This window comes from Caloenas nicobarica, chromosome 1 (assembly GCF_036013445.1).
Source record: "Caloenas nicobarica isolate bCalNic1 chromosome 1, bCalNic1.hap1, whole genome shotgun sequence".
NCBI classification, from domain to species: domain Eukaryota; kingdom Metazoa; phylum Chordata; class Aves; order Columbiformes; family Columbidae; genus Caloenas; species Caloenas nicobarica.
Window position 1 is genome coordinate 277,722 of NC_088245.1, and position 66,665 is coordinate 344,386.

The 66,665-nt window shown below is 58.0% G+C and overlaps 6 protein-coding genes across 7 annotated transcripts; 2 read left to right on the forward strand and 4 right to left on the reverse strand.

The window, feature by feature from the left end:
• Positions 1-699: 699 nt before the first annotated feature.
• LOC135985020 (olfactory receptor 1F1-like) lies at positions 700-1,668 on the reverse strand. The gene has a single exon (XM_065627942.1). It carries the CDS (start codon positions 1,636-1,638, stop codon positions 700-702), a length of 939 nt encoding a protein of 312 aa, XP_065484014.1. The 5' UTR covers positions 1,639-1,668.
• A 12,321-nt stretch (positions 1,669-13,989) lies between these two features.
• On the reverse strand, positions 13,990-18,597 carry NME6 (NME/NM23 nucleoside diphosphate kinase 6). 2 transcript variants are annotated; one of them, XR_010606759.1, is made up of 6 exons: positions 18,488-18,597; positions 18,261-18,363; positions 17,793-17,832; positions 17,216-17,376; positions 15,201-16,959; positions 13,990-14,446 (listed from the first exon to the last, which is right to left on the reverse strand). XR_010606759.1 is itself a non-coding variant. In XM_065642042.1 (5 exons), exons 1-5 carry the CDS (start codon positions 18,575-18,577, stop codon positions 16,793-16,795), a joined length of 561 nt encoding a protein of 186 aa, XP_065498114.1. In that variant the 5' UTR covers positions 18,578-18,597; the 3' UTR covers positions 13,990-16,792. The 2 variants fall into 2 exon arrangements, 1 of the variants encoding a protein (XP_065498114.1); XM_065642042.1 differs by having other exon boundaries at positions 13,990-16,959.
• Positions 18,598-19,026: 429 nt separating this feature from the next.
• Positions 19,027-24,453, forward strand: RABL2B (RAB, member of RAS oncogene family like 2B). Its single transcript, XM_065649777.1, has 8 exons — positions 19,027-19,155; positions 19,245-19,274; positions 19,520-19,599; positions 20,428-20,507; positions 21,467-21,578; positions 23,326-23,423; positions 23,666-23,749; positions 24,041-24,453. The coding sequence occupies exons 1-8, from the start codon at positions 19,031-19,033 to the stop codon at positions 24,116-24,118; spliced, it is 687 nt and encodes a 228-aa protein (XP_065505849.1). The 5' UTR covers positions 19,027-19,030; the 3' UTR covers positions 24,119-24,453.
• Positions 24,454-25,620: 1,167 nt separating this feature from the next.
• On the reverse strand, positions 25,621-27,867 carry LOC135999470 (acrosin-like). Its single transcript, XM_065653039.1, has 5 exons — positions 27,657-27,867; positions 27,160-27,354; positions 26,585-26,850; positions 26,180-26,325; positions 25,621-25,962 (listed from the first exon to the last, which is right to left on the reverse strand). The coding sequence occupies exons 1-5, from the start codon at positions 27,722-27,724 to the stop codon at positions 25,621-25,623; spliced, it is 1,017 nt and encodes a 338-aa protein (XP_065509111.1). The 5' UTR covers positions 27,725-27,867.
• A 3,615-nt stretch (positions 27,868-31,482) lies between these two features.
• Positions 31,483-37,593, forward strand: ARSA (arylsulfatase A). The gene is made up of 8 exons (XM_065647562.1): positions 31,483-31,962; positions 32,237-32,477; positions 32,940-33,158; positions 33,623-33,792; positions 34,290-34,414; positions 34,591-34,718; positions 35,134-35,236; positions 35,353-37,593. The coding sequence occupies exons 1-8, from the start codon at positions 31,685-31,687 to the stop codon at positions 35,652-35,654; spliced, it is 1,566 nt and encodes a 521-aa protein (XP_065503634.1). The 5' UTR covers positions 31,483-31,684; the 3' UTR covers positions 35,655-37,593.
• LOC135995929 (acrosin-like) lies at positions 37,540-39,650 on the reverse strand. The gene is made up of 5 exons (XM_065647573.1): positions 39,436-39,650; positions 38,939-39,133; positions 38,504-38,769; positions 38,099-38,244; positions 37,540-37,881 (listed from the first exon to the last, which is right to left on the reverse strand). The coding sequence occupies exons 1-5, from the start codon at positions 39,501-39,503 to the stop codon at positions 37,540-37,542; spliced, it is 1,017 nt and encodes a 338-aa protein (XP_065503645.1). The 5' UTR covers positions 39,504-39,650.
• Positions 39,651-66,665: the final 27,015 nt, after the last annotated feature.

Sequence of the window (66,665 nt, forward strand, 5' to 3'; positions counted from 1 at the left end):
CCGCACAGCTCTCCTGCAGCCCCGCACAGCTCTCCTGCAGCCCCGCACAGCGCTCCTGCACCCCGCACAGCGCTCCTGCACCCCGCACAGCCCTCCTGCACCCCGCACAGCTCTCCTGCACCCCGCACAGCTCTTCTGCAGCCCCGCACAGCTCTTCTGCAGCCCCGCACAGCGCTTCCGCACCCCGCACAGCGCTCCTGCAGCCCGCACAGCGCTCCTGCAGCCCCGCACAGCGCTTCTGCAGCCCCGCACAGCTCTCCTGCATCCCGCACAGCCCTCCTGCACCCCGCACAGCTCTCCTGCACCCCGCACAGCGCTCCTGCACCCCGCACAGCGCTCCTGCACCCCGCACAGCCCTCCTGCACCCCGCACAGCTCTCCTGCACCCCGCACAGCCCTCCTGCACCCCGCACAGCGCTCCTGCACCCCGCACAGCCCTCCTGCACCCCGCACAGCTCTCCTGCACCCCGCACAGCGCTCCTGCACCCCGCACAGCTCTCCTGCATCCCGCACAGCTCTCCTGCAGCCCCGCACAGCTCTCCTGCATCCCGCACAGCTCTCCTGCACCCCGCACAGCGCTCCTGCAGCCCCGCACAGCTCTCCTGCACCCCGCACAGTGCTCCTGCAGCCCCGCACAGCGCTCCTGCACCCCGCACAGCTCTCCTGCACCCCGCACAGCCCTCCCGCACCCCGGCACCGCTCATGCGCTGCTGCCGGGGCAGCCCCATCTCCGCATAACCTTCCGCAGGGCCCCCCGCACCTCCTGGTTGCGGAGGCTGTAGATGAGGGGGTTCAGCATGGGGGTGACAATGCAGTACAGTGCGGAGACCAGCGTGTCGGCTGCCGGGGAGTAGCCGGAGCTTGGCCGGGTGTAGTTCAGGTTGGCCGTCACAAAGTACACAGTGGCCACGAGCAGGTGGGCAGAGCACGTGGAGAAGGCCTTCTGGCAGCCAGTGGCCGTGGGCATCTTGAGGACGGTGGCCAGGATGCGGAGGTAGGAGGCGAGCACGAGCAGGAAGGGGCCGAGGCCCACGAAGACGCTGGCAGCGCGGAGAGCCACTTCGCTGGCGCGGGTGTCGCTGCAGGTGGCCCGCAGCAGCGGGGGGACGTCACAGAAGATGTGCCGGAGCCGCGAGGCCCCACAGAACGCGAGCCGGGAGGCCAGCAGGGTGTGCACGGCCGAGTCCAGCAGCCCCCAGAGCCAGCAGCCGGCGGCGGCCGCCACGCAGGCGCCGCGGCTCATGGCGTGGGGGTAGTGCAGGGGCTGGCAGATGGCGGCGTAGCGGTCGTAGGCCATGACGGCCAGGAGCGCGCACTCGGCCCCCGCGCACGCCATCAGGAAGAACATCTGTGCCAGGCACCCGTGGTACGAGATGGTCGCCTGCGGGCGCAGGTTGTTTGCCAGGATCTTGGGCACCGTCACCGACGAGTAGCAAATGTCCAAGCAGGACAGGTGGCTGAGGAAGAAGTACATGGGGCTGTGGAGATGGGGATCCAGGGACACGAGGGCAAGTATTGCAGAGTTCCCCAGCAGCGTGGCCAGGTAAATGGCCAAGAAAAGCACAAAGAGGAAGGACCGGCCGTGAGAAAAGCCCAGGAGGATGAACTCCGTCACACGAGTCTGGTTTTCACCTACCATGGGGCCAGCTGGGTTGGTGTGTGGGCAGAAATGGGCACTGTGGGGGGACTGGAGCACAACCCACAAGGCAGGGCTTTCACGGGTAGGGTGGGTTTGGTCCTATCTCTACACTGCTTGGAAGCTTCTCATGTTGGGATTTCACAGACATTAGGATTTTAGAGTCCAGAGAGCTGCTGTTCAATTTTGGGTACCTGAATGCAAGAAAATCACACAGGAGAAACCAAAACCAGTGTGCATCTAGACTAACGCTGCCAGCCCAACCCCATCTTGATGAGTATACCATGTCTCTCTTTTCCTCCTGGTTGTACTTACAGGGACAACGTGCTTCCCTGTCCCCTGGACACGGTCGCATCATTCCTTAGATGCCACAGCCACTAACTTTACTCTTCCCCGCCTGGTTGGGGATGTGGCATCAACCTGCACCAGCTACAAGACATTTTTTTTCTTTATCCTGTCTCCTGCTCTGCCGTTTTTGGGATGCTTTGTTCTGCTATAACAAGCACTTAACAAGCACGGGTTTCAACTGAGGGTGACATGGGGAAGCAGCCATTGCTCATAAAGCTCAGACGGGAGCCGCTGAAGGTCGTGCTTGCTGGGTGCTTGGCCAGGGCTGCCCTGCCCGCCAGTGCCATGAAACCCAACAGACATGGGTTGGGTGCTTTGGGGTGCAATATGGCCTGGTGCAGCAGCTGTGTGAGGCTGCTGAAGAAATAGGGCTGAAAGAGAGGTTAAAACCCACCTGCAATCGTCTTGTCTTGGGGCAGACCTGTTCCAGCCAGCACTTGGCACGGCCACACTCAGCCAGTCTGAAACCAGGGGCTGCTCGTGGCTGGTGAGGAAAAGGATCCAGAGAGGCTCAAACTCATGTATAATGATAAGGGTGCAAACAGATCTGGAAAGCACCAGGATAGACTGTGTCTGCATGACAGTCCACGGCACCTCAGGGCACCACAGGTGATCCTGGAGCTGTGCGTGGCACAATCCTGATCTGCCTGTGCAGCCTTTTCTTCGTCTCCCGTTGCCTCAGTAGCTGTTATCGCTCTGAACTGTTCCTGAACCAGAGCGCGAGCTGACCGGCTGGTGCACCGGCCATCACTGAGCGTTTGCCAGGAGCTGTGGTGGGACCAGTGCTGGGTGCTGGGCAGCCCGCACCGACAGACAGGGCTGTATCTGGGGCGAGGGAGACTGCACGTCGCTGAGCTCAGGGATGTCCTTCCCTGCTGCTCTGACCTGAAACTCGTACACTCCAAAGCAAGGGCTGCCAGCCCCAGTGCAGGGCAGCAGCTTTTCCTTACAGGTAACTCTGACAAATCTGGGCAAGATCCAACAGCATTCCCAGACAAGGCATCAATTCATGTCGTTCTCCATTTACTAAACATTAACAACGTCACAGGGTGGCTATGCAGAGGTTCATTGCCATTACATAAGACCGAAGTGAGTATGACCAAAAAAAGGAAAAGAAAGCATCCCTTTCCTCTTTATAGATGTGTTCTTAGCAACTGAGGTCAATTGTCACATCTCTTCACAAGTTTAAACAACACGATTAAATTTCAGATTGGTACCCATGCTTTACACCCATTAATCTGTATTTAATGTCTCTGTCCAGAACATGTGTCTGCATATCAGTCATGATTTTAAAACATGGAGCAATAGCAAATTCACTGCTTCTGTTGGAAGTTTTTTCTTTTAGCTACTTACCACAAGAAACTGTTGAAGTGCTGTTAACAACTGTGCCCTTTTTTCCTGTTGGAATTGCTCAAATGTCAGCTCTGTCTCATTCATCATTTTCAGGTCTTTCTTTTCCAGACTAAGGACCTTCTATTCTAATAGTATTTTCTCCTTTCTTCTACTTGCACACTGTGATCAGTATCAGTGTTTGCTACGTAGCAGAGCTAAGTTCTGATTCATCTCTTTTAGTCTCCAGTTTTGCAACTTTTTTTTTTATATAATATTGAGAGAAGGACTTTCATTTAAAAGGTTAAGTCTCCTTTGCCTCGCATGACATCCACACTTGTTACTCTGTCTCGGATGTGGGTGCTCCAAGGCTGAGAAACCACTGCCTGGCCGATCTCTCCTGCAGTTTCCCAGACAACATATTTTTTAATAGTTCGTGTTTTTTTGTTTTGCTCTGGTTTGTGGTTTTTTGCTAGTTTTGCATACACTGGACAGGTACATAAGGACTGTATGATCCAATATTCTTGAAACCTTGGACGATCACTCTTCCTCCAGCCAGCCCCCAGCTAAAGCCATGTGCATTCTGATGGAATAACAGCCCAGTTTGTTTGGCGCAGTGCTGCAATCCCTGAGCGGGGTGAGAAGAGATGGGAGCAGTGTTCCCAGGAATTGTCCTGTCCCCACTGTCCCTGTCTGCAAAGCTGCATCACATGCACGTTGATCTGTGTAGATTCAAAATTGTTTATGTGTGAGCTTTCACAGTGCTAAGGCAGCTGGTGGTTTTGTTATGGCACAAGTGCCTCTGGTGCGGCTGTGCGGGGAAGGCTGGAAGGCTCCCCAGGACCTTGTTGGATGCCTTTACCACTGACCTGTGGCCAGAGCAGGAGTCTGCTGACAAGTTTTGGTGAAGCCAGCACCAGCCAAGGTGGGGACCTGCCTGTTACATAGGAACAGGGGAGCTCAGGAATCAGTGATAAGAATAAATTTAATAGCAGGAGGTCTGACATGTAAGGGCAAGTCACCTGTTTATGCTCTGAAGTGGGGCTCAACACTTGGAAATAAGAGCAGGTGAACAAGAGGGGTGGGAGCGCATCACATGCTACCAATGAGCCCTTGGCTGGATGTAGGTGCACAGTGATGACAGGTAAGTCATCGTATTTGCAGCAGCAGGGAATTAGTTCTGCTGCGGGTCTGGGGAGCTGCTGCTGCTGCTCTCCCCATGCTGACAAATTCAGGCTGGATCAGGCTTGGAGCTGCAGGGCTGCGTACAGCCACAGGAGCTGTGCAGAGGAAGGAGCCTCATTTTTCACCATGGCCTGTAGCAGTGTGGCAGTCAGTGGCCACGGCCACATGACAACAAGTGCCAGATTTAAACCCTCTGTCCTCAGACATTCTGTACACAACGAAATAGGAAGGCATGGCAGTAAAATCTCCCTCTCTCCCTTGGACTGCACAGGAATGAGCCTTGAAAGAGTCCCCATCTTGCCTCAGCACCTTTCCTCTCTCACTTGCACTGAAGGCGATTTCTCATGATAACTAACAACTTGCCAAGTATTTCCCAGCGCAGCTGCAGCTTTGCCCTCCACTGACCAGTCCAGACAGGGTGGATAAGGGGGAAGAGAGGGCGCACCGATGCGCTAGGGAGGCAGCCGGTTTCTGTCATTCCCTGGGAGAAGGAAGGTACCCCTGACCGGAGCGATGGCGATGCCGCAGTCTGAGACCCAGCTCAGTCCCGGTGTGGTCCCTGAAGCAGGTGCCTTACGTCCAGCATTTTGGGGTGCGCTGTCCCCCTTCCTCCTGCGGGAACCAGCTGTGCTCCGTGCCCACCCAGCAAGCCGGCTGCTCCTGCAGGAGGATGGACTTTCCTCGCCAAGCCACCACGTCCCGTTCGCACTCAGGCGAGCTGATGAGATATCCTGGAGCATGTAACCATGGGAGGAAAGGTCCTGAGCCCTGGGTACGGTCCAGTCCCAGCCTGAGGTGGTAGCTGGACTGAGGGAGCCAGCAACAATACAGGACCAGGTTATGCTGAAAAGGACTGGGTTGTTCTGCCTGAGGCATCACCAGCGGCCACAGCCCGCTGGCCTGCCAGACCCCCAGCAGCCCTGGCTGCCAGTTTTGGGTTTGCCCCAAGCGCTGTGCTGATGGGGACTCCTGTGAGGGTCCCACCATGGGCAGCTGTCCTGCCTTACCTCCCTGTCCAAAAGCAAACAGCAGACACCATCCAGTGCTTCTTGATAAAAGGGAAAAACTAGCAATGTCCCCAGGTGCTGTCCAGTCTGTCTTACCTGCATGAGGAAAAGCCTGTGTGTCCTTGGCGCCTGTGAGCAGGGAGAGGCTTTTAACCCTGTGAGGGCCCTGGGGAGAGGCTTTCAGAAGCAGCTCTTGTTCAGTGGCGGGAGCGAGGAGCAGAGGAGCATCCTCCAGTCAGCCTGCAAGGAGAGAGCTGAGCCCACAGGACCAAGCCCTCCTGGCACAGGACCTACTCGATCACCTTTCCTGCTCCAGACTGTGCTGGCACAGAGCAGCCGAGCTCCCGTCCTGCTCCAGGCTGTGCTGGCACAGACCAGCCGAGCTCCTGTCCTGCTCCAGGCTGTGAGCACAGAGCAGCCGAGCTCCCGTCCTGCTCCAGGCTGTGAGCACAGAGCAGCCGAGCTCCTGTCCTGCTCCAGGCTGTGCTGACACAGACCAGCCGAGCTCCTGTCCTGCTCCAGGCTGTGAGCACAGACCAGCCGAGCTCCTGTCCTGCTCCAGGCTGTGAGCACAGACCAGCCGAGCTCCTGTCCTGCTCCAGGCTGTGCTGGCACAGAGCAGCCGAGCTCCTGTCCTGCTCCAGGCTGTGAGCACAGACCAGCCGAGCTCCTGTCCTGCTCCAGGCTGTGAGCACAGAGCAGCCGAGCTCCTGTCCTGCTCCAGGCTGTGAGCACAGAGCAGCCGAGCTCCTGTCCTGCTCCAGGCTGTGAGCACAGACCAGCCGAGCTCCTGTCCTGCTCCAGGCTGTGAGCACAGAGCAGCCGAGCTCCTGTCCTGCTCCAGACTCTGCTGACACAGAGCAGCCGAGCTCCTGTCCTGCTCCAGGCTGTGAGCACAGAGCAGCCGAGCTCCTGTCCTGCTCCAGGCTGTGCTGACACAGACCAGCCGAGCTCCTGTCCTGCTCCAGGCTGTGAGCACAGAGCAGCCGAGCTCCTGTCCTGCTCCAGCACAGACCAGCTAAGCTCCCTGGCCGCCTTCTCCAGCCCTTGGGCTGCAGCACAACTGCCCGTACCAGGCACCCCAGGCCAGAGGAGGGTGTCTGGCTGGGGAGGCTGAGCGCTGTTGTCACTGTGCCCCAAGTCCTTCTCTGTGACCCCGTTTTATCTGTTGCAGGGCTATGAGGTGCCCACACTGCCCGATACCAGCGGAGAGGCAGCAGTGAGAAGGTCTGGCCATTGGCCACACTTGTAGTGACAAAGCTGTGGGCCACGCAGCTGTGAGATGACTGCACGGTGTCTGCACTGCACCCCTGCTCCCACCATCCGCAGCGACTGTGCCCACCAGCCCAGGCTGTGCAGGGAATCTGGAGAGACCGTGGTCCGTGGTCCAGGAGAGAACACGGCCATGGTGGGACTGTGCTCTGGCAGCAGCTCTGGTTGGGCTTAGTTAAAGCAACAGGATCCTGTGAGTTCTTGGAGAACTGGGCAGCAGGGTTACATGGACTTGCACGGTGAACACTGCCTGCTCAGAGCCTGCAGCCCTTCCTGAGAGAAACAGCAGGTTTAGCTTGGAGTTCACCTTGTAGCTCCATGGAAATGTAAAGTGAAGACTGCAACAGGGCAATCAGTCCTGAGACACGACTGTTTCTGCAGCAGGAATACAACATTGCTTTATTGCCATCTTTTTGCAACCTCTGTTTCCTGGTGATCGGGAAATAGGAGCTGATCCTCTAATGAGCTCTGTATCTGAAATTTCAAGAGTTGAGCAGCTGAGCAGTGTCACCCTTTGGAGAGCAGGGAAAGCTCAGGCATGGGAAGGAAACTCGTGTGGAAATTCAGCATGGACACCAGAGGGGGCTGCTACGGCAATGAGGGAAAATCCGTGTCGGAGAGGATGTAAAAGGTGAAGAGCAGTAGTTACGAGTGTTGTACACCCAAGAGCATGTTTTCAGGGAAGCTGGGCTGACAGGGCAGAAGCACCATGAAAACAGGACTTTGTGACACAGCCATTGGTCTTGAGTTTACACAATTACACCTTTCTCTTGTGGCAATGACGAACACTTCCTTGTTTCACACAGAAACTCAGGGGCACGGCACTCCAGTATAACCCGGCTGCTCTCCCAGGACAAGGCACTTGCTGGCAGCACTTGGACAAACCCCCTCCCACACTGATATTTGAAATAAGGGTTTGCTGAGACCATCAACGCTTGGCACAAATATTAAAATATGCTGAAATCTTGCCAGATGCCAGAAACTTGGTCTTCAGTTCTGGTAGTCCATGTCCATTTTCTGTGGTAACGTCTTCAGAAGAGCCTTTATGAGAAGATATATCAATGTTTGTATCCTTCTCTGGTCTGCTGATGCATACAAATTCCAGCATTGGGGGTCCAGTGAGAAATCAAATCTCCATGAATTTGTGAAGTGTTAAGAGAGCAGTTTCTAAATAAATGCCTCAATTTGGTTGTGTAACCACAAGAATTGGGCCCGGACCCTGCAGGTACTCAGCACTTCTGGAAATCAGACTCTTAACTGGGTGCGGGACTCTCACCTTCTCCAAGCGTAAACGTTGCACTTTCCAAAAAACAAGTGTCCTGTTCTAAACCCAGGAACTTATCCGGGGCAGATTTCCCTACTTGTCTTGAGAGACGCATTCAAGGATCCATTGTCAAGCAAAACCCGCCACGGTTTGTATCACAGCTCACTGCAGCAACACTGCCAGGTCACTGTTAATGGTCTCCACATGTGCACAAATGGACACAGGGACAAGGACAACGGTGCCATTCCTGGTGTTCAGGGTGGCAGGATCCAGCCCCTGCCCAAAGCACAGCCAGCTCTGCGGTCAGACGAAGCTGCTCTGGGCTGTGTCCAGTCAGGTCTGGAAAACCTCTAAGGCCAGAGATCCCACAGATCTCTGACACTCTGCTCCACTATATGATCCTCAGAGTGACCATTGTTCCCTAGATCCAGGTGGAAGGAAACCTCTGTGGATCTCGGTTGACGATGAGCTCAATGTGAGTCTGTCCTGGTGGCCAAAAGCTGCATCCTGGAATGCACTGGGCACAGCACAGCTAACTGCTCGAACAAAGTGATTGTCCCACTGTACTCAGCTGTACCTCACGTACTGTGTGCAGTTTGGGGCTGCACAACGTAAGAAGGATATGGAGATGCAAGAATGTCCAAAGGAACTCAACAAAGATGGTGAAAGGACTAGAGGGCGTGACTTGTGAGGATATCAGGTTTGTTCAGCTCAGAGGAGACTGAGGTGACCCCATGGCTGTCTACAGCTTCCTCGCGATGCGGAGCGGAGAGGGAGATGCTGATTTATCTCTGGAGATAAAATGTGAGGGAATGTCTTAATGTTGTGCCAAGGGAAGTTCAGATTGGACATCAGGCAAAAGTTCTTCACTGAGAGGGTGGTCAAGCACTTGAACAAGCTCCCCAGGGAAATGGTCACGGCTCCAACCCTGTCAGCCTCCAAGTATTTGGACAACACTTATATAATATATATGGTTTAACTTTCAGGTTGCCGTGTGTGGAGTCAAGAGGTGGACTTGACGATCCTTGTGTGTCCCTTCCAACCGAGAATATTCTATGATTCTGTGAGCTTGAAACCTCCGGTCTGAAATTTTTTTCTGCTGCCTCTCATCCTCCCTCCACGCCCCGTCGCGATTAGCCTGGCCTTGTTTTCCCGATAACCTCCCGATAGGCACGGGAAAGCTGCTGTTTGGTCCCCCCGAGCCATTCCTTCTGCAGGCTGAACAAGCCCAGCGCCCTCAGCCTCTGCCCACAGTGCGAGTGCTCCAGCCCTGACCGTCTGGGTGGCTCTCCACTGAACTCTCCTGAGGTCTTTGGTGCACTTCTTGTTTCAGGGAACCCAGCACTGGACGCGGTACCTGGATAAGATCTCAGAAGTACCAGGTTGACGCAGCCCGGGCTGCTGTTGGCCACTCTGCTGCCAGGGCACATGGCTCCCTCGTGTCCAGCCTGCCCACCCGGGGCCCTTTCCACAGCGCCGCTGCCCAGCCAGGCGTCCCCAGACTGTCCTCTCGCCAGGGGCTCCTCCTTCCCAGGTGCAGGACTTGGCTTTTGTCCTTGTTGAACTTCATGGGGCTCCTTCTGGCTCATTCTTCCAGTCTGCCCAGGTCCCTCTGGACAGCAGCCCTGTCCTTAAGCACATTGACTGGTCCCCTTGATCTGGTGTCACCTGCAAATTGGACAAGAGTGCGCTCTGTCATCTCCTTCCTATCACTAATGAAGATGCCAAACAGGAGAGGTCCCAGGACAGGAGCCTGTGGCGCTCCCCTTGTCACCGGCCTCCAGGGAGCACACGGCCTGCTGACCACCGCTTTCTGAGCCTGGAGACCCAGACATTCCACGCCACTGCCACTGATGTTGCTGCTGCTTTGACTTATACGAGCTGAATGCACTTTTCATCCTGCATTTTCTACACACACTTCTCCCGGCTGGGCACCCCCTGCTGCCCCGGCTTTCTGTTAGTGGTTTGTTAGCAGCGGTGAGTCTCTGCTGGCTGCCATGGGCTCGTGCTCTGTGTTTCCCCCTCAGTGATTTTGGGTGTCACTGCTGCAGTTTTGATGGCACTAAAACTGTGCTGCCCACCGCACATCATCCAAACAGTAGTTCAAACAGATTTAGTATAATACAAACTGTAGCTCGGGCTTGTGTGTTCTCCTTTTCCTCTGAATGTCCCTTTTTAAAAATCTCCACAGGCAATGTTCTGTGTGACTTTCCAGTAAGCACCACAGCTGCAACACTCAGACTCATTTGACAGAGATAATAGTGAAACACCTTGTTTTACTACAGCATCAACACAGTCGAGCGTGCCGAGCTCCCGTGTCCCTCGTACCTCCTTGTACAGGGCAGGTCCCGTGGAGGCCACGACGTGCCTGGGGCTGGAGCGCAGGACACGCGAGGAGGCCGGGGCGGCTTCATCGGCCCGGAAAGGAGAAGGCGAAAGGGAGAACGTGCTGTGGTCTGCAGCTGCCTGGCGGGAGCTGGGACAGAGGGCCGAGGCAGAGTCCCCTCACACTGCAGTGAGAAGCAACAGGCACGAGCTACAAGAGGAGACAAGAGGGAAAATGCCTTGACGCAGCGATCTGAGCCCCGAGGCCGCGGGCAGCCCCGAGCAGCCCGCGCCGCCGGGTTCCGCTCGAGCAGGGCTGGCGCCAGGGGCTCCTTCCCACCGCACGAGTGGCTTCTGGAACGAAATGCTCATCGGGTTTCGTAAGGACAATATTTCAGAATTTTTTCCCATCGATTTCCTCAGAGAAGGAGTTTCCTTTGGGAAACCTTTTTTGCAGGTAAGTTGTCAGAGTTACCTGTTATCCACACCAGGCAAGAAACAAGAACAAGCAAAATTTGGCATTTCCAGTTTGGCCGCCCCAAGATAAGACAAAAGCCTCACATCTTGTGAGAGTGGTAATAGATTTCTGTCTGAATTTTTTTCCTTAAAACCTGACGACGACACTTTTTTGGCTGAAGAAAATTGCATTGTCTCAAACTTTTATTCAGTTTAATTGACCATTGGTATTCACACTTTAGAAAAAAAGGCAATGAAGGTTGCACCTATATGATCCAACAATAAAACTGACCTGATTTACTTGTGTTTGTCACGAGCTAAGAGCTCACGCAAACTCAAACACCATGACAAAGCAGCATAAAGTGACTCGGTACCCTGTGGTATCGTCCCAGGACTGTGGGGTTTTGGGGCAGGTGTGACACCCGCAGAGTCCTGGAAAATCAAAGTGCGGTCCTGGCACCAGCCACAGGGCCGGTGTTCCGTCCTGGCCAACTTGTGCTCAGGAAGTGACAAGGGAAGACCTCCCGATCACCACTACGCAGCACTTTCGCCCCATTATCGCTGCCTGGTGCTTCCAGGACAGCTGCGGCACCTGCTGCCCCATCGCCAGTCCCATCCTGCTGCACAGGGCAGGCTCCAGCACTGCTCACCCCGCTGCCCATCACGTCTGCCCTAGGGACCAATTAGTGCACTTTTAACAAGATGCTTTAAATAGAAGGCTGAAGTTTGAGAGAAGTTTTCTTGTTTCCAGTTTGCCCGCTTGGTACCCATTCCCCACAGGCTTCTCTCCGCAGAGAAAATGCCACCAGGGTTTCAGTGCCAATTACTGACAGCCTAGAGCACTTTGCTTCCTCACCTAGCGTGTTTTTGTAAGACTTGTAAATAAGGCGCGAAGTGGGCTATTAAAAGTTGGAGGTCATCAGTGCAATAACTTCTAAGCTGTTTACATCTGCGATAATGAATTGCATCATAACTTAGAAGCAGCAGAATAATACCTGCAGAAGGAATGTCTTTGTTCTGTATAGGGTTCCCATCTTTGAAATGTTCACACTCTAGACAAAAACATAGAGTTGTTGAAGTATTAAAAGGAGAAAAAGGTAAATAATTCCACAGTTCTTTAGCAGTCAATACAAAATACCTGAATGACATTAAACTTTATGAAAAACGTAAGTTACTGCATCATGGCATATGAAGTTCCGTGGCCATTTGTAATACCAGTTGTGCCATCTTGCCCCAATTCCTGCTCTACCCTGAGGCAGTGTATTTACATCACGTATGTAGAGTACGGCCCTGTCAGAAGCTGTGACACGGGGTACGAAGGGCAGCCTGGCAGCGCTGGCTTTCCCCAGGAGCTGCAGGTCCTGACCCCGCTGCGGGGCGGGTGCGCAGATGTGGGTCCAGACTCGGCACAAGACCCACCGGTGGCTGGCGGAGCAGGTACCGCTCCGGGTGCTGAGCAAAGGCACATTGGCTGCTGCCAGCGTCTGATCCAAACACCCCAGAAACATCGCACAGTGTGAAACTGGGCCGGAGTTTTTCATAGAAATGTACGTTTTAGTTTTAGATATGAACTGAATGTCTGTGGCAACACCGGAGGTCAGCACGTGGCACATCTTGAGCGAACAGACGGAGCACCGCACGAGCCCCTGAGGAAGGTTTTACAGGGAAGGACAGCACTGATTTGATCGGCAGAAGTCGGCACAGACTGATTTCTTGACGTGCTCAGAGTAACACACCGTGCAGCACAGAGGTGACACAGACTCACCTGCTCTTGTCGTTTGCGCCCTCTTCCATCAATGGAGAGCGACTGGTGGTTTTGGGGCAATTCTTGGACTGCACTTGCTGGTCACGCTATTTCCTGTACCAACACCAACACTATGGATGTACCTCCCGGGGAGAAATAAGCCACTAAGGAGCTGCTGTTGCATCTGAGACACCTCCAGTACACACGGGCTACCTGAAACCTGAGGTGACCACAGCAAACGGCAGCTCCATGCCTGCCCTTCACCTGCCATTTGTAAGTGCCTGGCTCCACGAGGCCATGTAAGTCTTCTGGCAGCAAAATCCTGAGACAGACGAGTGCTGAGACATTTTTATTATTGGTGTCACAGGCCTGGCTCTAAAGCAAGTCTTTTTATCCAATTTGCCATTGAAAGCCATATGCAGTTCCATCCTCAGTAATGGAAAAGTGTAATGCCAGGAGACACCACTGTACTTCACAGTCTGTCTGCACTTGCATCACATCCCATTAATGTCCTGGCTTATTACAGAATCATAGAATAATTTTGATTGAAAAAGACCTTTAAGATCACTGAGCCAATTGAGCCCATTAGCTCCAAGCAGCTCGGTCCTCAAGAGTCTGAACTCTATGTATACAGAACGCAAAGACCAAAGAGTAAGAGGAACAAACTGCAGAAAAAAAATAGACATGACTGTCTTCTCCATATCACAGAAAATTAACAATCTCCCACCTTATGCCCAAGACAGGTCTAGTAGGGGTTAGATTTGGACTCACTAACCAAACTGAATCTTGGGCTTGACAAGGTAGAAATAGAGGCAAGAAAAACCACAGGACAGACTGTACCCTCGCCTATGGACCGACCCACATCTGCTTCACAGGCTTGTGGGGGTAAAGAAGCAAAACAACCACATCTACCTGATACACAGCGCAAAGCCTGGTTGATTCCAGGAACAAACAGTCTCAACTTCTCTTCATCAGATCCTGATCTAGTTACCGACGTGTCCGGGACATGAACTGCCCTCACATTCAAACATCTTTACATTAGGATCCACACTGACTATCCAGTACTTTTATTACCCTGATTTCCTCTCTCTTTGCTTCCTTTCCTTCCACAGTATCCCAGATAAACAAAACCTGCCTTCCATATTTTCACACAATAACTAGGGAAAAATAAAAAAGTTAAAAAAAAAAAAATGCCAGCTGTTGGTGAAGTTGAGTACTTAAATTTAAAATGGGACTATGTTTATCTTTTCCAGATAAGAGACATCCTAGAGAAATTCTTCTGAAATCTGTCCCAGCTCCTGAGCGCAAGGAGAGGTCTAGAAGCCAAGCAATTGGGGCCATAAATTCTGTGAACAGGACTGTGGTGTTTCTGTGCAATACTGAAGCACTCCCTGCAGAAAGAAGAAACTCTATGGTTCAGCATCCTTCAGTTTAATATTCAGGCACCACGCTTCTCTGCAAATAAAACAGCAGGCAGAAGGCATTTCAGTGTTAGTAAAAAGAGGACAACCACCAAAATACAGGTGTTCGAGCATGAGATTGCTGTAGCATCAGACATCACAAATTTAAGTCAAACCAGTATTCAGATAACTTGCCTTTATTATTTTACAACACAGGAACTCAAATAAAGCAACCAAAAATCTCCATGAAAGAGAATAAATAGCATATCCTAGGCATTACCAAAATATCTTAAAAATTGTTTGACTCTGGTGTAAAAAACAAAACCAAAGTAATCAGAAGTTTCAGCTTGTTCCGTAAAGACAGACTGGGGACAGGGAAGGAGATAGCAAGCAAATTGAGAAAGGATACAAGAAATTGTTTTATATTAAAGTCATTGGAAGTTAGAAAATCAAAGGTGATTCACCACAGGACTCAGACGCACTAGGAGGTATAGAAAACAGATACTAAGTGTCACTAGAGAAGTTAAAAGACATTTCTTAAGCACTTAAAATGAGGGGGTTGAAAAAAAAAAAAGACTTTCATAATAGTGCTCAAAACAGAGAGCATCTGCTCCCATCTCACAAACCCAAAGGCTTCCTTTGATATTAATTTTTGACACTATCTCCTGCATCTAATACCACATATTTCAATATTAAATCTCCTGATAAAGTTTGCAGAACATCTTTAGATTTACAAAATAAACACTCTGCTTAGGGAAATGGGACTGCACAGTATTGACAACCCCTACTCGGGTTCAGTCTTGGTGGACCAAAGAAACGTTAATATGGACATAAAAACTGGCAGCTTTGTAAGTAACAGTGACTGTGATCTGATAACTATGATAACTATTCTGCGAAAACACTGTGCCACTAAGTCAGTGTTATTGGTACTTGAAATTTTAAAAGGGTCAGTTTCCCCAAATGTAATCATTGCAAGTGACTAGAAAAAACAAACAATCGAGCAAAAAACCCTAAAAACAACCACAAAAATCCACCCACAACATTTATAATGAGATGTGTAAGCTAGGAATTATCATTTAATGATATCCCAAATTAATACCAAAAAAGAAAGCACAAGGTAAAGCAGAAAGGTAAAAAAAATAGTAAGGGTTAATAGGTACAAGAAAAATATACATAACTTAGAGAAACTCAGGGAATCAACAAAATATCAATTGACAACAGCACTAAGGACAGACCTGTATAAACACACTCGATCGTGAGCAGATCAACCTTTGGATACTGCTGGTGAAAATAAAAGCAGCAATGCAAAAATGCGGAAATATTCCGCAGATCCTTTTGATCTGTACCTGGAACAAAACAACAACTGCATTTAAACTCATGTAATAGTAGGGAAGGAACAAAAATGTTGATGTATTTAATCAAGGAAGCTCTACAGCAGCACTCACTACAATTTAACATTTTTCAATCAAATGTTCAACGTTTCACATAGTTGTCTTAAACTGGCCAAAGAGTAACTTGCATTTGATCTGTGACACAATAATACACCAGTAAATCTGAGACTCAACCAGCAGCTTCAGTGACCGGTAACATCGATGTGAGTCCTGCACAGCTGCAGAACAGGGAGCAAGCTAACGAACTTCTCCCGAGTACGTTACAAAGGTGCCTTCACCAATACAGTGCGTTTGAAATTATCCAAAAGAAATTCACTCAGTACAACAAGGCACCTTAATTAAAAATAAAAATCAGCATTGTAAGAAGCTATTTGGAGGGTAGTTTAAACAGATTAAAACTCATACAGGAACAGGTCTCAAAATCTATGAAACAGGAAAACATAAACAAGCACGTCAGAGCATTGCTTTGTACCTCAGAACCAAGTTCTGTGCACCACGATATATTAATTTTATCATTTATCTGGATAATTAAGTTACTTTGTCCATATGATTTACAAAGCACATGGAACTCAGTGCTTTGATGCCCAGTAGGTCTATAGGCAATGAAGTCTCTGAGCTTAACACGAAGAGCTCCTGGCAGAAACAGCCTCTGTCTACCAGCATTCGAATGAACTTCTCTGGCCTTTTATTATGGGTTCAAGAAATCCATAGCTCTAACAGCCGCTGTCAGGTTTCAGCAGCACCAATCTCATGCCCCAGCAATCTAAAAGCACAAACAGAAGATCCTTCCCAGGCACTGGACTATCCACACCCTTCTGCAGCTCCCCCTGAACCTGTCGCAGGCTCATCAGCCCAGGAACACTGAACCGACAGGATATGTGATATTCCCCTGAGAGTGGCTGCCAGCCCTGCCCTCCAACACACGCTTAAGGTACGAATCTGATACAACCCTGAAGGCAACCTTGCTTCTCAGCTTAGATCCAGGAGAGCAAGGACAGGAGAGTTAATATTGCCCTGCTTACCGCTGCATTTTTTCATATTCTTTTTCCCCTCGTTTCTCCTGAAGAGACTGTGGGCACAGAACAAATATTAAGGACCTGAGCCCTACTATCAGCAAAACCAATCACATCCTAACTGGAACTACCAACCACCTTTCCACCCAGCCCTTTGGTGAACTCGCCTGCACCGCTCACATCCAAATAAACACCAGGGACCAACGAACTGCACGGCCAGACCTCTACAGCAAGTTGGAGCACTGCTACTCGAGAAGCGTTTCCTAAAACATCCCAGCACCTGTATGCTGCATGAACAAATAATCCCAGGCAGCACAACACAACATACATTTGGCCTTTCCCTCCCCCGTGCTCTGTCTCGTTACGGGCTGAGCTGCGCGCCCAGCGGCTCCTTCCAGCTCAGCAAATATTACCCCTGGGAACTCAGGTCAGCTCCGACTCTCCATCCCTGAGCACGCAGTGGACTCGCTCCTCTGCGTTGTAAAACACCCGCCCACAGCGCAGATGTGGCTCCTCCTGCTCATACCAGAGACGTTCGTTGAACTCTGGGAAGAAAAAGGCGATTTCTCTGCTGGCTGATGCTGGTGAGTCTGTTAGAAAACAGAGGGAAAGAAGATGAGAGATGCCAATCTGGCACCACAAATATGTGCTGTGTTCCAAAGCCAAAGGCAGAAGCCGTAAAGGAAAGCACCAGGCTTGGTCACACCAGGACGGGTGTGAGTGGAGTCTTGCAGAAGTGAGAAAATCATTAACTTTGACTCCCAGAATGGAAAGCAAATAAAGGCAGAGAAAACACCACCATTCACACCCGCCAACTGCCCAACGCTCAGCTAAGGACAGGTCTACCTGAGCCGTGAGTGGTGTTCCTGGTGTCGGTGAGGCCGTAGGCTCCACGGATGGAGTCCGGGACGCTGTTTCGGGCTCGGAACACTTTGGTGGGTCCCATCAGGGATCTCCAGAGGGGGATGGCATTCTCATGGGCCAAGATATAAGCCCACATGGGGCCACTGAGAAAAGGACCAGGGAAAAGCAGAATAGGTTACAAAAGGGCAGAGCTTCTTCATTCTTATACATAAAGCAAGTGCGAAGAAGCAAAGAAGTGCAACAGCCATGCAGTGCTTTCTGAGAGGGGCTGCAGAGCTACCGTGACACTAGACACTGAGACCACAGCTCACAAGCAAAGCACTTGCAGGAATGACCTCCCAGGTGACAGCACCCACAGCCTCTGGGGCTGTCACCACCAGTGCTGCTGCAGCAGAGCTGGCTCCTGGCATCCCGCCGAGCCCAGGGCCTCTCCCCTCAGCACCAGCTCCTAACCAGACACGTCCCCGCCGAGCGGCCCCTCCAGCCGCACAGATGCTGCCCAGGAACACCAGGGGCCACCCACAGAGCGAAGCCACCTCCCCGGTGCACCGGCTGGTACCTGGCCATGAACTCCACCAGCCGCTGGTAGAAGAACCGCCCTGGGGAGAGAAACAGAATCACAGAGTCACAGAATGTCAGGGATTGGAAGGGACCTCGAAAGCTCATCCAGTCCAACCCCCCCGCCGGAGCAGGAACACCCAGCTGAGGTTACACAGGAAGGTGTCCAGGCGGGTTGGAATGTCTGCAGAGAAGGAGACTCCACAGCCTCCCTGGGCAGCCTGGTCCAGGCTCTGCCACCCTCACTGGGAAGAAGTTTCTTCTCATATTTAAGCAGAACCTCCTGTGTTCCAGTTTGCACCCATTGCCCCTTGTCCTATCACTGGTTGTCACCCAGAAGAGCCTGGCTGCATCCTCCTGACACTCCCCCTTTCCATATTGATCCCCATGAATGAGTCACCCTCGGTCTCCTCCAAGCTGAAGAGACCCGATGCTCACAGCCCGGCCCGCCCGCGGCCCCGCCGCCTACCCGCGTGCTCCCGGTAGAAGCGGCCGCTCTGCTCCCGCCCGCAGCGCAGCTCCCTGGAGCGCACGATCAGGAACCGGTTGCTGAGGATGGTCTCGGTCACGGCCTGCGGGCAGAGGCGCAGCGCTGGGCGGCCGCCGGGACCGACAGAGCGGGCCGGGGGCGGCGCGGCCCGCCCGGCGCCGCGCTCACCTCCAGCACCGGCGGGGCCGGCCCGGCGCCGCGCTCACCTCCAGCACCAGCGGGTGCGCCACGGCGTCCGGCTTCAGCAGCGCCAGCGTCAGCGTCAGCGGCCGCGCCGAGCGCCCCGCGCCGGCCATGGCACCCGCCCGCGGCGGCGCGGCGCTGACTCAAACGGGGCGGGGCGTCGCGCGCGTGACGCATTGCCAAGGGGAGAGGGCGGGGCAGAGGGCTCCGTGACGCCAGAGGGGCACGAGGCGGGGCCTGAGGGGAGGCGGGGCCTGAGAGGGGGCGGGGCCCTGGGGCGAGGGGGCGGGACCTTGGGCGAGGGGGCGGGGCCCGAAGGAGGAGGGGGCCGAAGGGAGCGGGGCCTGGGGGTGAGGGGGCGTGGCTTGAAGGGGCGGGGCCCGGAGGAGGCGGGGCCTGGGGTTGTGGGGGCGGGGGGCCGAAGGGGCGGGGCCCGAAGGGGGCGGGGCCTGGGGGCGTGTCGTGAAGGGGCGTGGCCCGGAGGAGGCGGGGGCGGGGCCCGAAGGGGCGGGGCCCGGCGGGGCGGGGCCGCCGTGTCGCGTAGCAGCGGGGACGCGGGGCGGGTTATGGCGGGCGCGGCGGAGCAGCCCCGGGATGAGGCGCCGGAGCAGCCCCGGGATGAGGCCGCGGCCGGCGCCGAGGAGACGGTGAAAATCATCTGCCTGGGGGACAGCGCCGTGGGCAAGTCCAAGTGCGTGGCTGCGCGGGCCCGGCGGGTTCCCGCGGGGCGGGGGCAGCTCGGTCCCGCGGCCTAACGGGTGTCCGGTGCTCTCTCCGCAGGCTGCTGGAGCGGTTCCTGCTCGATGGCTTGTATCCTTGTGGGCCCGGCCCGGCGCGGGAGCGGGTGCCGGTCCGGGGAGCCGGAGGGCCCGGCCGGGGCGGGGGGCGGCCTGGTGCCGGAGGGCCCGGCGGGGGGCGGGGGGCGGCCCGGTGCCGGAGGGCCCGGCGCGGGGCGGCCCGGTGCCGGAGGGCCCGGCGGGGGCGGGGGGCGGCCCGGTGCCGTGGGTCGCGGCGGGGCCACACGCTCCTCGGCCGGGTCCTTAGCTCGGGCGCAGCCGCCCCCAGCAGCTCTCCACCTTCGCCCTGACGCTGTACCAGCACCGCGCTCGGGTGGACGGGCAGACGGTGCTCGTGGGTGAGCGGGGAGCGTCCTTCGGGGCCCGGGGACAGAGGGAGACAGCGGTGCTGCTGGTGTATCGGCAGCGTACGGACCCAGGAACACGGCAGGGAGCTCCTTGCGCCGGGCAAGGGGATGCCAAACAGTGGTTTGTAGGCAGGGAAATGGGGATCACAGAATCCCAGAATGGTTGGGGTTGGAAGGGGCCTCAGGACATCATCCCGTCCAGCCCCCTGTTCAAGCAGGGCCCCCGCAGGGCCCCCCAGAGCCGTTGCCCAGGACAATGTCTAGATGGCTTCTCAATATCTCCAAGGAGAGAGACTCCACAACCCCCCTGGGCAACCTGTGCCCGTGCTCAGTCACCCTCACAGTGGAAAATGTGTCTCGTGATGTTCAGAGGGAACCTCCCGTGTTCCAGTGTGTGTCTGTTACCTCTGGTCCTGTCACTGAGCACCACTGGAAAGATCCCGGCTCCATCTTTACACTCTGTCAGAAATCAGGTTCTTTCAAGACACTTACATTTTGTTTCCTGTTGTCATCTCTAGTGATGAAGTACCAAACATTGTTATCACTCTTTGTTTTATAAGCCATATCTACTGATGACTTCTCTTGTTCTAATATGTTTATAGCGATGTTCAGTGTCAGCACAATTCATAGTTAAGCCTACCTGAGAACAGGTCCTAGTTTTACATAATCTCTAGCTCTGGAATGTTTCAGATTAGTGAGGTGAAACCTAATTTGTGACACTGAGTAGATGGACCAGGCTTTGTGTCCTGGCTTTAAGTTGTGAGGAAAACAGAACTTAGAAAGTTGTGTCATTCTAAGCTGGTATTTTATATCTTACAGACTTCTGGGACACGGCGGGACAGGAGCGGTTCCAGAGCATGCACGCGTCCTATTACCATAAGGCTCACGCCTGTATCATGGTAAGGGTAGTGTCTCAGCTGGGATCTGCTGGGATTTTGACTAATAACCATCCCAGCTGACACTTGGCCTGTATGTTACTTTTTGGGATTATGCCGCCTTATATTTCTTGTCCCTTCCAGTCATTTAAAAAACTTTCCTGTGTTCTTTCTTCCCTCACCAGATAAAAGCAGCATAGTTGGGCTTGTTTAGCTCTCTTTTGTCTTTCGCTATAGCATTCTTACTGTATTCCCTGGCTTTGCTGTTTTCTAAATTTCCTTACTTTTGTTGCTGTGTTTGCAGTAAGGTGGTACCTACAACTGGAGGTACTTTAGAAGCAGCACTGTCAGAGGTGAGGTGAGGAACAGGGCATTCCTCTCTTGTTCTGTGATGGGACTGTTGGATTATGTACGACAAAGCTGTTCTGACATGCTCGGCAAGGGTTCTACATAAGACTTTCTTCTCTGGTGTCTGCCCTTTCTATTTTCCTACACTTTGTGCTTCCTATTTATTAACTTGAATCATTCTTGTTTCTTGACTTACAGCTGGCTCAGCTCTCTTGGTTTGTACTGTTGCTCTAACTTTCCACTGTTTCTCATCACTTGTGAGCATCAGTCAGCTTCATTAGTTTTGTAATCGTTAAAATAGAGAAGCCTCATGTCTGACCCTACTTAGCAGAACAGGACTTTGCCCGTGCTTGTTCACTGCCATGGGTGATAGAGTGCTTGTCGTAGCAGAAAATAAGAACGTAAAGGAAAATGAGGAACTGTTTCCTGTATCACACAAGGAAACGGGCTGGCTGCGTGTTTCAAGACTTGCTGGATATTCTCCCTTCTCTCTTTCATCCTTTCTAACAAAGGCCAGCTTTCTTTTTTGGTGTCCTCCTGGGAAAATTCTGGATTCTGTGCTGGTGTTTGGTGCGGTGGGTTGATTGGCAGCTGTCCTGCTGTTGGTCCCACAATAGCTGGTTCTTTTTCGGAAGGTGTTTGATGTGCAGCGGAAAGTCACCTACAAGAACTTAAACAGCTGGTACAAGGAGCTGAGAGAATTCCGCCCAGAGATTCCTTGCATTGTGGTGGCCAACAAAATCGATGGTGAGTATATCTGCTTCTTTCAGCCTCTCGGGATCGTGATGTGATTCTCTTCTGATCTTGCTGAGGAAGAATGTCATTCATCTGTTAGGTCCAGACGAATTCTTGGGTATTAGTCTCTCATGGCTATATTTTACCAAACAAATAGCTGGGTCCTCTACTGACCTGGCATGCTGTCTTACAGGCTCTTGTCTTTGTTTAATTAGCAGTTAAAAATACAAATTTGATCCATTTAAAGTTCATTCAAGTGATGTCCTTCCAGTTCTGTCCTTACCATGCTGCCCATTTCATCCAGCAGAACCTGAAAGCTGATTAGAGCAGTACCCAGTCAAAAATTGCAGCGTGTCTTGTTGGAAAAGGAGCACAGTGGCTTCCCTGATACAGTCAGTAACTGCCTCTGTATTGCTAATTCAGCCTTCAGGGTTCTGTGGGGCTCTCTGTGCTAAGGTGTCTATATACACCTGCTGGCAAAATTGTTCACCTTCCCCTGGAGATGACTGGATGATTCCCTCCTCTTAGGAATGCCAGCCAGGCATTCGTGATTGCTGTCATCTGGGTTGTGATCTGCCTCCTGCATCCCGAGAGAGCGTGTAACGCACCCGCCTTCTGCTCAGCATCGAGAGAACACGTACCCTCAGGGCTACAGTCGGTGTCAGACAGGGGCTTCCTTGCTGATGTTCATGCTAGAAATAATCGCAGCTATGAATAAGTGTGTCCAGCTGGATGAGGTGTCCGGGCTCCCAGCTGTGAACTCACCGATCGCGTGGACAGTACGGAAGTCCAAGGCAAACGGGCTGGGTGTTGACAGCCACACTGTAGACAGATCCTCTGTGCAGACGCATCCTGCTCGCAGTGTTCTGCGTGAGCGGACACTGCTCCAGGAGAGCCCTCTGCCTTACCTTCCTTTGCGTATCGCACCGGCGCTGGGAGATGCGCAGCCCACAGCGCTGGACACGTGCCCAGGCCGCAGAAGGTTGATCCAGCCTCCTGCACAGAGCCCGGCTCAGGCGTTCGGAGTCTGAGCTGTTGCTTCTGAGAAAAGGTGGCTCGTCCGGAGTCATCCTCCTGTGCTGGCACACAGGCTGGCGACCCATCAGAAGTTGGTGCCGTTGCTGCTGTGTCAGCACGTCCTGTAAATATGCCACAGATTTGTTCCAAAACTGAAATAAATTCTCTGGCTACTGAGGCTGGGGTTGCTGGACCTAACTGCCTGTTAAGTAAAAATCTATAACAGGTGAGTCATTTGTGCACTGTGAGCATGCCCTTGACTCTCAGGAATACAGGTAACGTGGCACAAGGGCAGTGGGGAGTTCTGGTTAAAAAGGCCAGACTGGAGAGAGACGTGTGACTAGTGCTGGCAATGGTGTCCAGGTCGTGTGGACACAGCAAAAGTCATCAGGGTGTGCCTGGGAAACGTTCACAGCTGCTGCACAGCAAGTGAACTGACGTGCTCTAAGCTGCAAAGTCTTATTCATTTATAGCACATCGGAATCTACCTATAATTTAGTGAAGCACCATAGATAAAGCAACAAGAACTCTTTTCTTTTTGTGTCTTCTTGTCAATTTGTTTGCTGATGCCGTTGCTTTTAAACCCATATAGCTTTTGGCAAGGACTCTCCTCACCTTGTACTACAGCGAGGAGGCCTTGGCAGCAAAATCGGGCTCTGGTCTGTTCCACCACTCCTGCGTGTGTTGGTGTTCTGCCTTCAGGGACGTCTTACTGACCACTTCTCCTTTTTTCCTTCTCCAGCGGATATGAAGATGACCCAAAAAAGCTTCAACTTTGCCCGGAAGTTCAGTTTGCCATTTTACTTTGTGTCTGCTGCAGATGGCACCAATGTAGTGAAGGTAAAACAGTTATTTGGCTCAGCATCCATGAGACCCCTATCCAGTCCAAGCACATGGAGACTGCGGTAGGCACAGAGCAGAAATGGGCTAGTCTATCTGTTTGGCTACTTTATGAAGTCCTGGTAGCTACAGGTAGCTGTTTTTCTTGGGTGCGGGAAGAGTTTCCATATGTTACAGTTTCCATGTGTTACAGAAATGCAGTGCCCCTTACTTTGAGTGACAAACATTCTCCTTCTCATTAGCTCTTCAATGATGCTATCAAACTGGCAGTTGCTTACAAGCAGAATTCAGGAGATTTCATGGACGAGGTCATGCGAGAGCTGGAGGTAAGAAAGGCGCCACTTCCTGCACTCCTCCTAAGTGATGGGCAGCTGTGCTCATTTTTCCCTCGGGGAAAGCAGTGTCTGTGGCAAAGGGTGAAGCTTTGTAGGCATGGAAATGTTTGCTTGATGCTGGTGACACCGTGGGGTTTGCGTGCTGCTTGTGTCTGGGGTGAAAGGAATGAGGTGGTGACGGTCTGAAGAAACCACGCTGCCCTAGACCGAATTCGAAAGAACCACAGTAGAGGATAGCTGTCGCTCTCATGTTTCTCAGCAGTTCCTTCTGCTCCTTTCCAGAGCTTTGACCTGCAGAAGAGTGAGAATTTGTCAGTTAAAGAGGAAAGCTGCCCTGAAGAGAAGCCCCCATCTGCCTAAGCCCTGGACGCTGAGTCTGCTCTTTCCCTTTGCTCTAGATTTCTGGGGCCAGTTAGAGCCAGTCTTCACAGAGGACAGTGAATTTTCTCATGCCCTGAGAGCTCTGGTGCTGGGCAGCAGGGCCTCTGCCTGCTAGTGGGAGACTGTCTGGGCACGACCTTCCTTGGCTCGGCCCCAGCCCCTGCAACCACAGCCAAGGCAGTGGCGAGAGCATCCGCATGGCTGTTACTTACTACATGGTTCTTCAAGGCAAAACTTGCCAGGAGAGCTGAGCTGCCCTTGGACCTGCAGAGAAGGGTCCTTCCCAAATGCTTTAATGGTACCCGCTGGAGAAAACAAACACTAAAGAATTGTTTTTCTAAAGCTTTGAGCCTGCATCCTTCCTGTGCTGTTATAAAGCCATCCGGTCACTACACAGTGTGAGTCCAACCACCAGCCCTCCCCATCGCTTCCAGAGTCCAGCCTCTCTGTCTGCCCCTGATCTCTGCTGCAGAGCTTCTTTGGATTTCCTTTCCCGTTTTGTTACAGAGCAGCCAGATGCAGCAGCCTTCAGTACACAGGGGATTGCTCCTTTCAGGTCGTCTGGAGCTAAATCAGGTGGACTCACACCCAGGAGGCTTGTCCTGTCCCAGCCTGACTGATGCAGCTGCTGCTGTTTGTGTTCAAGAGACGCGCTGCATTCCAAAGAGCCAGTTACACACATGCAGACTTACACAAGTAATGTGAATGCAAAACAGATGGACACAGGCAGAGCAATGCCTTTACCAGCACCCATGTATACATAACCACCACTTACATAAATATGAACACAGTCCAGTCCTTTTCTGCCTTTCCAGATGATCAGGACTTGATGTTTATTACCGAAATGTAAACACACCTTAATTTCCTAGATTGATCAGCAGACAATGTTCATAGATTCCTCAAATAACAGTTTGGAGATTAAGTCCCTGTAATATCTGTGGCTGGATGTCCAGCTCCTTACCCAGTCATTGATGCAAATTTTGGGTCTTTGTAGATCCACATCTCCTGGGTCATGAGACAGACACTTTGAAGTTCGCTGCTGCATTGTACACAGACACACAAGGATCCCACCAGTAGCTGGCCTAAGACGCTCCTGGTTTCCAGTTGCTGTCCCAAAACCTCTCGCCCCTATAATCTGTGCTCCCTCCTCCCAGTGCATCCTCACCCTCCTCTCTGCCCGGGCACAGTTCCAGCCCTTTGTGCCCCACTCGTCCACCTGCAGCCTTGTTCTGCAGGGCTGGGCATGGAAGCCCTTGCTTTGCACAGGACGCTGAACTGGACAGAAGCAGGGTTAGCTATGAAAAATGGCAGCTTTATTTCAAGAACTAAGTCAGCTTCAGCATTTGTGTGCACTCAGCAGAGAGCGGGCAGGACAGAGCCGGCCTTGGGCACTGAGGCTGCCTTTGGATCCGCAGACATTGCCCAGAAGGAAACGGTTGTGCTGCGCTGCAGCCTGCTCTGGATCTTGTTCATCCTGCTGCTCAGGCAGTTTTTCCCTTTAGGTACTTCAGGAGCTTCTGCAGCTTCTTAAAGAATTCCACCAACTTGTTCTCTGGATATGGACAGGGCTTAAATGTACCCTGTGCTGGTCTCTGTGTCTGAGCAGAGGCTGAGGTGACGAGGTGCTGTGGTGTTGTTGGAGCAGCGGTTATTTCGTGGTGCAGCCCCATCTGCACCAGGATCCAGTCGTAGAAGTGCTGGGTGGAGGTGTAGACTCCAGGCTGGAAGGGTCTGGCACAGCCTTTCCCCCAGCTGGTCACTCCAACCACCCAGAAGTACTCAGCATAGTTGTCTTTGCAGAAGAGAGGGCCACCGCTGTCCCCCTGCAGCGGGAGAGGGCGTTCAGGTGGCCCTGCAGGGGCTTTCTGGGCAGAGTCGCAGGGGTCTGGGACAAGGGGGCCCTGGGCCAGGAGCTGCAGCTGGGGAAGGGGAGGTGGGAGCCGGCGGTGGGAGGTGCCGTGCCAGGCAGAGCCCTGGGAGCGCCGGGGCGGGTGTGACGGGGCTGCCCGCGCTGCTGGGACACCCGCAGCGCGCTCCTACCTGGCAGGTGTCGATGCCGCCCTGCGGGTAGCCAGCACACACGTTGTGGGAGTGGATGGCCCCTCCGTACCACCACGTGCTGTTACAGACCCGCAGATCAATGAGGTGGACCTGGGCCTCCTGCAGCACGTCACTGGCTTTTGCAGCTGTGGGCACAGAGAGGAGTTAACACGCAGCCGCTGGTTCCCCGTTCTCCCCGTCGGGGCGAACCCCGTCCCCAGGGCTGGGCTGTGCATGCGAAGGCACCGTGTGGTGTTCCCCTCCTGCCTCGCCTTGGGCGATGGGTCAGGCCCATCTCTCCACAGACACGCGTCCCCGCAGCCCTGGCTCTTGTCAGGAAGCCCAACCCGTCTCCTCACCGTGCCCGGCTTGCCCTCCGGACACGACTGCTTTTTGGGAACTCACTTCTGGCGGACGTGGAACCCCAACCACTGATGTAGCAGGCTGTCAGCTGGGACACGCTCACCGTGGAGTCGGCCACACAAGCAAGCTGTATGTAGTCATTGCACTGGATAGGCTGGTCCAGTTCCAGCAACGCAATGTCATTCTTCTGCGTTCCATAGTCGTAATGTTCGTGAGACAGTACCCGCCTGACATGACGCACTTGGGCCTCAGGGCCCAGCCGAGACAACTGGGTGGCCCCAGCCACCACGCGCCACATCGCGTCGGTCCTGAAGGCAGATGGAGAGCGGGGTCAGAGGGAGCGGAGCCTCGTGCTGCAGCAGCCCAGCAGCTCCACAAGGCAGAGAGGAAAGCAGCGCTACGGGGGTGCGAGTGCCCTCGCATGCCTTAGGCTGGAGGCACGTGGAGCTGCTCAGAAGAGATGGCCTGAGCCCAGCCTTCTCCCGAGCTGTCCCAGCTGGGCTGGGGAGACCCCAGGCACTGGACATGCTGCAAGGGGGCAGGATGGGAGCAGTGTGGTGTGGGGATAGGGAACCCACTCGTGGTGTGGGGACATCCCTGTTCCCTGTGCTCCTTACCTGACTGTGACAAAGCAGTGGGCTGCTGTGAGGACCCACTGTGAGCTGATGAGGGACCCTCCACATATGTGCATTGCGCCTTCTTCCCAGAGTTCCTGGACGCTGACGATCCAGGGCCAGGCTCCTGGTTGGGCATCCGTGCCACCCACGATGCGTGTCGAGCCGTAAGAAGCCATGGGCCGGAGCCCGCAGGTTCTGTAAGCAGAAACTCGTGACTCTCCTGCTCCATGGCGTGCTGCTGTTCGTGCTGACGCTCTGTGTCTACCCTCCCCACAAGCGCTGGTGGACCGGGGAACCCCATGGGTGTGTGTCCATCTGCCCTGTTCCTGCTGTAGCCCTGCTGACGACTTGTGCAGCAGCCAGGGCGCTGGCAGGACCTGAGGCTCCCCCCAATGCGGTTTGGAAAGCTGTAGCGTGGCCGCGGGTGACAAGCGGGTACCATCCTGTGAACCCCATCAGGGCTCCCACGCTCCCTCCCAGAGCCCGGGGCCACTCACCCGCAGGTGTCCCACCCGTGCGCGGGCCAGCACACGGCCAGCAGGACGAGGAGGGGCAGCAAGTTCATGGCTGCCAGCGGCACGTGGCAGCTGCAGGAACCGAGGGCTCGTTGCCACCCGTGCAGCAGCCAAGTGCCCACAGTTCTCGCGTTGCCCGCGGTGCCCGTGGTCCTGGGGCCGATGTCACAGAGCTGCTGGTTCCGGGTGCTGGGCACGGTGGCCTGGGGGGGTGGGGTGACATGGGGGGTTCCAAGCAGGAGGGGAGGCAGCAGCTGGGATCGGACACCCCGTCAGACCCCGCCGGATGCTCTGCTTGCACGATGAGCATGTGCGGGCCCCGCTGCCGGCAGCAGCGCCTGGCTCCGAGCACTGCCCACTCACAGCCGGCAGAAAAATCCAAGTGTGGCACCATGGCCTCTTTGGGAGGTTCACTGCCAGGGTGCTCTCTGCAGCCCTGTGCCACCAGGTCCTTCCCAGAATCATACACCACAGAACACAATTTCCGCAGGCAGTGTGCACATGTGCGGGTGCTGAAGAGCCCATCTGGTTACAGCCACAGCAGGCACGCAGTGACGTGTGATCCAAAAAGCCAAGCACACCCAAGCAGTGTCAACCTTCCTGCACAAAGCACAGCGAAGCCCGTATGCAGCACAGTCCACATGGCTGTGTCAGCCGCAGCAACAGCCTCCGGCTGGCTTCATGGCCTTGCTGTCTGTGAGTTACAGTGCTGTTCTGGGCATTTGTGGCACCTGGTATGTGTGGCCAAAGACATGCCATCTTAAGCTCTAGACACAGAAAGGTGCGTCTGCTCTCAGCCTCGCTTACCATTCTCCATGACTTGGGTAAATCCTGTGCCAGCCCCATCGCATCAGTTTGTCTCCTACATCTGCACGGCAGAGCTCTCTTCACAGGCAGGAGCGCAGGGCAGCCTCGGAAGAAAAGGGGAGCCAGCCGGGTGCGTTTGCAGAGCAGGGCTGGCTGCCTGCAGGGAGAGCAGTGGCTTGAAGAATGGCAGCCTCAAAGCTCGTGGAAAGCGCGGGAGCTTTCTGCTGCCATCCTGGTGTGTGTGGACAGACACAAGGCACACAGCTAAGTGTGCAGCCTGGTCCCTGGACAACGGGGCAGCTTTGTCTGAAAGTAGAATCGCTGCTCTCAGGGCCCTCGAGGCACAGCATGGCTTCACACACAGAACTACGCCCCAAACAAATGGCACTTGAGGCTGCTTTGTTTTTTGAAAATTGACCTGAAGGTGGTGCCCCATATCTGCTTGGAACAGACAGGAGACCTTAGACAGGACAACTTGTCTTCTGTGGACACTCTGCTATTCCAACACCAGATTTCACAGGTGGTTAAGGGGGAGTGATGTGAGAGGTGGCCATAATCACAGAAAATTGACAGAAGAGTTTGGATCACTTTGGGGAGAGGAATCTGGCAGGGACAGCAGTACCCAGGAAACCATAACACCATGGTGACCTAGCAAACAGCACTTGAAACACCAAATCTGTTCCCAGATGCAGTGAACCTGGGAGTGCCCAGATTGCTGTGGCCAGGCACAAAGCAAAATGGGCTCCATGAATTATGCAGCAGTTTCGCTTCCTGCTGCGGCACCAGCCTCCTTGCTCTGCTTCTTGCCCTGAATAATTGATGCAGCAGCAGCCCCAACATCCTCACGTGCCAGGGCCAGGCTGCTCAGAGGCATGGGGCTTGACATGCAGGAGGGCCAGGGGCTACGGGGACAGGCTGAGCTGGGGCGGACAGGGAGCAATGGAAAGCAGAGTTCACTGGCACATTGGAAAGTGGTTGTAACAGTGTGATGGGTCTTAAGAAATGCTGACTAATAATAACAGGAAAATCCAGAACTGACTGATCACACGGGGTGGATGCAAAACACATGTGCATCTACATGAGTACATCCAGTCAGTCTTACCCTGCTCCTTTGGGCTGAGACTCCTCACCTCTGTCTGCCATGTGGTCAATCCTAAACCACCACCACTGTGCCTGTGCTTGTACACCATCTTTGGCCTTGCTTTAATCTCCTTTTGGATAAACTGAGCAGATGGACGTCTCCAGGACATTAGACTCCAGTTCCTTTCTGTGCTTGTCTTCTGAGGTTTCTCTGGTTTTCAGAGCAGACACAGCAATAGGGTACGGCCTTCCTGGAGTGCAGAACCTCCCCCTTTCTTCCTCATTCTCCTTATCGCTTCCTTCCATCAGAGAATTGCTGTTGCTCTTTGCACTGTCCCTTCCTCGCTCTGATTATGTGTCATTGATCTGTAGGAATTGGGCTCATACGTTCAGGCACAGCCAGCAGTCCTTGAGCCTGAACATGAAACTGCCATTGCTGTAGAAAAACATTTTGCTTGAAAAGTGCCCAGGCTCCCACAGGGAGCCCCAAACAATGCCACGCTGCCCGCCCATCCCTGGGGAATCTGCACCCTGTGCACACCTGGGCCAGAGCAGCTCCACTCGCATCTGGCCCACATCTGGAGCAGAGGGGCTCCATTCACAACATGTGCACATCTGGATCAGAGCAGCTTCACTTGCAACTGCCGCACATCTGGATCAGAGCAGATACATTCACAACATGTGCACATCTGGAGTAGAGTGGACTGATTCGCACCCCACGCACGTCTGGGGCAGAGCGGCTCCGTTCGCACCCGCGCACCTCTGGAGCAGAACGGCTCCATTCACACCCCACGCACATCTGGGGCAGAGCGGCTCCGTTCGCCCCCGCGCACATCTGGGCCAGAGTGGCTCCGTTCGCCCCTGCACACATCTGGGCCAGAGCGGCTCCGTTTGCACCCGCGGACATCTGGAGCAGAGCGGCTCCGTTCGCACCCGCACACATCTGGGGCAGAGCGGCTCCGTTCGCCCCCGCGCACATCTGGAGCAGAGCGGCTCCGTTCGCACCCGCACACATCTGGGGCAGAGCGGCTCCGTTCGCCCCCGCGCACATCTGGGGCAGAGCGGCTCCGTTCACACCCCGCGCACATCTGGGGCAGAGCGGCTCCGTTCACACCCCGCGCACATCTGGGGCAGAGCGGCTCCGTTCGCCCCCGCGCACATCTGGGCCAGAGTGGCTCCGTTCGCCCCTGCACACATCTGGGCCAGAGCGGCTCCGTTTGCACCCGCGGACATCTGGAGCAGAGCGGCTCCGTTCGCACCCGCACACATCTGGGGCAGAGCGGCTCCGTTCGCCCCCGCGCACATCTGGAGCAGAGCGGCTCCGTTCGCACCCGCACACATCTGGGGCAGAGCGGCTCCGTTCGCCCCCGCGCACATCTGGGGCAGAGCGGCTCCGTTCACACCCCGCGCACATCTGGGGCAGAGCGGCTCCGTTCACACCCCGCGCACATCTGGGGCAGAGCGGCTCCGTTCGCTGTGCCCGCAGGAGGGCGCGGCCGGGCGGCCGGGCTGGCGGCAGCCGCAGGGGCGGGCAAGGGACGTTCCCCCGGCGGAGGGGACATCGCCCGGCGCCGCTCACCGGGCCGCCGGTGCGGTCCCGGGACAGCCTCGGTGTGCGTGCGGGGCAGCCGGGCTGCGGGGCCTTTCCCCGGCAGCGGGGCGGACACACGGGCCGAGCCCGCGGCGCCCGCACGGGGCAGCGCTGGGGGTTCTGTGGGGAATCCCCGTGCCCGGGTGCCGGGAGGCGGCCTGGGGCGGGCAGGGGGCGCGGGAGCGGCTGCGCGGGACCGAGCCGCCGCGAGGCACCGAGCCGGCCCGAGGCACCGAGCCGGCCCGAGGCACCGAGCCGCCGTGAGGCACCGAGCCGGAGCTGTCCCGGGCGGACTGCACTTCCCGGCGTGCCCCGCGGCGGGCCGGTCACGTGGCCGGGCGGTCGGGCGCGGTTCGGGGAGCGCTCGCTCGGCGCCGCTCGGCCGGTGCCGGAACGGGGCTGCGGGTCCTGCCGGGGCGCCGCCGCCCGCCGGGGCCGCACCGCACCGCACCGCACCGCACCGCAGCGCGGGAGGGCAGCGCTGCGCCCCGTGCTGCGCGCGTGTCGGCGGGCCTCCCCGGGCGGCAGCGCCATGGAGACATCGGGCCGGTCCCTGCCGCGGGCCCCGGCGCTGCCGCGGGCCCCGGTGCTGCTGGCCCTGGTGCTGCCGGCCCTGGTGCTGCCGGCCCTGCGCGGGGCGGCCGGCGCGCCCCCCAGCTTCGTCCTGATACTCGCCGACGACCTGGGCTTCGGGGACCTGGGGAGCTACGGGCACCCTTCCTCTGCCACCCCCAGCCTGGACCGCATGGCCGCCCGGGGGCTGCGCTTCACCAACTTCTACAGCAGCTCCCCGGTGTGCAGCCCGTCCCGGTACGGCCCGCGCCCCGCCGTGCAGGGCCCCGGGCGGGGAGGCGGTGTCACACAGGGCCGGGACACCGCGCGGGGCTGGGGGGCGCGGGGGCGCTGGACCCGCGGTGTCCCGGGAGGCGCGAAGGTGCGGCGCGTTTATGAGGGCCCGGCGGCGTGTCCCGGCAGACGGGGACGTGGCGGCGGCAGCTGTGAGCCCGGGGCCCGAGCCGGCGGGTGCGGTCCCGGGCCGCGCTGTGCGGCGGCTGCGCCCAGCGCCCTGCTCCTCTCCCCGCAGAGCAGCCCTGCTGACCGGCCGCTTCCAGATGCGCTCGGGGGTTTACCCCGGCGTGTTCGACCCAGGCTCGCGGGGAGGCCTGCCCCTGTCCGAGGTCACCATCGCGGAGCTGCTGAAGGCTGAGGGCTACGCCACAGCCATGGTTGGCAAGTGGCACCTCGGCCTGGGGATTAACGGCTCCTTCCTGCCCATCCACCAGGGCTTTGACCACTTCTTGGGGGTGCCCTACTCCCATGACCAGGTGAGGGGCCTGTCGAGCCCTGGCGGGTGTCCCGGGGCCAGCTGGGGAGCACAGCTGAACGGTGAGGCTGGTGCGAGAGCACAGAGGGGTCAGTGCCTGCCTGGGTGTGCGGGGCTGCGGGTTGTGGAGGTGGATGCTGGTGAGGAAAGCCCATCTCTGAGGTGCTCGTGTGAGAGGGCAGCCTTGGAGAATGTGGGGGTCAGTTGTACATGGAGACATAGACCGTTTGTGAAGGGAGGGAGCATCTGCTTCTGGGCTAAAAAGAAACATCTGAATTGCTGCCAGGGGAAAATGGATGTTGGGGCAGCGTGGTCGTTGGGCAGTTCTAGAGTGGGCACACACCTGGAAGTGGCTGCCCAAAGGTTGTCTGTAGGACCTGGTGCTGGGCCGCTGTGAGACGCTTTGCTCCTCTCAGTGTCCTGCAACACAGATAAAAGACAAAGTGTTGTTTGCTCTTTCTAGGGCCCCTGCCAGAATCTCACCTGCTTCCCACCTGACATCAAGTGTTTTGGGACTTGCGACCAAGGCTTAGTGCCAGTCCCGCTGCTCTGGAACCAGAGCATCGTACAGCAGCCGGTCTCCTTCCCTGATCTGGTGCCACTCTACAACAAATTCTCCCGGGACTTCATCGCTGACTGTGCCCGACGAGGCCTCCCCTTCCTGCTGTACTACGCCTCACATGTAGGAGAAGGGGAGGGCTGTTCCACGCCCAAGGGTGGGGAAGAGAGCCTTTGTCCTGTGGGGAGGGCAAGGAAGCACCTCAGCTCCTGCAGCCCCAGGCTGTGCCGAGCACTCATTACCTTCCGGTGGATGACCTGGCGTTGCTGTTCCCATGCCCAGGTCTTGTGGCAGCACCGTTCTGATAATGTTATCGGGCTGCTTCTTTCTGGAGCTTTGCCCATTTCTCTGGACCAGGAGTCCACCTGGGAAAACTTCCCACTCTGGGTCTCCGCATCCTCTCCTGGGGCTCGGCGCCTTTGTGCCGTTTCTGAGAGATGTGTCTGAAGCTTGGGGACAAGCCTTATCTCATGGCTATTGTCACATACCTCCATGTCCCAGCTGAGGTGCTCACTGTCACCGCGTGAACTGGGAACCAGATGCAGCTCTGGGAGTTTGTGCATCAGTCTTCTCTGCCCTTTCTCCAGCATACACACTACCCCCAATTTGCAAGCCAGAAGTACGCAGGGCAGTCACGGCGTGGGCCGTTTGGTGACGCGCTCTCGGAGTTTGATGGCTCGGTGGGAGAGCTGCTGCAGGCACTGCAGGAAAATGGTCTTGCCAACACGACCTTGGTGTTTTTCACCTCTGACAACGGGTGAGTGGGCTCGGCAGGGGCACTTCCTCACTGGTAAGATTCTGCTGCCCTGGTGTGGGGGGACTGGAGTGGGGCATTGGTTGACTGGGGCAAAAGGGATGTGCTGTGGCATTGCCAGGTGAGACCCCAGTGACCCGAAGTGAGCAAGAGGTGAACGCTGCTTGGGAGAGGAGCCAGTGCACGATCTGCCATGTTCCTGTGGCTCAGCTGTGCCCCTCCTCATGGGCAGAAACCTCACAGGGTTCAGGCCAGGAGCCTGCAGCCCCAATATACCCCTGTGCCCTTCTTGTGTGGGTGGCATCGGTCTCTGGTGCCCTGCTCAGGCGTCTCGCACACCTTGGCCCCTTCACCTGGCCCAGGCCTGCCTGGCGAGGCCGAGCAGGATGGCAGTGCCGCTTGCTGGCACCACGTCTCTTGTCATGGCCGCATTGGCAGTGTCAGGGAAGGGCTCGTGTGAAGCTGTGAAGCTGATGGTAGGTGGTTCTTCTCTTCCACAGCCCTTCCACCATGCGGATGGCACGTGGGGGCAGCTCTGGCCTTCTGAAGTGTGGGAAAGGCACAACGTACGAAGGCGGCATGCGGGAACCAGCAGTGGCTTATTGGCCAGGCCGTATCAGCCCAGGTGAGATTTGGCACTGCTTGTGCCTTCTGTGTGCTGGTGCCAGCCAAGGCAGCGGCATCGTGGCAGCTCGGCCGCCCTGGGACAAGCAGAGGGTGGGAGAGAAGTGAGTGTGGCAGGGATGGGAGCGATATCAGGTGCTTGAACCTTTCCTTGTGCCTTGCTGTGGCGGGTGACAGGAGTGACACATGAGCTGGCAAGCACCCTGGACATCCTGCCAACACTGGCTATCCTGGCTGGAGCAGCTCTTCCCAAAGTTGCCCTGGATGGCTATGACCTGAGTCCAGTGCTGTTTGGGTCAGGGAAGGTGAGTCCTGTGGCTGGTTCGGCTGGCGTTGGGCACGAAGGCTGGGTGTGGGGCTGGAGCTGTGTGCCTGATGAGTAGAACCAGCTGGAGGTCAGGGGAGATCCATGAGCTGGGACCTTTGTCAGGCCTGGGTGATGCCATGGGGTTCCTGGGCTTCCCCAGGCCGCTCAGCACTAACACCTGCAATGTATTGCCCAGCCCAAGCCCTGTGGCTACAGTGGATGGGCAGAGCCCCAGCAGCTTTGAGTAGGGAGCAAAGGGGATGCTGCTGCTCATCGGCTTCCCCCTCTCTGGCCATGTTCTGTCTGGGGTATTGGGGCTCCTATGTGACTCCCTGGGGTCTCTGCCTGGTCCTGTTCCAGGCTCTTTGGCCTCTTGGCTGCACAGGTGAGCTTAGCTCTGCTGCTTCCCACAGAGTCCCCGTCAGGCGATGTTCTTCTACCCGCCGTCCCCTGATCAGCTGCACGGTGCCTTTGCTGTCAGACTTGGGAAGTATAAGGCCCACTACTTCACACAAGGTTAGTGTTGCCTCCTCATCTCTGCACGGGCAGCTTTGTGAAGTTCTTTATGGTCTAGCTGTCCAAAGCTCAAAGAGAAGAAACTGAGGTACACCAGCTAGGGGTTTCTTTTGCAGGTTCCTTTCACAGTGATACGACCCCAGACCAGGCTTGCCATGGACTGACCCCGCTGACCCCTCACTTGCCACCGCTGCTCTTTGACCTGGAGTCAGACCCAGCCGAGAACTATGATCTGCTGCAGAGTGGTGCAGGGCCGGAGATTCTGCAAGTCCTGAAGGAGATCGAGCTGCAGAAAGTGCTTTTTGAACAGCGCATGGAGTTTGGGGAAAGCCAGATAAGGAGGGGCAAGGATCCTTCCCTGCAGCCCTGCTGCGCACCAAACTGCACTCCTAAGCCTTCCTGCTGCCACTGCTCCTAGCTTCTCACTGCCCCATCATCCACACTGGAACCCTATCCCAAACCCACCAGACGCGCCCCCAGCCCCCAACTAACCAAGCTCAGCCGTAGAGCGACCCCAGAGCTGTGGCTCAGTGACACCCCTGACTAACAGAGCACTGGGGTCACGCACTGTGGGCTGGGGACGTTACCAGCCCTGCTGGGAGTGCAGGTCCACAGACCCTGTGCTCTGTGCTGGGCGATCAAGCTGCGACCTCTTGACAGAGAAACCCTGAGTTGTTTAGGGAGGGACCATGCTACAGCATCATGTCCAGAGCCAGAATGCCTCCTTTCAAACTGTGACCAAGATGAAGCCAAGGACATGCTCCAGTGTCCGGAGATCCCAGCTCAGCGGGGGGCATGCTGTGCACCCCTGGCTGGGGACAGAGCCGGAGCTGCCGCACTGCCACTTGCCAAGGCCAAGAGCACAGCAAGAGGAGGGTGGGATGGATGGTCCTGGCACCTGCAGCGGCAGGACCTTGTGCAGCTGGAGCAGAGGGGACATGCCTGGGTGGGGAGCAGCTCAGGGTGTGCATGCTCAGGCACCTCCATGTCCTCTGGGACTGCAGGAGTGGAGATGTGGCTGGTGGCTGGCAGGCCTGGTGCTCTTGCAAGGTCTGTGGATGCTGGGGCTGATCCGTCAGGTGGGCTGTGACCGCACGCCATCCTCATGACCGAAAGAGTCTCTCTCCTCTTGCTCGTGAGCTAGTCCAGCCTAAAGCTCACTACTGAATTGTACGCACACAGCGCTCCCACCAGGGGCCGTCCCCAGGCACTCGGAGTTTCCAGCTGCTGGGTCCCTGTGACCTGTGTCCCCTCTGCCATTGCTGCCTCTGGAGCCATGCCCGCCCGGTACAGAGTAAGGCCACCCAGAAAAGGATTTGGAATTGCTCTAGAAAAGAAGGTGGGACAGTGTGGTGATCAGGTGCAGAGCTGTCAAACAAGCAAACCAAACAGCAACTTGCTTATGTATGACTGGCTCCTTCATCCCCTCCTTCTCACCATTGCCATGCTTGTACACCCTCCTCATCTTCCCTGACCCCTTGCTTTCTCCACCCGTCACCTCCCAAACAAGGGATCTATCCTCAGTTATTTTTCCCCTGCTTGCTCCCAGGTTTGCTACATCTGTGAACAGATTTGGTGTTTCAGGTGCTGTTTTCTAGGTCACCATGGTGTTACGGTTTCCTGGGTACTGCTATCCCTGCCAGATTCCTCTCCCCAAAGTGACCCCATCTCTTCTGTCAGTTATCTGTGATGGTGGCCACATCTCACATCAGTCCCCCTTAACTACCTGTGAAATCTGGCTGTTCTTCATGGCACTGTAACTCCTGTCAGCTTCTCACTCTGTTTGCCATGGGCAGCTATTTCTCTTGCCGTGCTCAGGAGTTTCCCTGGGTCTGTTCAGTTAGATGAGGCTTGCGCCAGGCCCTAATCATCAGCTCTGTGCCTTAATGCATACCCTCAAAGTTGTCTGCATGTCACATCATTTTGTCCTGTTGTGTTTCTAGCCATGGTGTGCCAGTCCTGTCCGTCCCATGGTGGCCCTGAGCACCTTCCTCTCTGCCCAGGCACAGTTCCAGCCCTTTCTGCCCCACTCGTCCGCCTGCAGCCTCGTTCTGCAGGGCTGGGCATGGAAGCCCTTGCTTTGCACAGGACGCTGAACTGGACAGAAGCAGGGTTAGCTATGAAAAATGGCAGCTTTATTTCAAGAACTAAGTCAGCTTCAGCATTTGTGTGCACTCAGCAGAGAGCGGGCAGGACAGAGCCGGCCTTGGGCACTGAGGCTGCCTTTGGATCTGCAGACATTGCCCAGAAGGAAACGGTTGTGCTGCGCTGCAGCCTGCTCTGGATCTTGTTTATCCTGCTGCTCAGGCAGTTTTTCCCTTTAGGTACTGCAGGATTTCCTGCAGCTTCTGAAAGAATTCCTCCAGCTTCTCATGTGGAAATAGACAGGGCTTAAATGTACCCTGTGCTGGTCTCTGTGTCTGAGCAGAGGCTGAGGTGACGAGGTGCTGTGGTGTTGTTGGAGCAGCGGTTACTTCATGGTGCAGCCCCATCTGCACCAGGATCCAGTCATAGAAGTGCTGGGTGGAGGTGTAGACTCCAGGCTGGAAGGGTCTGGCACAGCCTTTCCCCCAGCTGGTCACTCCAACCACCCAGAAGTACTCAGCATAGTTGTCTTTGCAGAAGAGAGGGCCACCGCTGTCCCCCTGCAGCGGGAGAGGGCGTTCAGGTGGCCCTGCAGGGGCTTTCTGGGCAGAGTCGCAGGGGTCTGGGACAAGGGGGCCCTGGGCCAGGAGCTGCAGCTGGGGAAGGGGAGGTGGGAGCCGGCGGTGGGAGGTGCCGTGCCAGGCAGAGCCCTGGGAGCGCCGGGGCGGGTGTGACGGGGCTGCCCGCGCTGCTGGGACACCCGCAGCGCGCTCCTACCTGGCAGGTGTCGATGCCGCCCTGCGGGTAGCCAGCACACACGTTGTGGGAGTGGATGGCCCCTCCGTACCACCACGTGCTGTTACAGACCCGCAGATCAATGAGGTGGACCTGGGCCTCCTGCAGCACGTCACTGGCTTTTGCAGCTGTGGGCACAGAGAGGAGTTAACACGCAGCCGCTGGTTCCCCGTTCTCCCCGTCGGGGCGAACCCCGTCCCCAGGGCTGGGCTGTGCATGCGAAGGCACCGTGTGGTGTTCCCCTCCTGCCTCGCCTTGGGCGATGGGTCAGGCCCATCTCTCCACAGACACGCGTCCCCGCAGCCCTGGCTCTTGTCAGGAAGCCCAACCCGTCTCCTCACCGTGCCCGGCTTGCCCTCCGGACACGACTGCTTTTTGGGAACTCACTTCTGGCGGACGTGGAACCCCAACCACTGATGTAGCAGGCTGTCAGCTGGGACACGCTCACCGTGGAGTCGGCCACACAAGCAAGCTGTATGTAGTCATTGCACTGGATAGGCTGGTCCAGTTCCAGCAACGCAATGTCATTCTTGTCCGTGTTACTGTCGTAATGTTCGTGAGACAGTAATCTTCTGATATGACGCACTTGGGCCTCAGGGCCCAGCCGAGACAACTGGGTGGCCCCAGCCACCACGCGCCACATCGTGACGTTCCTGAAGGCAGATGGAGAGCGGGGTCAGAGGGAGCGGAGCCTCGTGCTGCAGCAGCCCAGCAGCTCCACAAGGCAGAGGAAAGCAGCGCTACGGGGGTGCGAGTGCCCTCGCATGCCTTAGGCTGGAGGCACGTGGAGCTGGAGGCTGCTCGGAAATGGTGGCTCCTTACCTGACGTTGAAGAAGCAGTGGGCTGCTGTGAGGACCCACTGTGAGCTGATGAGGGACCCTCCACATATGTGTGCCGTGGCTGTTTTCCAGGGCTTTTGGATGCTGACAATCCAGGGCCAGGCTCCTGGTTGGGCATCCGTGCCACCCACGATGCGTGTCGAGCCGTAAGAAGCCATGGGCCGGAGCCCGCAGGTTCTGTAAGCAGAAACTCGTGACTCTCCTGCTCCATGGCGTGCTGCTGTTCGTGCTGACGCTCTGTGTCTACCCTCCCCACAAGCGCTGGTGGACAGGGGAACCCCATGGGTGTGTGTCCATCTGCCCCGTTCCTGCTGTAGCCCCGCTGACGACTTGTGCAGCAGCCAGGGCGCTGGCAGGACCTGAGGCTCCCCCCAATGCGGTTTGGAAAGCTGTAGCGTGGCTGCGGGTGACAAGCGGGTACCATCCTGTGAACCCCATCAGGGCTCCCACGCTCCCTCCCAGGGCCCGGGGCCACTCACCCGCAGGTGTCCCACCCGTGCGCGGGCCAGCACACGGCCAGCAGGACGAGGAGGGGCAGCAAGTTCATGGCTGCCAGCGGCACGTGGCAGCTGCAGGAACCGAGGGCTCGTTGCCACCCGTGCAGCAGCCAAGTGCCCACAGTTCTCGCGTTGCCCGCGGTGCCCGTGGTCCTGGGGCCGATGTCACAGAGCTGCTGGTTCCGGGTGCTGGGCACGGTGGCCTGGGGGGGTGGGGTGACATGGGGGGTTCCAAGCAGGAGAGGAGGCAGCAGCTGGGATCGGACACCCCGTCAGACCCTGCCGGATGCTCTGCTTGCACGATGAGCATGTGTGGGCCCCGCTGCCGGCAGCAGCGCCTGGCTCCGAGCACTGCCCACTCACAGCCGGCGGAAAAATCCAAGTGTGGCACCATGGCCTCTTTTGAGGTTCTCTGCAGCCCTGTGCCACCAGGTCCTTCCCAGAATCATACACCACAGAACACAATTTCCGCAGGCAGTGTGCACATGTGCGGGTGCTGAAGAGCCCATCTGGTTACAGCCGCAGCAGGCACGCAGTGACGTATGAGCAGGACGAGCCCAGCATTCCCCGTGGTGCACACTGATGGATGTGCACGTATGGGAGTACACATGCTGGTACATCAGTTTGTGTGGTGTGCTCTGCGTGTGTGCCCATGTGTACTACGTGTGGGTGCAGTCAGTGTCTGGTTGCGCTCTCCATCTATGTATACGCACTGTGGATACACGCTGTGCACACGCTGTGGCTGCACCCTGCACACACACTGTGGATGCATGCTGTACACACGCTGTGGATGCACAATGTGCACACACTGGATGCACAGTGCACACACACTCACTGTGCATGCATGCTGTGCACACACTGTGGATGCGCGCTGTGCACACACTGTATGCATGCTGTACACACTGTGTATGCATATTGTACACACGCAGCAGATGCACAGGGCACACACTGTGGATGCACACTCTACACACACTTGATGCACACTGTACACGTGCAGTGTGGTACAGTGAGCCTGTGGGTGTGTGCACCATACCTGTGTGTTCACAGGGCAGAGTGTGCTTTGTGTGTGGGCATTTTGTGTGTGTGCATGCTGAGCGTGCATGCCTTCCACTGTGCATGACATGGATGTGCACTGCTTGGTGTGTTCATGTGTGGGGTGTGTGCACGTGTGCTGGTAGGCAGTGTTTGTGTGTACTGTGTGTGCACACGTGTTGGTGTGCAGTGTGTGCGCATGTGTGTACTGGTGTGCCTGCATGTGTGCAGTGTTTGTGTACAGTGTGTTGGGGGGTATGTGTGAGTGTTGGTGTGCAGCGTGTTGGGGTGTGCATGGTGCACTGGGGGGTGTGTGTGTTGGTGTGTGTATGCAGTGTGTCAGTGCAGTCTGTTGGTGTGCATGAGTGTTGGTGCACAGTGTGTCAGGGTGTGCGCGGTGTGTTGATGTGCCGTGCTGGGTGCGTGTTGGGTGTGTGTGGTGTGTTGATGTGCCGTGCTGGGTGTGTGTGGGTGTGTGCGGTGTGTTGATGCGCCGTGCTGGGTGTGTGTGGGTGTGTGCGGAGTGCTGATGCGCCGTGCTGGGTGTGTGTTGGGTGTGTGCGGTGTGTTGATGCGCCGTGTTGGGTGTGTGTTGGGTGTGTGTGGTGTGTTGATGCGCCGTGCTGGGTGTGTGTGGGTGTGCGCGGTGTGTTGATGTGCCGTGCTGGGTGTGTTGGGTGCGTGCGGAGTGTTGATGCGCCGTGTTGGGTGTGTGTGGGTGCGTGCGGTGTGTTGATGCGCCGTGCTGGGTGTGTGTGGGTGTGCGCGGTGTGTTGATGCGCCGTGCTGGGTGTGTGTTGGGTGTGTGCGGTGTGTTGATGTGCCGTGTTGGGTGTGTGTTGGGTGCGTGCGGTGTGTTGATGTGCCGTGCTGGGTGCGTGTTGGGTGTGTGCGGTGTGTTGATGTGCCGTGTTGGGTGTGTGTTGGGTGCGTGCGGTGTGTTGATGTGCCGTGCTGGGTGTGTGTTGGGTGCGTGCGGTGTGTTGATGTGCCGTGCTGGGTGTGTGTTGGGTGCGTGCGGTGTGTTGATGTGCCGTGTTGGGTGTGTGTGGGTGCGTGCGGTGTGTTGATGTGCCGTGTTGGGTGTGTGTTGGGTGCGTGCGGTGTGTTGATGTGCCGTGCTGGGTGTGTTGGGTGCGTGCGGTGTGTTGATGTGCCGTGCTGGGTGTGTTGGGTGCGTGCGGTGTGTTGATGTGCCGTGCTGGGTGTGTGCCGGTGCGGGGTCTCCGCGCAGCCCTGCCCGCCCCTGCCCGCCCCCCCGCCCGCTCCCGCCGCCGCCGCCCGTGGCGGGGAGCGCGGCCCCGGCCCCCGCAGGGCCGGCCGGGCGGTCTGTGCCCCGGGAGCCCCGGGCCCGGCAGCCGCGGCCGGGCGGGGTGTCCCGGGGCCGCCGCGCTGCAGCCGCCGGCTCTGCCGGAGCCGCCCGGGCGGGCAGGGCGGCCGAGGCGGGGGGGCCGCTCGGGCAGCGCCGGGCCGGGCTGCGGGCCCGGCAGCGCCGCCCGCGGGAGCTGCCCCGCCTGTCCGGGGCAGCGCGACCGCCGCGGGAGCTCCGGCCGCCCCTCTTGCGATAGTCCCCGGGAGTTGTGGCTGCTGAGGGGAAGGCAGCGGAGGGGCGGCAGGGAAGGAAGCCTGCAGTGGCGGGCATGGAGGCGTGCGGAGGACACGAGGTGGGGGCAGAGCGCCCACGCCTGCAGGGGAACGCATCCCCCCGTCCTCCTCTGCCAGGGCTGGAGCTGAGCCCGCAGCCGGAGCAGCGGGGTGCCGAGGCTGCCCTGCACCCCGCAGAGCTGCTGCACCCCCGGCCTCGGTCTCCCTTTGCACAGGGCTGCAGCTCCATTGCTGCTCCCAGACCTCTGCACAGGGCTGAGCTCCGAGCTGCTCCCTGGTCTCTGCACGGGGGTGCAGCTGCTCCCAGACCTCTGCAGAGGGCTGCAGCTCCATTGCTGTTCTCAGACCTCTGCACAGGGCTGCAGCTGCTCCCAGACCTCTGCACGGGGCTGCAGCTCCATTGCTGCTCCCAGGCCTCTGCACAGGGCTGAGCTCTGCACAGGGCTGGGCTCTGCACTGCTCCCTGGGCTCTGCACAGGGCTGAGCTCTGCACTGCTCCCTGGGCTCTGCACAGGGCTGCAGCTCCATTGCTGCACCCTGGGAGCTGAGTCAGCTGCGCTGCACTGATGGCACAGGTGGCGTTTCCAGGATGCCACTGGTGCTGAGGGAAAGGGAGCGTAGACCTGAGGCTGTGTGGTGCCAAGGGCTGAGAAGGGTGAGGCTCTGGGGGAAAAGCTCACCGTGGAGTTCGAGGGCTGCAAACCACAAGGACGAGGGTCTGCAGGGCAGAGCTGCAGGGTCTGCAGTGTATCTGCTCCACCAAGGGAAGGCTCTGGATCCATCTCCACTCGAGCAATGGCACCTGTGTGGCACAGTTGTGAAGTTGAATGCAGCTCCATGGAAGAACAGCTTTCTCAGGCGAGCTCAACCCGAGTTCCTGCGTAGCAGCCTGGTCTGTGCCTTGTGCCGCCAGCAGCCTATCTCTGTGAGTCCAGGGCGCTTTTGCTGGTGGGGCAGAGCAGCAAGGAGGATGCTGTGGCCAGGTGGGTGGGAGGTGGGGGTGTTTTTAGGCTGGGGCAATGTTTAAGGGGCTGCAACTAACAGAGGGGTTGGTGCTGTGAAATGGGGGTTCCAGGGATGTTGGCGAGCTCTGGGTGTTTGCAGAGCTCGTGTTGTCCTGGTGTGCTGGCTATATGAGCACTGTGATGACCCAGTGATGACAGGCAGAGCTAAAAGCAGGGAAAGGTCTCTGTCCCCGTGGGGCCAGGCCCTGGAAGTAAGTGTGAAGCTTAAGGTATCCCCAGGAGAGGGACCAATGTGCCAGCAGCACATGCAGCCATAGGCTGGCGTGCAGGACCAGGGCACGTGGACAATGGCTGCCTGAGCATCAGGGATACAGGATCGCACCAGGAAGGCTCAGGAATGGAGGGGCTATCACATGGGGGCACAGAAAGGGAGCTGAAGTGGAGGAGAGAGTGTCTCCCTTCCAGGAAAAGGGTCAGAGCAGCGTCCTGATGGGGGGAGACCCAATCCCAGACCCAGGCTGGGCCACCCAGCGTGAGGAGAGGCAGCGGGATTGCCCAGCAGGCTGTGGTGTTCCTGCCTGGGGGTGGATCTGGGCAGACATCCCGCAGCTCCCTGGTGGCAGATGGATCTGGGTGTCCCTCTGCAGCGCAGTACCACCCCTCACATGCCAGCTGGAGTCTCCCGACGGGCTCTCTCTGATCCTGTTCCTGACATTATTTTCCATAGGGCGTGTCTGGTTCTTCCCATCTGCATGCTTGGGCTGCCGGCTGGGTGCCAGGGGATGGCAAAGATGGTCCGTGTGGCAGGGGATGCTGCACGGGCATGTGAGGCACCAGGAGTCGCGGAGCAGCTGGCTCAGCTCGTGCACGAAGGAAGAGCTCGCCAAGCACGCTGTGAGAAGCTGTCGCAGAATCACAAGGTGGTTGAGGTTGGAAGGGACCTCGAAGTCATCTGGTCCCATCCTCTGCTCAAGCAAGGTCAGCTACAACAGGTTGCCCAGGACCATGACCAGTTGGATTTTTAATATCTCCAAGGATGGAGATATCCATCAGGCTATCTCCACAGCCTTTCTGGGCAGCCTGTTCCAGTGCTCTGTCAGCGTCACAGTAACAAAAGTGCTTTCTTGTGTTCAGGTGGCGTTTAATGTTTTTTAATTCGTGCCCATTGTCTCTTGTCCTGTCACTGGACAACACTGAGAAGAATCTGGCTCCCTCTTCATTCCCTCCCATCAGATATTCATACGCATAGATGTGATACTGCCTGTAGGCCAAGCAGTCCCAGCTCTCTCAGCCTTTCCTCAGGTGAGGAATGCTCCAGTCAATTGTCAGAATGGCCCTTTGGTGGACTCTCCTCCGTATGTCCGTGTGTTCCTTGTACAGGGGCCCAGCACTGGACACACTCCAGATGTGCTGTCAGCAGTGCTGGGTAGGGAGGAAGGATCCCCTCTGTCCTGGAAACACCCCTCACATGGCCCAGGACACTGTTGGCTTTCTTTGCTACAAGGGCACATTGCTTGGGTATGATGAGCTTGGTGTCCACCGGAACCCCCAGGTCCTTCTTGGCAGAGCTACTTTCTGGCCAGACAACACGCAGCACATGCTAGTGCTATGGGGTTATTCTTCCGCAGGTGCAGGACTTTGCATTCCCTTGGTTGAACTCCATGAGATTCCAGCTCATTTCTCTTCTCTGGATGGCAACTCATGTTGTGTATCAGCTACTCCTCCTAGTTTTGAGCCATTCGTGTGCTTGCTGACAGTGCACTCTGCCCCATCAGCCAAGATATTACTGAAATTAATGAATATGTTATTAATGAAGATGTTGAACAATATCGACCCCAGTATTGACCCCTGGAGTACTCCACTAGTGACTGACCTCCATCTGGACTGTGTACCTCGGGTTGCAGGGAGGCAGGCGGTGTTTCCTCTGCCCCGGGTGCTGCGGCACCAGCTCAGCCCCAGCACCGCTCTGGCTGCCCCGAGGAGGGTGACAGATGCCAGGCCCTGCACGGTCCCTGCTGGGAGCCGGGAGGTGGGTGGCAGAAGGGGCCAGGAGGCTCAGCTGTGGGCTGCGGCTCGGAGGGGGCTGTGCCGCAGCAGAGAGCGCCCAGGTGCCCTGCCCTGGACCGCAGGGTAGGACGGGATTAGCTGCTCACCTTCCCAGGCAAAACGGTCCCATTGCCTGAGACCTGCCCCCCTTCCCCCACGAACCCACAGCACTGAGGGGACACAACCCTTCTGCACTCTCAGGAGGCCCCTCAACCCCCCACTTTGTTCCTACCTCCGTAATTCACATTCCTGTGGCTGTGCAAACCAAGCTCAGCTGCTGTCCCACAGCCCTGCCTGCCCCTGTCCTGCCTGCGCCCGTGCAGCTCCAGCAGCCGCACGGCCTGGCAGTGGGGACGGTGTGCAGCAGGCAGGACTTTGAACGCGAGGCGCGGGCACGGGCTGGGACCAGGGCTCAGGCAGAAATAATTTGTGACTGGTCTTTAAATAAAGCAGGTTGCATGTCTGCACGTCATGCAAGGAGATACTTTTCCTGTGAAGCAGACTGGGAGTGCAGCTGAGTGAAGGAAGCAGAGCGCGGGACGATGCTGTACCATGGCCTGTCAGGAACAGAGCAGGATCTTCTCAGTGCCAGCCAAAGTCATGTAAGAAATTGGTATTTTTCCCAAATGCGTGCCCAGGGCAGGTTTGTGCTGCAGGAGGCAATTGCGGCCCTCTGGGCTGAGGCTGAGGTTATGCCCAGTGGGTGATCTGAGCAGCGAGGAGGGGAGAGAACAGCCTGAGCGAGAGGAATGGGCTTGGGAAGTGGGGTAGAACACCGTGGAGACAGCAGGCTGGTGGACAGTGCGGTCAGGGAAAGCTGTCACAGGGGAAGAAACTGCTGCTGGCAGCCCAGCCGCTCTCCTTTGCCACCACGCTCTCCAAACCCAGGGCGCGCCGCAGCCAGCCCCGCGCTGCCAGCCCGTGGGCCAGCCAGGCTCCAGGCCTGCGGCAGCACTCGGGATGCCGCTCGATGCGGCTCGTTGCTGTGGCCGGAGCAGGGAGTGAGCTGTGTGTGCAGACAGTGTGTCCTGCAGAGGCTCTCAGGACCTGAGTGGCCTGGAACAGCCCCAGGGGTGCAGCCAGGGCACCCAGAAAGCACCCGCGTCGCCGCCTGGAGCAGGGAACAGGCGGTGGGAGCCCCCGTGGCCCTGGGGTCAGGGCTGGGGCAGTAGCCATGGAGTGGGGCAGAGCTTATGGAAACTGGACAGTTTCAAGATTCAGCTGGACAGGGCACTGGGCCATCTTGTCTAGACGGGGCTTTGCCAAGAACAGTTGGACCAGATGATCCTTATGGTCCCTTCTAGCCTGGTGTTCTGTGACTGTCAGAGTGCCGAGGACGGTGCGGGGGGGCTGGCAGTGGGGAGGGCAGGTTGCTCGTGAGGGCACAGCACGGTGGGGTGGCCAGAGAGGGAACCCTGCGGGGAGCCTGGGGCCCAGAAGTCCACCTGCCCTGTGCTGTGCTGTGCTGTGCCCCCAGCACTTCCCAGCACCGGGAGGGCTCTGGCCCCACACAGCCCACGGCTGGCGGCAGCGCTGCAGTGCTGCAGTGAGGCCACCACAGCTGGCGGCAGAGCTGCAGTGCTGCAGTGAGGCCACCACGGCTGGCGGCAGAGCTGCAGTGCTGCAGTGAGGCCACCACAGCTGGCGGCAGAGCTGCAGTGCTGCAGTGAGGCCACCACAGCTGGCGGCAGAGCTGCAGTGAGGCCACCACAGCTGGCGGCAGAGCTGCAGTGAGGCCACCACAGCTGGCGGCAGAGCTTGAGGCCACCACGGCTGGTGGCAGAGCTGCAGTGAGGCCACCATGGCTGGCGGCAGAGCTGCAGTGCTGAAGTGAGGCCACCATGGCTGGCGGCAGAGCTGCAGTGCTGCAGTGAGGCCACCATGGCTGGTGACAGGGCTGCAGTGCTGCAGTAAGGCCACCACAGCTGGCGGCAGCGCTGCAGTGAGGCCACCATGGCTGGTGGCAGAGCTTGAGGCCACCACAGCTGGCGGCAGAGCTGCAGTGCTGCAGTGAGGCCACCACAGCTGGCGGCAGAGCTGCAGTGCTGCAGTGAGGCCACCATGGCTGGCGGCAGAGCTGCAGTGCTGCAGTGAGGCCACCACAGCTGGCGGCAGCGCTGCAGTGCTGCAGTGAGGCCACCACAGCTGGCGGCAGAGCTGCAGTGCTGCAGTGAGGCCACCACGGCTGGCGGCAGAGCTGCAGTGCTGCAGTGAGGCCACCATGGCTGGCGGCAGAGCTGCAGTGCTGCAGTGAGGCCACCACAGCTGGCGGCAGCGCTGCAGTGCTGCAGTGAGGCCACCACAGCTGGCGGCAGCGCTGCAGTGCTGCAGTGAGGCCACCACGGCTGGCGGCAGAGCTGCAGTGCTGCAGTGAGGCCACCACGGCTGGCGGCAGAGCTGCAGTGCTGCAGTGAGGCCACCACGGCTGGCGGCAGAGCTGCAGTGCTGCAGTGAGGCCACCATGGCTGGCGGCAGAGCTGCAGTGCTGCAGTGAGGCCACCATGGCTGGCTGCGGTGAGCCCAGCTCTGTGCCAGGACGTTGTTCTCTGCTTGGGGCCACCCTGTGCCCAAGCTACACTCTCAAGTTGCGCCAGAGAAGGTTCAGATTGGTTATTAGGAAACATTTCTTCATGGAAAGGGCTATCAGGCGTTGGAACAGGCTGCCCAGGGAAGTGATGGAGTCACCATCCCCAGACGGGTTTAAAAGATGTGTAGATGAGGCTCTAAGGGACAAGATTTAGTGCTAGATTTATGCTATGGTTGGACTTGATGATCTTAAGGGTCTCCTCCAACCAAAATGATTCTGTGATTCTTCATTGCACTGAGCTGCTCTTCCACACCCTGCTGCGTCCCAGAGCTTGTCTCTCCCACACCTTGTGCAGCTGGGAGCGCCTGCTGGGAGACAACATTTCAGGAGATGGAGCAGACGTCTACAACAGAGAGGCTTCAAATGGGCTGGGAAGCTTGTAGCAGCTCTGCACAAAGGAGATTGTGTGCAGTCAATCACTGGATCCCCCCACCCTGCACACTGCATATTTAATGGCTCTTTGGGTCTCAATGTTTAAATCTATCTAATGAGCATTTAACTGCTTCTCAATATTTAATGCCTCGGTGTTCAGTGTAATAATCCCATGTATCACAGTGAGAGCTGGTCTATCACCCTGGGCATGGGGAGAGGCACGCTGCAGGAGAGGATTTAGCACGGGGAGGCCAGGGGATATGCCCCATGACACCTTTTGTATGGATGGCAGGTTATCTCTGCACCATGAGTTCTTTCTGCCTCTCCTTGGTGTCTGACTCTTCTGGGTGGTGCAGGAGATGCTGGAGCTTGTCTGTTCTGGCTGGGAATGCATCAAGAGTAGCATGGCCAGCAGGGCCAGGGCAGTGACTGTCGCCTGTGCTGGGCACCGGGGAGGCCAAACCTCGAATCAAGGACCTTCACATCCTTTCTAAATGGTGGGGCCCAGCGCTGCACACAGGGCTCCAGGCGGCACCAGCACTAAATACTGCAGGACAATCCTGTCTCTTGCCCAGCTGGTTGTGCCGTGTTTGGTGCCCCAGGATGGGTTTGTCCTCTTGTTGCCAGGGTCACTGCTGGCTCCTCTCGATCCTGCTGCCAGCCAGCACCCAGACCCCGTTCTGCAGGGCAGCTCCAGCCACTCCTCTCCCAGTTTGGGCGCATGTGTTTCCCCCTGCACTGTATTTCTGTGCACGCTTCAGTTGGTTCGGATGTGCTACCTACTGGTGCGCAAAGGTATTCAGTCCCCATGGGGCTTGTTCTGGTTCCCGGAGCCTCTGCCCTCTTTTGTGGAAGAGCTGAACCCCAAGGCCTTTGTTTGGTAGCAGTTTCAGTGGTTCTGTCCAGATGATTCAGTTCTTGAGAACACAGCCCCATGCAAGAAGGATCTGGGGTGAGGAAGACCCACATTTTTTATCTGTACTCTGCACCGCAATGGGAAGCAGCCCCACGCATGCAAGTCGTTTCCTTCTGAGGTGCAAAGTCCCTCTTCTTCTGTGGGCCTGAGCTGCAGGCATCTGCTGCCGCTGAGCCCTGAGATCCTGCAGCCAAACTGTGCTCAGCCTCCCCGATTTATCTCCCTCCCTGCCCCACTCACCCTTTCCAAAATCTCTATCCCTGTCCCCGGCTCAAGAGCCATTCCTGGTCCCATCGCCACCCCCACCCCAGCACCTTCCCTATCCCCGTCCTGATCAGTGTTCCCAATCCTGTCACCAGAGGGTCCCCACCCCTGTCCCCACCGGTCTCCATCCCAGCAGCTCCCTCCCCACTCCTGCAGGTCGCTGCGACTGACTTCCAGGGTCTGAGGGAGAGAGATACCTGATTAATCCCAGAGTGAGCTGTAATCACATGGCAATAACTGCACGACTCGTGCTTATCTGAATGTGTAATCACAGCAATGAATAATATTCAGGGCTTAGCACCTCACTAATTAGCACGCTGCCGGGAGGGATGAGGCTGCTGTCAGCTTTATGTAGCAGGACCTGTCCCTCCCCAGGGCCCGGCTCTGCTGTGGAAAGGGGACACCACCCTTGTCCTGTCAGGACATGAGTGGATTTACCAGCTGCCCCTGCTCCACAGGCCCCACGCGTGCTGTCGGACAGCACACACGCCGTCCCTGACCCGCCTCCCCAGCAGGGACCCTCGTGTCCCACCACCCGGCTGTGGCTGGGAACTGTCCCGCGTGTGCCCGCGGAGGACGTGGTGGCCGGACCCTGAGCCCACGTCCCCTGTGGTGGCTGTGGGACGCCTGTGCAGCGTGCACACACCAGGCCATGCTCACATGCTGTGGGCACCCAGAGGAGATGCTCCTGGTCCCTTGGTTGCCAAAGCTGCTGGCTCACATGCCCTGTGTCTACCTGCTGGTCTCTTCCAGCACAGCAGAGTGCTGTGGTGCAGCAGGGAGGTGACAAACCACGGTCGGCGTGGGCAGAGCCAGTCCCTGCAGAAATGTCCCCGGCACCACCAGCACTGGGTGGCAGAGATGGTGCCTCCCCAGCCTCACTGCATGCGGTGTCAGGGACCCGAAGGGAGCAGGAGGCCCTTCTGCCATGGCCGAGTGTGACAGAGCAAGGACCTGGCAGAGGAAACCTCTGCCACAGCCTGTGCCTGTTTCGTGCAAAGCGCTCCTTCCTGAGAGCCAGGGGCAGGCTGAGAATGCTGCTTGTGCAAAGCTCTCAGTGTGCAGTGAACCACCACTGCCCACACCTGTGAACCCACATCCGAGGGGGCAGAGACCCCACTAGCTCAGCCCACAGACCTTGGCACTCCTATAGTTCCCACAGACCTGCTGGAAAGTGATGCTCTAACGGCAGCTGGTCCAAAACTGCTGCCTCTTCTCACCGCTTGCGGGCAGCCATCGTGGTATGTGGTGGCACCGATCCCCTCTCAGCTGCCAGCCAGCTTGTCCCTCGCCTGCCCCAGCCACACAGGCCTGAGCCGCTGTAGCACACACCAGAGACACCGGCCAGTGCTGGCCAAGCACGGCAAACGGCGACACGCGTACCAGAGTAACAGTGGAGAGACGCAAACGAGCAGTGTCCACAACTGCACGTACCATGTGGTGAGCACAGTCGGCGTGCGTGCACAGCCCGCAGCAAGCACCGTGTGAGTGTGTGTGTGTGTGCACAGCCCGCAGCAAGCACCGTGTGTGTGTGTGTGTGCACAGCCCGCAGCAAGCACCGTGTATGTGTGTGTGTGTGCACAGCCCGCAGCAAGCACCGTGTGAGTGTGTGTGTGTGCACAGCCCGCAGCAAGCACCGTGTGAGTGTGTGTGTGTGTGCACAGCCCGCAGCAAGCACCGTGTGAGTGTGTGTGTGTGTGCACAGCCCGCAGCAAGCACCGTGTGAGTGTGTGTGTGTGTGCACAGCCCGCAGCGAGCACCGTGTGAGTGTGTGTGTGTGTGCACAGCCCGCAGCAAGCACCGTGTGAGTGTGTGTGTGTGTGCACAGCCCGCAGCAAGCACCGTGTGAGTGTGTGTGTGTGCACAGCCCGCAGCAAGCACCGTGTGTGTGTGTGTGTGCACAGCCCGCAGCAAGCACCGTGTGAGTGTGTGTGTGTGTGTGTGTGTGCACAGCCCGCAGCGAGCACCGTGTGAGTGTGTGTGTGCACAGCCCGCAGCGAGCACCGTGTGAGTGTGTGTGTGTGTGCACAGCCCGCAGCAAGCACCGTGTGAGTGTGTGTGTGTGCACAGCCCGCAGCAAGCACCGTGTGAGTGTGTGTGTGTGTGCACAGCCCGCAGCAAGCACCGTGTGAGTGTGTGTGTGTGCACAGCCCGCAGCAAGCACCGTGTGTGTGTGTGTGTGCACAGCCCGCAGCGAGCACCGTGTGAGTGTGTGTGTGTGTGCACAGCCCGCAGCAAGCACCGTGTGTGTGTGTGTGTGCACAGCCCGCAGCGAGCACCGTGTGAGTGTGTGTATGTGTGTGTGTGTGCACAGCCCGCAGCAAGCACCGTGTGAGTGTGTGTGTGTGTGCACAGCCCGCAGCAAGCACCGTGTGAGTGTGTGTGTGCACAGCCCGCAGCGAGCACCGTGTGAGTGTGTGTGTGCACAGCCCGCAGCGAGCACCGTGTGAGTGTGTGTGTGTGCACAGCCCGCAGCAAGCACCGTGTGAGTGTGTGTGTGTGTGCACAGCCCGCAGCAAGCACCGTGTGTGTGTGTGTGTGCACAGCCCGCAGCGAGCACCGTGTGAGTGTGTGTGTGTGCACAGCCCGCAGCAAGCACTGTGTGAGTGTGTGTGTGTGCACAGCCCGCAGCGAGCACCGTGTGAGTGTGTGTGTGTGTGCACAGCCCGCAGCAAGCACCGTGTGAGTGTGTGTGTGTGTGCACAGCCCGCAGCAAGCACCGTGTGAGTGTGTGTGTGTGTGTGCGTGTCTGTGTCTGTGTGTGTAGTGCCTGTGGTGAGCACTGCCAGCCTGTGCATGGCCCACGGTGAACACTGCCTGTGGTGAGCACTGCATGTGTTCCCTGTCCATGCACACACGTGTCCCCTGTGTCCGTGCTCTGCAGACAGTGTGTCCCGCTCTCCAGCATCACGGTGGCTTAGGTGGGGGTGTAGAAGTGGCTGCTGTCCGTTACCCTCTGTGGCAGGAGCCTGGGGCAGCGGGGCCTGCGGCTCGGGCAGGGCCAGGGCTCGGGACAGCATGTCCTTGCAGGCAGAGCGGCAGCCTCTGCAAATGTGCAGTGTCACCAAATTAAGAGCTTAATTAGCAGGCGTGTTTCCCTTAAGGAGCTGTCACCTCATTAGCATAGAGAATGGTGATTAAGCAGCAGGAAGGGGCAGGAGCTGCCAGCAGAGCCCCGGGGAGCTGGGCAGCGAGCTCTGGGCAGCGGGCTCTCATTCCTGCCGCAGGGCAGCGCGTGTGTCTAATACGTCCGGGTCTGACACCGCCCTCCTCTGCCAGCCCCTTGTCTCCCCACTACATGCCAAGCCCATCCTGCCCTGAACATCTCACTCCACACAGCTCAGTTGTCTCCCTACAAGCTCACTTTCCAAGGGCAGATGTTTCCGTTTGCAGCCTGTCCCAGGAGGATTTGCTGGCTCGGTGGTGTTGGGCTGGAGGAGGCCCGCGGCATGGCAGGCGGGGACAGGGACGATGGCACGTGCGGGACGGCTCCCCCAGCCTGCAGCGCTGCCCGGGGAGCTGCCGTGAGAGCCCCGGAATATGTGGTGCTCAAACAGGGCCCAGCACGAACAGCAGCATCTCACACAACACCAGGAGCTGCTCTGACAGGTCCCTGTCTGTCTTGTACGGGGAACCCCAGAGCTGGATGCAGTATAATACTTGATGTGGGGTCTCATGAGAGCAGAGGGGCAGAATCCCCCCTCGACCTGCTGGCCGTTGTCGGTAACTCTGAATGTGGCCACCCAGACAATTCCTGATCCATCCACAGTCCATCTGTCAAACCTGTGTCTCTCCAGTTCAGGGGCAAGAATGTTGTGAGGGCCCATATCAAAGGCCTTACCGCAGCCTATGTAGCTGACATCCGTAGCTCTTCTCTTGTCCACTGATGCGGTTACTCCATCGTAGAAGACCACCAGATGAGTCAGGCATGACTTGCCTTTGAGGATGCCGAGCTGGCTGTCTCTAATCTCCTCCCTGTCTTCCATACGCTTCAGCATGTCTTCCAGGAGGATCTGCTCCATGATTTTACCAGGCACGGAGGTGAGGCTCACTGCTCGGTAGCTCCCGGGGTCCTCCTTTTCACCTGTTTAAAAATGGGCATGATGTTTCCTTTTTTCCAGTCCCCGAGGACTTTGCCTAGCTGCTCTGACTTTTGGAATATGATGCAGAGCCAAGTGCAGCTGGTGCTTAGGCTGGCTGGTGGCCTGGCTGTAGAGGCTGGTGTCCCCTGTGGGGCACAGTGGCACACGCAGCCTCGGGAGCAGGAGTGAGCAAGAGGGCTTGGAGCCTCCGCAGAAGGACCGCGGGCAGGCACCAGGTGCCTGCACTTGGTTCAAGCTGAGCTCCGCCTCAGCCCAGCCTCGCTGGTGCGCACCAGGTGGGGTGGGTGCTGCCGACTGCCAGTGGTGCAGAGACGGGGCTCAGGTTCACGTGCCCCCGTCTGTAGGCAGAGGAGCTGACTGGTATGATCTGGGAGACCAGCATCAGCTTTCCCAGTGGGGACTGCAAAGGTTCGGCTTGCTTGTGAATCCTGGGAGCACACAAATTGTATGCCTTGGTGCTGGCAATGACATCCCAGAGGAGATGCTGTTGTTCCTTGGTGTAAGGCTGGTCAGGACTCGCATTCCGGGTTCTTTGCAAGCTGGTAGAGAGAAAACTTTGAAAATATGTTTATATGAAAGATATGGTCAGAAGGCTGAGCACATAAAGGGCTGTGCTAGGCTCAGTGGGGTGGAACAGTCTGATCTGCCTGGGGTAGATCACATGAAGTTAACTACCTTGTGAAGAACCAGGGAAGCCAAGAGGCTCCACATAAACTCTGGGCACAAGAGAGCTGCACGTTGCCATGCTCAGGGGCCTGCAGCACTGCAGAACACTGGGTAAGGTGGTCTGCAGTTCTTGGGAGAAGCACGAAGATTGACATCCAGAGAAAGAGTCAACGTGTGAACCTGAAAAGAGACCAACAGAGAGTTCAGTACGCCAAAGTGTCTGTCACACCAAAGCAAATTCCTCTGCAGGAAAACAAAAGCCAGGGTAGAGGTTTGGAGCAAGGACTGTGACCAAAGGCTGTATCAGCATCCTGATGGGTGTGATCTGGTCAGAGGGAGCAAGAAAACTCTGCCTTACAGCACAGGGAGCATAAGCAAAGCTTTTTATGTCACCTGCCTGCCTGATCCTAGGCACAGCATTGCTGATGATCCTAGTAAAAGCATTCTTACCTCTTGCAGTAACATTTGCCTTGTGCTGAGGGTCATTTGAGGCACATGCCAAGACTCCACATTCAACAGGCGGGTGCTGAGAGCAGCCCACAGCAACAGGCAGGTGCCCAAGAGACAAGATGTTTGTCCTGTGGCAGAATGGGCTAGAGAAGGAGCTGGTAATACAGGATATTGGTATAGAAGAGGCATTTCCATTAACAAGTGTTATCCAGAGGCCCCTTAGCAGCAGGACTACAAGGGCTGTGTCCAAACCTCAGCACGGGAGGTTCCAGAGCAGGATAATGCTGCTGAACACTGTGCACAGGCTGTCGGTGGTGATGCTCTGGAGCCGCCTCCCAGCACAGCGCGAGTGTGGAGGGCAGGAAAGGTGTAAGGTACGAGATGCCTTGTATGTGACTACAATGCAGTAGAGCTGCATGACATGGGTTTTGGGAAGGTGTGGGCTGCAGCCAGTGGTGCAGGACTGCTGCTGCACTCCCCTCGCCATATGCCCGCGCTGTCTGCCAGGCAGATTACAGCTGGATCAGGTGGATGCACAGTGGGCTCCATGCACTCATCAAAGCCACTGCTGAGGAAGCAGAGGGCTGAGCATGGGGTGCCCTTATCGGCATGCTCGGAGGTTGCTGCTGGCAGAGCCCAAGGCTTATCTGTGTCAGCTAGGAAGATCTGACATTTCAGAGTCCCACAGCGGCTGCTCCTACACCATGAGCTCAGGGAAAAGAGACAGCTGCACCTTCTGCTTCATCAAGAGTTGGAAAATACAAGACCTCGTCCTGCATTTGTCCACCTTATAGACCTGTTCTTGGACAACCAGCTTTGTACCAAATATCCAGGAATGGCCATGAAGGGGACAGCATGGGTTCCAGCATATGGCACATGGCACGGAGAACGAGTCCTAGAAAATATCCAGTTTATTCTATGAGCAGCCAGGTGGGACTCAGTGCAGAGGCAGAACTCAGCCCAGAGATACTGGGTCCAAGCGGACCCCAAATGCAACTACTGCACATGTACCAACAGTGCCGGTGGGCAAGCGCAGCCACGGGGCACTTGCCTTGGGAAGGGCGATGTGGGGGATAAGTGCTGTATGGGCTTTGTAGGGTATAATTCCGTATGGGCAATGTGGGGGATAATGCTGTATGGGCATTGTGGGGGATATTTCTGTATGGGCAATGTGGGGGATAATGCAGTATGGGCGTTGTGGGGGATAATTCTGTATGCTTTCTGTTGGTGTCTGGGCTGATCTGTACCCACGGTCACAGCGGTGCCCGGCGAGCAGCAGTGGTGCCGGAGCAGGAGGCGGTGAGGCTGGCAGGGGCTGAGCTGGCACGTCTCACCCTGTCTGGGGACAGTGACACTGTGCCCAAGGAGACGTGTCGGTCACAGCGTCAGGACAGAGCTTCGGGCTCCTGGTGCGGGACGGGGCTGTGGGGCACCCTGCAGATACAGACCCAGACCTTGAACTTGGCTTGCCAGTCTGTGGGACTTTGAGCCCAGCAGAGACCTAAGGCTTTACTGGAGGTCACCAGTGCTGCTGGGGAGTCACACTGCGATGTTCTTGTGTCATCACAGGTGGGGGGTGATGCATCATGCCCAGCAGAGCTTTCTGCAGCACCGAAGCTCTGAGCACTGAGTTCAGCCGGACTCACCCTCCCCGAGGGCTGCAGAGCGCGGCGCTGAGCCCGCAGCTGGCGTGCTGGCCAGTGCGAGGCTGGTCGGCACACTCTGCCCAAGGCACTCGCCCTCTCCTTGCCTGTGCTCAGCACTCAGTTGCTCCTCTCCTTGGAGCCAGTCAGTCCCTGAGCGCTCAGAATGCCTTGGGAGAAGTGGTGTCACTATTTGGTGAGAGGCGTTTTGCTGGCACACAGAGTCACAGAATGGTTTGGGTTGGAAAGGACCTTTAAATATCATCTAGGCCAACCTAACTGCCATGGGCAGGGACATCTTTCACTAGATCAGCTTGCTCAGAGCCCTGTACAGCCTGGCCAACACTTCCAGGGATGGGGCATCCACAGCTCTGTTTTCATGAATGCCAGAGTGAAAGCCTCTTCCAGAGCTGCCCAAGAAGTTCCCTGTCCATGTCCTGGCCTTCCTGGAAACGGGACTCGGATGGATGCTGAAGGAGCTGGTGTGGCCAGGCACAGTCCCCTCTGCGCTGCCAGGAGCGCTGGGCGTGCTGCCGGCCCCGCGGCAACGGCTAGCCCGGCTCTGCCCCCGGCTGGCTCCAGCCCCTCTGCCTTCCTGTGCAGACTGCACTGTGCCGTGCAATAAGTGGGAGCAGCCTCTGCTGTCACATCCTTCCCTCCACAGGGCAGCAACAGAGGAGGCTGCAGCCAGCCTCCCACCTCCCTGCCATCTGCACTGTTCCTTGGGCCAGTCAGTGACGGTAAGAGCAAGAGTGAAGCAGGGATGCTCGAAGGAGGAGGGGAGCTGAGCTGTCCCTCTCATGCTGGGCCCTGCTGCCCCATCACTTGCCCCCATCAGGGCCTGCAGGATCTCGGCAGAGCGCACTTAACAGAAGTCTGGATGTGGAGACGGCAGTTCCCTGCTCCAGATGCAGCACAGCTCATGCACCGAGTGAGTATCCAGAGATATCTCCCACCTCTGCGTCCCTGCAGCGAGACCTGTGCCTTGGGCATTGTGTAGCACCCACACATGAAGCCACAGCAGCCGCATCTGCTCAATGAGCAGAAAGCTGAGCCACCTGGATACCCCCCGAAGCCCCCGAGGGCCACCTGGCGCTCTGGTCTTCTGGCCTTTCCATGGCCATCACCCGAGCCCCTTCCTCGTGGGGTGCACGTCGCTGCCCAGAGGACAAGTGCCTGTGGAGTCTCCTCGGCTCCTTTGCCAGAGCTGGTTTCCCAGCCCTGTGCTGGGGGGTGCCCTGGCACGTCTGGGAACAAACTCTGCCAGAGCTGGGCAGCTCCACCTGCCCCCCCGTCTTGCCCCCTTCCCCTGCCATCCCTGGTCCCCTGCGTGGTCTCCGCTCTCTCCCCGGCTGCCAGACTGGAGGGAGCAGATGGGCGCAGCCTCCGCCTGGCTCCGCGCTCCTGTCTGGGAGACATGGCTTCCTGCTGCTTCCCACTCGCCAGCATTTGCATTGCACTTGTTCCCTGACCTTTGGAGAATGCAAGGCGCTGAGCTCAGTTCTGCACACCGCGGCCCTGTGCTCCAGGGCACAGCATTTGTCTGCAGTCCCTGCCCAGTACCAGCCCCGGGTGGGGGCCACACACCCCGCTGAGCCCGCTGCCCGCTCCCTGGGGTGGCCATGGCCCCGCAGTGTGTGCACCATCGACCAGCCCCATTGCAGAGCCCCCCACGCGGGACTCCCACTTCACCCAGCCAGGGCCTGTGTGGGTGCCGGTTCAGCCTTCTGGACCGCACGCCTGCAGCCTGACCTGCCCGGTGTGCTCGCACACAGGGTGACACAACGATGTACCTCTCCGGAGGCCGAGGCTCCGCCAGGACCGGCATGGCCTCTGGTTGTTCAGGGCCGTGTTCATAAGCTTCTCGTCTCTGCCTGGACTCAAACATGGCTCCACTCCACGGAACTGCTCTGGGACTTCCCTAAGGGGCAGAAGGAGGGATGGTTTCCCATTCCTTGGGCTTGCCATGGCTCGGAGGTGCTCACTTCCTTCGGCTGTGTGCATGTTGTGGGTCAGCGGTGTGTACAGACATTGGCGGGGGCTCCTCATGGTCCGCACTACCCGTGCTGACTGCTGCAGAGACCCGCTAAGCTGAGGACACTTGGCGGTTCTCCCCTGAGTGACGTCTCTTCTCCCAGGTCATTTCACACTTGGTTGGTCTCAAGGGGAGCTGCCACATTCAATATGTCAGGTGCTGCTCGTGCCACGCTGGCCTGTGCCCGGGCTATGATGTGAAGGGGCTCGGGAGTGGGCTGCCCCACCACAGCTCAGGGACGCCTGGGAAAGGGTCTCCCCCTGTGCCCACCCTGGGGCTGCTGCCCACAGGGAAGAGGTTCTGCCCACACCACCCCATGAGGTTCATCCCTCGCCGTTTAATTGCTCCCTGTGCTATGCAGCCAGGATCTGCTTGCCGGACCTCCACCAGGACCTGATTATATGTCATCTTGTCTAGGAGGGGTTCTCAGGGCTGTGAGCCCAGCACCCGTCCCTCTCCCCTGGGTCTAGGGTCTGGTCCCATCCTTATCACCCAGGACCTGTTTCCCTCCTGTGCAGCTGGGACTTGTTCTGACACTATGGGGCTGCGGACATTATCACAGCACCAGCTCCGCACAGCTGGTGTGAGCACTGCAGTACTCGGAAAACACCCGGAGTCAGGGAACTGGGGGAATGTGTCAGCTTTACGGGAACAGCGCGTTCTTGGCTCTCCAGGCTCGTGAAGGAAATCCGGGAAGTTTGCCTCCATGAGCTAAAAAATACCCAAAGAATTGCAACTAAACATGTTATGATCAAAACCAGGCCAAAGGCACAGGCAGAGCCTGGACACTATTTCTGAGCCCCTGAGGTGGCAACACTGACTTGGAAAGAAGCAGGAAGGCATTCCTTGGTGGCTGCAGCTCCCCTTGGAGAGCAGAGGAGGGATGTGTAGGAGCTGTGGCCAGCGGAGGGGCCAGGGGCACCCCAGGGAGGGCAGCCACGGGGGATACGGGGGCACCCCAGGGAGGGCAGCCACGGGGGATACGGGGGCACCCCAGGGAGGGCAGCCACGGGGGATACGGGGGCACCCCAGGGAGGGCAGCCACGGGGGATACGGGGGCACCCCAGGGAGGGCAGCCACGGGGGATACAGGGGCACCCCAGGGAGGGCAGCCACGGGGGATACGGGGGCACCCCAGGGAGGGCAGCCACGGGGGATACAGGGGCACCCCAGGGAGGGCAGCCACGCGGAATACGGGGGCACCCCAGGGAGGGCAGCCACGGGGGATACGGGGGCACCCCAGGGAGGGCAGCCACAGGGGATATGGGGGCACCCCAGGGAGGGCAGCCACAGGGGATACAGGGGCACACCAGGGAGGGCAGTGGGGTGGGAGGGGGTGTCCCCTCTGGGTGCGGAGATGCAGCTGGGCAGAGCAGGGTCGCTCCTTCCCGCCACAGCCATGCCAGGGGTGCTGCTGTGGGGTGATGCACCGCGGTGCCCTGGGCCTGTGCTCACTACCTTGGCTGCTGCGGCCCTGCCCGAGCTCATCCCATGCCTGGCTGGGGCAGACTGTGCCCCAGCAAGCAGCCCAGGCCAGGGCGCTGTCTGTCTGTCTGTCTGTCCGTCTGCATCGCTGCGGGCAGTGCTGCTGGCGCTCTGCTCTCGGCTTCGCAGCAGTGTTTCCTCCCGGCCCGTGGTGCTCCCACAGGAAGGGAGAATCTCTGCGCTGGCAAGGTGTTTCCTGGCTCCCCAGATAGGATGCGGAGGCACATCCTGACCCCCACGGATGCAGGCAGACCCCAGAGCTGTGTGTGCCACAAGCCCCTTTGATGCACAGCGCCCCGTGGCACCCCAGACACATGCACATGCAGCCACGTGTGTGCATGCGGGACCCTGTGGCCAGGCCCTGACCCGGGACATCCATCCGTCGCGGCCGCTGCCTCGGCCTGCGTGCGGCAGGACGCAGAGGAGGCGGTAGCCTGGCGGGGGCCAGGGTGTCCCCTTCCTGGCAGGAAAGGGGCTGAGCTGGCGGCCGCAGGTTTCCTGTAGGTCCCAGCTCCGCAGGCGCCAGGAGCTGGAGCAGCCCGTGCGGGAGCACCCGGGCCTGCGCCAGGTAACGGCACTGGGGCTGGGCCGGGGGAGTCCGGCCACCCCGAGCAGTGTGGGGCTGGGGCCCCTGCCCCTCAGCGGGGCCGTGCGGCTGGGACAGCCCTGGGAAGGGCAGCCCGGTACGGCCGGCGGGGCCGGGGCGGGGCGGGTATCGCGCCCGGCGCTCAGCGGAGTGGGCCGGCCCCAGAGCTTTGCTGCGGGCACCGTGGGGCTGGACGGGCAGCACAGGGCTGGGCTGCGGGGCAGTTCCGGCTGTGCCGTGGGGCAGGTCTGTGGGGCAGCACAGGGCTGGGCCGTGGGGCTGGGCCGTGGGCCGAGGCTGTGCCGGGACCCGACGGCGCGGAGCCCTGTCCTGCCCTCAGGACGTTCCGCCGACGCGGCCCGGCCTGCGGGCGCAGGGTCCGCCTGCGCGGCCGTGGGCTGCCCCGCGCGGGGCTGCGGGGGCAGCGCTGCCCCTGCCGCGCCCGGAGCCCGCCGGCTCCTCCCGGGGCTGCCGCTGCGGGGGAAGGCAAAACCGGGGCCGAGCGCGTCCCCACGGGCGGGGGCGGGCGGAGGATGCTGGAGGGCACCGGGGAGCGGAGGGGCCCGGGGCCGGCGCGCCGGAGAGCAGCGGGGGCGAAGCGCGCTGCGGGGCGCCGCGCAGGGGAGAGCCCGGGGTGCCGGTGGCGGCTGCGGGGCGGAGAGCCCGGGGGCAGCGGCCGGTGCGGGTGCCGGCGCCGGAGCAGCCGCCTCTGAAGTTTCCCTCCGCCCGCCCCTTCCCGCGCGCACCGGCTGCCCGTTGCCATGACAACTCCTTAAACTAACACCCGCTGCTGGCGGCGGGGGCCGGGTGCGCGGAGGAGCCGCCGCGCGCGCCGCCCCCCGCCCCGGCCGCCCCCGCCCGCCGCCCCGCTCCGCTCCGCGCCGCTCCCGCTGCCGGCGGCCGCGCTGCCCCCGGCCGCGCCGCGGATATGGTGGCTCGGGCCCCGCCGCCCGCCGCCCCGCAGGTAACGAGCGGCCCGGGGGCAGGGGGCGCGGCCGGGAGCGCGGCGCGGAGCCGGACGCCCGCGGCGGCGGGGTCAACCCTGCGCGGGGGGAGCAGGCGGCTGCGCGGCCGCGGGGGTCGCGCCCCGGGCGCCCGCCGAGGGTCCAGGTCGGGGTCTGGAGCGCAGGTGCGCGTTGGGCTGGGGATCGGCAGCTGCCGCGCCACGGGCGGGGCGGCTCTGCCGGGGCAGGGGCCGCGGCGGCGGGAGAGGCGGCCGCGGCGGGGCCGGGGCTGCGCGCTGCCGGGCGGGGCTGCCCGGCGGGCGGGGGCCGTGGGGCGAGGGTTCCTGCGGCGGGACCGCGGGGCTCGGTGCCGTGGGACGAGCGGGGGCTGCCGTTTGCAGTGGGCACAGGGCCGTGGTGTGCAGCCGGGTGCATTAGCACCGAGAAATTTGGGCCATGGTTTGTGCTTGACTTAGGGGCTGTGGTGAGTGGTTGGACAGGTGTTGTGGGGAACGGGGCTGGGGCTTGCGTTGGAATGTCTACATGGGGTGGCTGTAGCTGTGGTTTGCAGTGAGATGTCTTTGGGGAGAGGGGACAGGGTTTACGCTGGGATGTTGGCCCCTCAGGACAGGAGCTGTGATTGGAACTCGGGTGTCTGTGCTGGCGAGTAAGAGCTGGGATGTGCTTTGGAGCATGTGGACTGGAGAGCAGGGGCTGTGGCTGTAGTGGGAGTCTATTTTCATAGAAACATAGACTAGTTTGGGTTGGAAGGCACCTTCAAAGACCATCTAGTTCAACTTCCTGCCATGAGCAGGAACATCTTCAACTAGTTCGGTTTGCTCAGAGCCCTATCCTGTCTGGCCTGGGATGTTTCCAGGGATGAGGGGATAAGGGTTGAGATTTGCAGTGAGCTGAATGTGCAGGGGATAGAAGTGGTTTGCAATGATGCATACATGCTGGGAAGGGCCCTGGGGAACAGGAGCCCTGCTTTTCAGTAGCGTGCATGTAGGCAGAGCATGCATCAGAGGATGGGGACCAGGACACCTGTGGTACGGTCCAGAAGCATTTGGACAGGCAGGAGGACTTCTGGTGGAGGCATGGCATTGCTTTTGTAGCGTGTGCTGTTGCTTTTGTAACTTATCTGTTTGTGGTCCTCTGTGCATAATTGGGTGTATCTACCCTCGGCTTTGCACATACCTATGCATGATGCTCACCGCACCATTTTGCTGTGTGCTCTGTTGTTTGTGTGTAAGCACAATTCGTGTAGTAAGTCAGCTCCCTCCCAGGCTGTCATGGATAATGAGCTGTTCTCTGGCCATCGGGTATGCTGGACAGTCCTGTGTATGGGATTTGTGTGGTCGTGTTCTTGTGTCTGGGCCTCAGCTTGCAGTTTTGCCTGTCCCTGATATCTTGGGGAACCACTGAAGAGTGAGCCTGCCACCATCCTGCTTGTCCAAAACTGGGTCAAGGGAGCAGGAAACTCCTGAGCTGGGTTTGGCTGCACAGGTACCGGTACCCATGAGTGCCCGTGATGCTTGTGTAAATCAGGATGCTAGCCTGAAGGGATAAATGGATTTAAGCAAATAGGATTTAAACAGGAACCATGCCTGCTGTTTCTTGCCTTGACGGCTATGGACAGGGATCCTCAAAGCCTTCAGTCATGTAAGGGTTACATGTGTCAGGCATCTGTAAGAAACACAGTCAAACATGAGGCTAGCATGGCATGGTGGGAAATGTCTTGCTGTATTAGCATACAAGGCGTTATTTTAGCTGTTGTGTGTTTGTGCTGGAGTCTTGGGCTGTATGGGGAGGAGCTGAGGACTTGGACACTGACCTCTGCTGGGCTCTGCTCTTCTCCTGGTCTGGCTCTCCTGAGGGTACCCTGGCCCAGGGTGTGCAGTTCTCTTGGCAGTGTCTGCTGGGCTGGCCAAGCCACTCTGGTGCAGCCCTTGTGGTGTGGATGTTGCACCAGGATGTGCACTGCGGGGCTGTGCATGGTGCAGGCGCGGTGCGCGTGGTGCAGGCGCGGTGTGCACGGCGTGGTGTGCACGGTGCAGGTGTGGTGTGCGCATCGCTGCCGTGTGGGTGGTGGGGCTGGGGCTTGGCTTGCCAGGGCACAGAATGGGGCAGGGGTGGCTCCTACCTGGGGCACAGTGGGGTCTTTTCCCCCCAGAACTTTATAAATGTCACTGAAAACTTCTGTTGTCATTCTGTCTCAATAGCAACAGGCAGGTAATGGACAACACGTAACTAATTTCCATAATTTCTTTTTATACTAACACTTAAATGCATTACAAAGTTCTTGTGCATTTTGCACCTGCACAGTAGCCTTCTGTGGAGTCTTCGCTGATTATGCCAAACTTCCAAGGTTTGTGGCAAAAGGTGCAGAGGGCAAGAAAAGACACAAAGGAGAATATTACAAGGTCCTTTTTTCAGATAATAGTTTTGTTTTTCTGTTGTACAGCATGTAACATCTAAATATTCATATAATACGTAAGTATTCTTAATATTGTTAGTATTATGGTATGAATAATGCCTATCTGTACTGTTTGTGTTTTGTACTTCATTGTTCACTTAAACCATGATTGCGTTCTGGAGGTGCACACAAGGGACACAAGCAGCTCACTACAGAATATTCTGTTGAGGTTTCCACCAGCTAAAAATGATTTCTGCTGCCTCTGCACAGGAGCGTGTAAGTGCATCTGCAAATGGTGAAGCACGTGGTGCGAGTGGCGAGGAGCTGAGTGCGGGGCTGTGGGGTGGGGAGGGGCCGGGGTGTCAGGGTGGGCCCCCCGTCCCGTCGCGCAGGCGTGTGGAGCCGGGGCGTCCCGCGGGGGAGGCTCCGCGGTGGAGGCTCTGCAGGGCTGGGCGATGGCGGCTGGTCCTGCCCGTAGCACAGCACAGGGTGCGTGGCAGCGGTGGGGCTGTGCAGGGCTGGGCCGCGGCTGGTGACCGCGGCTGGGGTACAGCCGAGTTCTCCCCAGAGAGCTGGGGCAGGGACACGCGTGTGGGGGGACGCGGGAGCAGAGCTGCTCCTGGCAGCTGCCTGCGGGACCGGGGGGGCTCCAGGAGTGGTGTTCCAGGGCTGGGCCACTGCTGGGAGGTCGTGTTGGGAGGATCAGCCACCCGGCAGTGCTCCCGGCTCCTGCCCTGCTCTCCCTTTGGGCAGGAGACAGGAGGAGCTGCGAGGGGAGCTGGAGAAGAGCAGAGCCGTGGGGCAGGGAAAGGGTGGCCTTCCAGGGGACGAGGGGCACCGGCTGAGCCCTGTGCTGCCCCGGCATCCTCCGCCTGCTCCAGCATCCTCTGCCTGCCCCTTCCCCAGCCCCGCAGTGGGCTCTGGGGTCCGGCTCTGCCGCAGGAGCCGCGGGGCTCGGCAGCCCCGTGGGGCTGGCAGTGCTGAGGGGTGGGAATCCCCTCTGCCATGGCAGACCTGGAGCTGGGGGAGGCCGCGCAGCTAAAATGGGTACAAAGAGTAAATTGCCATCCCACACCTAAATGCAGCTGAGCTGCTGTAACTGTGACAACAGGCAAAAGCTCTGGTTCGTGAGTGCCTTGGCTCCTGTTGGCAGTGTGGGAAGGGGAGGCAGCGCTGGGCTTCCGCAAGTCTCTCACGGATCAGCACAGACTTTCGGAGATGGGGTCTCACTGCCACCACCAGCAGTCACGCTGCCTGTCTCGTTACGGGGAGCAGAACGATGGACACTTTCGTAATCCGAGAAGCAGGTCAAGCAGGAGACTCTTCTATCATTAAATATTGACAGGTCTCCAGCAGCAGCGCATTCTCCCCTCACTGCCAGCAGCTCTGTGAGTTTGTGTTCTGGATGTTGAATGGACTCAGCTGACTCTGGGTGGGAATGGGGCTGTGGATGGTGCGGGGGACTGTCCGTGCCAGCTTCTCAGCCGAGCCCGGGCTGTGCGCCCCACAACCATGTGCCCCACAACCAGCCCCCTGCAGCCTCCCCCTGCCCGGACCCCTCCATCGCAGTTGTGCTCCAGCCCAGGGGCTGCTCGTTTGCAAGGAGCTGGTTCCTTGTGTTGCTCTTCCATGCCAAGGTGGATGACTTTGCAAGCTCCAGAACAGCAGAGAGACTTTGCTGGGCAGGGGTGGGTTTGATGGTTGGCTGGGCCTTGTTTGCACCGAGAAACCCAAGGGTGCGGTTTGGTTCTGGGCTGCGTGTGTCCCCAGGACAGAACCGATGGGTCCTGGGCTGTCCCCAGCTCCCCTCAGCCGCTGCCCCACTTGGGGACTGCAGGGCTCCCCTCCTCTGGGAGAGGCTGCCATTCCTGGCTTATTTAAGGAGTGATTTAGACTTCCAGGTCTGGATTCTTCTGCTTTTTATAGACATCCTCAGGGGAGTGCAAAGAATGGCAGGAAACGCAGCAGCCCCGCAAGTGCTCAGCCCTGGACGCTATTGTTCCACACCGGCGGAAGCCGCCACAGGCAGGGCTGCCCAGGGGACCAGCCCCTGTCCGGAGGAGTCTCAGCCGTGTCCTTACAGCGTGATGTAATGTTTCCTGGCCTTGGTAGGAAGGGACTACAGCTCCCAGAGTGCGTGGGGATACAGGAGGTCGCGTGCTGGTGCAGGGGGCTGCAGGCTGTACCCCGTCCTCCGTGTCTCCTGCACCTCCGCAGGGTCGCAGATTCCTGGAGCTGTGACAGGAGCCCGTTGGGACGTGGTGGCCACACTTGAGCTCATCCTGACGGCCTGCTCACCATCAGCCTGAGTCTCGCAGACCCCTGGGGCAACGTGGAGCAGCTGTGCCGGCCATGCTGTGCCAGGCAGTGCCGTGCTAGGGTGGGAATTTGGCTGCAGTGTGGCCAGACCGGTGGCTGAGCTTGGTCTTGTACAGACATGCGCAGCTTGGACTTGCACAGTGATATTTGCCATGGCCTGGGTTTGTGGCTCCTCTGTTGCGGGGAAGGCTTTGTCTGCATTTCTTGTCTGGAGCAGCTGGAATGGATTAGTTGGGGATGCTTGTGAGAGGGACCAAGTGGCATTGTCCCTTTGTGGGATCAGGGCTCCAGGAGACAGAAATGGGCACATCCCCTCTGTATGAACCCTGATCACAGGCATTTGTTTGTGCCCCATCTGCCATATCATAAGCCCATGGATGTCTCAGTGCAAGAGGCGTTCCCACAGCCCTCTGGAGATAGGAGCCTCCAGATGCTTCCCAGCTCCCAGTTCTGTCTTGGGGACAGTTTTGCTTCCACTGACTTGTCATTTCCAATCATGTCATGTTTGTTAGACTGCTGGGGACCAGCTGCTGTGGTTACTGAGTGTCTGCAGTCCCTGCCTCTTGTCCTGGAAAGGGAGGAAGCTGAACGAGAAGCAGGGAATCTGGACATTCATGATAAAAGAGTCAGTCTTGGGCAAGTGAAAGGCAGAATTGCCATTCATGAGCAGGAGGAATAACAGTCCCTCTGGAGCTCTCCCTGCTCATCTGAACGAGGCCCCTCTGGCTCCACAGGATCCTCAGGGATGTGAGGGTTGGGATCCTGGCAGTGTGCAAGCT

Excerpts from the sequence above, each read along its gene's own strand:
- LOC135985020 (XM_065627942.1), bottom strand. The coding sequence starts at position 1,638 with ATGGTAGGTGAAAACCAGACTCGTGTGACGGAGTTCATCCTCCTGGGC.
- NME6 (XM_065642042.1), bottom strand. The coding sequence starts at position 18,577 with ATGGCCGGCGCGGGGCGCTCGGCGCGGCCGCTGACGCTGACGCTGGCG. Across the intron at positions 17,377-17,792 it reads CTGGTGGAGTTCATGGCCAG|TGGCCCCATGTGGGCTTATA; the intron begins GTACCAGCCGGT and ends TCCTTTTCTCAG. Across the intron at positions 16,960-17,215 it reads GAACACCACTCACGGCTCAG|ACTCACCAGCATCAGCCAGC; the intron begins GTAGACCTGTCC and ends GTTTTCTAACAG.
- RABL2B (XM_065649777.1), top strand. The coding sequence starts at position 19,031 with ATGGCGGGCGCGGCGGAGCAGCCCCGGGATGAGGCGCCGGAGCAGCCC. Across the intron at positions 19,156-19,244 it reads AGCGCCGTGGGCAAGTCCAA|GCTGCTGGAGCGGTTCCTGC; the intron begins GTGCGTGGCTGC and ends CTCTCTCCGCAG. Across the intron at positions 19,275-19,519 it reads CGGTTCCTGCTCGATGGCTT|CCGCCCCCAGCAGCTCTCCA; the intron begins GTATCCTTGTGG and ends GCTCGGGCGCAG.
- LOC135999470 (XM_065653039.1), bottom strand. The coding sequence starts at position 27,724 with ATGAACTTGCTGCCCCTCCTCGTCCTGCTGGCCGTGTGCTGGCCCGCG. Across the intron at positions 26,851-27,159 it reads CACTGCTTTGTCACAGTCAG|GACCGACGCGATGTGGCGCG; the intron begins GTAAGGAGCACA and ends ATCTGCCTTCAG. Across the intron at positions 25,963-26,179 it reads GCGGCATCGACACCTGCCAG|GGGGACAGCGGTGGCCCTCT; the intron begins GTAGGAGCGCGC and ends CTCCCGCTGCAG.
- ARSA (XM_065647562.1), top strand. The coding sequence starts at position 31,685 with ATGGAGACATCGGGCCGGTCCCTGCCGCGGGCCCCGGCGCTGCCGCGG. Across the intron at positions 32,478-32,939 it reads TGCCCTACTCCCATGACCAG|GGCCCCTGCCAGAATCTCAC; the intron begins GTGAGGGGCCTG and ends TGCTCTTTCTAG. Across the intron at positions 34,719-35,133 it reads TGCTGTTTGGGTCAGGGAAG|AGTCCCCGTCAGGCGATGTT; the intron begins GTGAGTCCTGTG and ends TGCTTCCCACAG.
- LOC135995929 (XM_065647573.1), bottom strand. The coding sequence starts at position 39,503 with ATGAACTTGCTGCCCCTCCTCGTCCTGCTGGCCGTGTGCTGGCCCGCG. Across the intron at positions 38,245-38,503 it reads GGGTTCCACGTCCGCCAGAA|CTGCAAAAGCCAGTGACGTG; the intron begins GTGAGTTCCCAA and ends CTGTGCCCACAG. Across the intron at positions 37,882-38,098 it reads GCGGCATCGACACCTGCCAG|GGGGACAGCGGTGGCCCTCT; the intron begins GTAGGAGCGCGC and ends CTCCCGCTGCAG.